The sequence below is a fragment of the Ascaphus truei genome, assembly GCF_040206685.1.
Source record: "Ascaphus truei isolate aAscTru1 chromosome 2 unlocalized genomic scaffold, aAscTru1.hap1 SUPER_2_unloc_4, whole genome shotgun sequence".
In the NCBI taxonomy this organism is placed as follows: domain Eukaryota; kingdom Metazoa; phylum Chordata; class Amphibia; order Anura; family Ascaphidae; genus Ascaphus; species Ascaphus truei.
In genome coordinates this window covers 390345-462433 of record NW_027453818.1, presented here as the reverse complement: position 1 = coordinate 462433, position 72089 = coordinate 390345, and the positions used below count along the sequence as shown (strand labels likewise).

The following is a 72089-nucleotide window of genomic DNA, read 5'->3' as shown; positions in this document are numbered from 1 at the left end:
CTCAACCCCACACAATCTGTCCACACCCTTTGAGGGAGAAAACATATATGACTGTGCAGTCACTAGTCCCGTAACAGTAAGAAGCAATAAAGTTGGTGCACTTGCTGAACGGAGTTACCTGCCGAGCACTCCAGTGCTCGGGCCTGCAACAAAACTTCACAAAGGATCGGCGGATGGAAGAACACCGACAATACCATTCGGGGCGATCCCACCCGAAAGGCCTCTGCAACGGCGGCAACGGTATAGGCCCAAACCTCTGGCGGTACGCGCAGCGTCGACTGGGTCTATTCTGAACTTTCTGTATAGTACGGGCAACGTCCCTGACTGGGGCCGTCCCTACAATACACAGCTGTAGTGACTTAGGGCTATCTGGGGCCTAAGGGGTTGCTATTCTAGGGCAGAGAGTCACTGACTCCTGCACACTACCTCCTTTCCTTAGCTGCTCCCGACACCAACTGAACTGCATACTACAATCCCACGCATATATCTATTTCCCTTGCAGGGAGAACCTCCAGCCCTATTGGCTCCCTGGTGTCACGTGGGGCGATCCTGAGACTCATGGGAGATGTAGTCCCTTAGCGTGAGCCCTGCTCCGCGCTCGCGTGTCCTGCGCATGCGCAACTCTGCTGAGCAAGCAATAACACCAGTGGCCTGCGCTGCGAGCCGCTGGGACCTTGACAACGCGACTGCGGCCTTAGCAACGGCCCGCCCGCGTTCCCGGCAACGGCTGTAAGTGCAAGGGGGAACCTGGCTACATTATCCCCCTGGCGAAAATCCCAACGACCTCGCTTGGGACACAACTCCATATAACCATGTACAAAAGTTATATAATGAAAATAGCACAACGTTGTTATATAATGAAAAACTTCAACAACCAATGGCGATATTACTTATCCTCTTAGATCAAATTGCTCAACTCAGTGAACATATTTATGACGGAAGTTAACTTGGCTTCAGCTTGCTGCTGAGATTCATAGTGAGGTGCCCCTAATGAATCATACGCCACTCTATTGGGAGGACGTCTCGTTCGCTGACTTTTGCGAGTTTCGATCTCAATGTCTTCATCTTGAGAGATATTATCGGAGGCTTGAGGCCTCGACTCTCTAGCAGCAGGTGGATCAGTTTGAGAACAGTCTCTCTGTACTTGAACATTTGTCTCTTTGTATTTGAGCATTGTCTTTTGTGGCACAAAACGGGGTGTTAGGATCTAATGATTGATTACGTGATGCCTTCTTGGCAGATGGTGTTTGAACCGCAGGCCCATTACCCATGGTTCCCTCAGGAGGTGTCCACCAATCTTGGTTGGAGGTCCCCTCCAAAGGGTCTTGAATTAGTTCTTCTGTGGTCTCTGAATTCCCATTAGACTCTTCCTTCTCATTATCAGCTACTACGGTTTCTGGTTCAACTTCTTCTAGTTGCGGGATGGGCAACAGATGATTTTGATGCCAGACCTTGATTCTGCCATTCGCGTCACGTATGCGATAGACAGGGAGACCCGGCATCTGGGATTCTACAATGAAGGGTCCCTCTCTCCAGCGATCGGCTAATTTGTGCTGGCCAGGGATCCCTAAATTGCGCAGCAGAACAGCATCTCCCGGTTGAAGTTCTCGGTACCGCACTTTGTGATCATACCTCCTTTTGTTACTGGCGTTCAATCTGGCGGTAGCTCTTTCTGCTAACTGATAAGCCTGGTGTAGATTGTCCTGAAGTCTTTGTACATACTTATAATGAGCCACATTTGGTACCCCATCGGTAGATACTCGTAGGCAAATATCAATGGGCAATCTGGCTTCTCGTCCAAACATCATAAAGTATGGTGTATAACCGGTGGATTCGTGTCGAGTGCAATTGTAGGCATGGGCCAAAGCCTCCAAATGCTTGCTCCACTCCCCCTTTTGGGAATCCTTCAGTGTGCTCAGCATGTCTAGCAATGTCCGATTAAATCTTTCCGGGAGTGCATCTCCCTCAGGATGATACGGAGTAGTCCTTAATTTCTGAGTATTCAACAGAGCCAATAACTCTTTGATCAACTTGCTCTCAAAGTCTTGTCCCTGATCCGAATGCATCCTGTTGGGCAGGTCATAATGCACGAAATATTTCTCCCACAGCACTTTAGCCACCGTGGTAGCTTTCTGATCTTTGGTGGGAAAAGCTTGAGCGTATCGCGTGTAATGATCGGTCACTACTAGTACATTCGCTATACCTTTCGAATCAGGCTCGATACATAGAAAATCCATGCAGACCACATCCATAGAACCAGAGCTTTTGAGATGGCCCATTGGGGCAGCACGCGTGGGTAGAGTCTTTCTGTGAATGCATCGCAAACAATTTCGGCAATATTGTTCAATGGACTCCCTCATTTTGGGCCAGAAGAACCTGTCTCGTACTAACCCCAGATTTTTATCCACCCCCAAATGTCCATGATCGTCATGTAGAGATCGTAAAACTAGGCCTTCCAATCGGCGGGGTAGGAAGAGTTGTCGACGATCTGGATGATTGTGAAATTGAACAACCCGATAAAGGAGCCTGTTATCAATCTCAAATGTGTCCCATTCTCGCATAAGAAGGCCTACCTCAGTGGAAGGAGCTCGTTTCACTAAGGAGGGATCATTGTACCGTAAGGCTTCTCGAACAGCTGCAGCCGTCAGATCACATGTCTGTGCTTTCACCAATTCGTGCCAAGTGAGGATAACATTTTGAGTTATGCCCATACCATCAGGGTGACAGTAAGCCTTTGGGAGGCCTTGGGGTTGACACCCTAAAGAATCCACGACCCTTAGCTCGGAGAATGCCACTCTATTATTTACGATAGCTGCCATGGAACACATGGCTCGCATTCTTGGCCCCGGTATTTCTTCCCAAGGCCCATCCTCTGAAATCTTGTCTAACCCCGGTCTTCTAGAGAGTGCATCGGCCCCTATATTGAGGGGTCCTGGTTTATATCGTAGAGAGAACTGGTACGTGGCTAAGGTGGCCAGCCATCTATGACCGGTCGCATCTAATTTAGCGGTTGTCTGTACGTAGGTCATGGGGTTGTTATCCGTTCTGACCTCGAAGGTAACTCCGTAGAGATAGTCATGTAACTTTTCAGATATAGCCCATTTGAGAGCAAGAAACTCCAACTTATGAACAGGATAATTCTTTTCACTGGGGGTCAAACTTCTACTGGCATAGGCCACCAGTCGCAGTCCAGTTGGATATTTCTGATGTAATACGGCTCACAGTCCATTAAAGCTGGCATCTACGTGCAAGATGTAAGGTTTCTCAGGGTCAGCATAAGCCAGAACAGGAGCTTCCGTTAAACTCCTTTTAAGCCCAGTAAACGCTTCTTCACAGGCTAGTGTCCACCGGTCCCCGAAGGGTGTTCTCGGAGTATTCTTCTTCTGGCTGGATTTTTCTGGATATACTTTCAGCAAGTCGTTTAGCACGGCCGCTTGCTTTGAATATCCCTCTACAAACCGCCGGTAGTACCCACAAAACCAGAGAAAGGACCTTAGTTCCATTACATTCACGGGTCTCGGCCAATTCACCACCGCTTCTACTTTGGCTGGGTTAGTGGCCACTCCGTCTGCCGATACGATATGACCCACATAAGTGACCGAAGTCCGACAGAACCAACACTTGTTTAGAGAGAGTTTCAATCCCTCTTGACCCAATCGATCCAATAACTTCATCAGCCGTGTTTCGTGTTCTTCAAGGGTGGCCCCGAACACAATTATGTAGTCTAAGTATACCAGACATTCACGAGGACACATATCGCCAATCGTCTTCTCCATAAGCCGTTGAAAAGTAGCGGGGGCGCCACAGATACCTTGGGGCATCCGGGTGAATTGATAGAAGCCCAACGGACACACAAACGCTGTCTTTTCCTGACCAGCTGGGCTCATGGGTACTTGGTAATAGCCCGACCGAAGGTCCAACACGCTAAACCATTGGCTTCCCGACAAGGCACTGAGGACCTCTTCTATGCGTGCTAATGTGTATTGGTCTGGCACCGTACGTTTATTCAAAGTTCTATAGTCCACGCACAAGCGTACGGACCAATTCTTCTTCCGGACCACCACAATCGGCGAGGCATAAGGGCTTCGAGAGTCGATCACTATGCCGGAGGCTGCCATTTCGTGCAGCACAGCTCGCACACCGTCTACATCGCGAGGTGCTATACGTCGAGACCTTTCTCGGAACGGAGTCTCATCATTCAGGCGGATGGTGTGCTGAGCGCTTTTACTGCATCCCACATCCATCTCACTCGTAGAAAACACTCCTCGTCTTTCTCTCAACTGCTCACATAGCCTCTCTTTCCATCCCTCTTCCAGGGGAGAATCCCCAAAATCAAATTGTAGGTCCTCAGTCTCCTTCCTCACACAGTTGGCATGGACCGTGGCGGTAGCGGTTACAGGATCCACTGGGTACACTCTACCCAACCGGTGCCCTCGTTCTATTGACACCGTATGGTACGACATGTTCTGTATGGTCACCGTAATTTTCCAAGGAATTCTAGATGTCCACTCTCATACTTCAGGTATCATACGATATCCCCAATGGAGTTCAACTTCGGGGAGGGTCTCTAGCGAAAAATATCGATCCTGTTTATACCGTTGAGGGTACGCGATCAGGGCCGTCACACATTGTACTCCCCCTGGCGGAATCTTCAGTAATCCTGGCTCTAGATTAGAGATATCGCCATATTCTTCTTCATATGCCACCCGATAACATTCTTCCCGCAGACCAGGGGCTATGTCCAAGGAGTCCAACGGTAGTTCCCCGGCTTCTTTCAGGAAGGAGCGAATCACTGACCTTACTATGTCTGCATTGGTACCCAGTATGATGGGGGCTCTTGGGTGTTCTCAAGCCTCTGGGCAGACCAGAGCTTCCACCAACATGGGATGCAACTTGTTAGTGTTCAGCTGTAGAATGGCTAGCTTTACCGCCACTAGAGCGGGGTGTGCGCACGCGCCGATGCCAGAGCAGAGGTCTGCGCAGAGACAGGTGGGGTGGGAACACATCCTTTGCGGCGTGTTCCCTCCTTACCTGCTGCTGCCGCCGTGGCCAGTATTCCTGCCCATGTGCGCTCTCCTTACAGAGCGTGCGCACCCGCAGCTCTTCTAGCTGCCGTACGGAACCTGGTCCTCCCGCACGGAACGCACACGTGATGACGTGCGATGATCCCCAATTGCGTGGTAAGTCTCTCCTCCCTGCCTTGTTGCCTGCAGCCTATCGCAGCTCCGCTGGAGTCGCGCCTCCGCTCCGCCCGCTGTTCCCATTGGTCTGCCGTGTCTGTAAATACTTCCTGCTTCCTCCCATGCTTTGCTCAGCATAATCCTATGTAGCTTTGTGAAGCTCACTTCTGTTGTGCAGTGCTCTCTGCAGTTAACCTCTTGTGTACCTACTCGGCTTGTTTGTGGAACCTTCTGGATTTTGGACTTTGGCATACCGTCGACTGCGGCGATCTCTCCTACCCTTGAACACGGCATACGGACTCGGGCCACGCTGCTCTCTACAATCCCAGACCACGGCTTAAAGACCCCTACTATCCTGCCTTCTCCTATCCAAGAACTCGGCAAGTATACCACATCTCCTACACTCTCCAACCCAGACACGGCAACGCTAAACTAACTACCTTCCAGGCACGCCTCCGCTGCTGCTGGTGCGTGGTGTTATACTGTCCCACCTCAGTGCCGGGGTCTTTTCTTGTTTGTGGGCAGTGCGAGCGTTTCAGTGTGCTGCGCCCAACAAACAGACCCCCCTGAGGTGGGCCCAGCCCTGTCCTCCATCTTCGTGCATTTCCAGTATTTGGATAACCAAGTTACCTCCTTGGCCCAAAAAGTCGCCACCATTTCGCTCCACCAGTCTCAGTCTCGCATTCTCAGGCCTTCGACCTTGTCCCCTTCTAGTACAGAGCCCAATGTACCTCTGGAACCACGTCTCCCAACTCCCAATCGCTATGCTGGTGGCCCACATTGGTGTCGAGGATTCTTAAACTAATGTGATATTCAATTTGAATTAACCCCTTCTCGCTTCTTTTCCGACAGTGCTAAAGTGGCTAATATTATTGCACTCCAGACTGGCGATGCATTGACCTGGGCATCTCCCATGGTGGGAGCAGAGACCCGAACTTACCCAAAATGTTGCTAATTTCAAGAAAGAATTTAAACAGGGGTTTGATACCCCTGGTCGTAAATTTACTGCTGCATCTTCTTTGTTTCATAGATCTGTTGCTAAGTATGCTCTGGAGTTCCGGACCATTGCTGCGGAGACGGGCTGGAACGATGAGGCTTTACCCGCAGCCTTCTGGCAAGGACTTTCGGAGACTCTGAAGAATGAGTTAGCTGCTCAGGAAAGACCTCCCGCCTTAGAGGACCTGATAGCCGTATGTATTAGGGTGGGTCAACGCCTGCAGGAAAGGCGGCTTGAACACCATCATGCTCGCTCTCTCACTCCTTTGCCTCCTATCCGCAATCCTACTCCTATCACTCTCCCAGCTCTTGAGGCCCCAGAACCCATGCAGTTAGAAAGTCATTTATTCTCCTGTTCCGAAAAACAATGCCGGAAGAATGAGGGCTTGTGTTTCTACTGCTGTCTACCTGGACATCTGGTGCACCGTTGCCCTACGGAGCCTGGAAACGCCAACACACAATAAAGTATGGGGGAATCTCATTGGGTACAATTTCTTCTTCTCCCCCTACAAAGGGAAGACTACCGAAAAGGATTATGCTTCCAATCTTCCTCGAGGATCCTGGTTTCAGAGTATCCGCGTCTGCTTTTGTCGACTCTGGGTCTGGGGGAAATTTTGTGGACCAGGATTTCACCAACAAGCACAACATCCCTATGACTCAGAAGTCCGTGCCCGTCGGTCTCGAGGCCATTGATGGAAGACCTCTCCAGCCAGCCTTCATTTCTTTTGAGACAGTTCTTCTTTCCCTCTCCACGAAGGATGGTCATAAAGAGAAGATCTCCTTGGACGTAATTCACTCCCATGGAGTGCAGGTAATCCTGGGTCTACCTTGGCTCCAACGCCACAATCCTCAGATTGATTGGACTGATAATAAACCTATACAGTGGGGTCCAATCGCTAAGAGCCCTTTTACGCCCCCGTGCAAGTCGTTGCCGGCCTAGAGACCTCCAAACCTGCCAAACCTTCTCTTCCTGCTATATATTTATAGTTTCTTAACGTATTCGATAAGGTTCGTTCTGAGGTTCTGCCCCCTCACCGTCCCTTTGACTGCCCTATTGATCTTTTGCCTGGTGCCATCCTTCCCAAAGCTAGGTCTTATCAATTATCTCTTCCGGAGACTAAGGCCATGTCCGAATATATTCAAGAGAATTTAAAGAAGGGCTTTATAAGAAATTCTACTTCCCCTGCCGGAGCAGGTTTCTTTTTCGTTAAGAAGAAGGATGGTTCACTTCACCCGTGTATAGATTACAGAGGGTTGAACAAGATTACTCTGAAGAATCGCTACCCCTTGCCCCATATTTTCGAACGTTTCGACCGCCTGCAAGGTGCTACCATTTTCTCCAAGCTTGACCTCCGTGGGGCTTATAAATCTTATACGTATATGACAAGGAGACGAATGGAAGACGGCCTTTAATAGACGCGACGGCTATTACGAGTATTTAGTTATGCCCTTTGGACTTTGTAATGCACGTGCGGTTTTCCAGGAGTTCGTGAATTAAGTTTTTCGTTATGTCCTTAACATTTTCGTCATTGTGTACCTTGATGAGATTCTCATCTACTCTAAGTCCCTTTCGGAACATATTCAGCACACTAAGTTAGTCCTTTCTCGCCTGCGCGAGAACCATCAAAATGGAAAAATGTATGTTCCACCAGACCTCAACATCTTTCTTAGGGTACATTATTTCTGATACAGGGTTCGCTATGGATCCTGATAAACTTAAAGTCGTTCTAGATTGGCCCTAACCCCCTTCACTCAAGGTAATTCAGGCTTCCTTGGTTTCGCCAATTATTATCGTAAATATATCCATAATTTATCTGCCATTGTGGCTCCCATTACTGCCCTGACTAAGAAAGGAGCGGACCCGTCTTCTTTGCCCCCTAAGCATGCCTAGCCCCAATCCACTTCTCTCAAGGTGATTCAGGCTTCCTTGGTTTCGCCAATTATTATCGTAAATGTAACCGTAATTTCTCTCCCATTACTGCCCTCGTTAAGAAAGGAGCGGACCCGTCTTCTTGGCCCCCCGAAGCATGCCTAGCCTTCGACTCTCTAAAAAGGGCTTTTGTTTCCACTCCAATCTTACGTCATCCTGACCCTACTCTCCCTTTCACTTTGGAGGTAGATGCCTCAGATATTGGAGCAGGAGCCATACTCTCTCAAAGTTGATCCCCTCAGCATAAGTTGCACCCCTGTGGGTTCTTCTCTAAGAAATTCTCTTCCGCAGAACAAAATTATGATGTTGGGAATAGAGAACTTTTGGCCATTAAACTTGCCCTACAAGAATGGAGACACCTCCTGGAAGGTACCAAAAACCCTATCTCAATCCTTACAGATCATAAAAACGTATTGTACATTGAAAGTGCTCGCCGTCTTGGTTCTCGTCAAGCCCGTTGGACCCTCTTCTTCTCAAGGTTCAATTACTTCATCTCATACATTCCTGGTACCAAGAATCTGAAGGTCGATGCTTTGTTTTGTCAATTCGTCAGTGAAGAGAAATCTGAAGATATTCCTGAGAGTATTCTTCCCTCTAAGTATCCTTTCGGCTAATTCCTTTGACATACTGGATCTGATATTGGAGTCTCAGACACTCATTTTTGACACGCATCGGAGGGGTGCTTGTATGCCGCTCCAATATTCCACCAAAAAATCCTCGAGTGGGGCCACTCTAAATCTGCCGGTCACCAAGGTACCAAGAGAACCACGAATCTAAACAGACGCACGTTTTGGTGTCCAAACATGCTGAAGGACATTAAAGAATTTGTCAGTTCCTGTTCTGCCAGTACTCGCAACAAGCCATTTGGTCTGCTCCGCCCTTTGCCTATTCTGGATCGTCTGTGGACACACCTTTCTATGGACTTCATTGTCGAACTTCCACTCTCTAACGGTATGACTACCATCCTCGTCATTGTAGATAGATTTTCTAAGCAAGCTCATTTTATACCACTTAAAGGTCTCCCTAATTCTGCTACCCTAGCAGACATCTATGTGAAAGAAATCTTTCATATCAACAGAGTCCCAGTCTCTATAGTTTCTGATCGCGGATCACAGTTCATTTTCGATGTTCTGGCGTGCTTTTGCCCAAAGACTAGATATTTCGCTGCTATTTTCCTCTGGTTTCTAGATTCAGCGCCAAGTTGCGCACTTGTTGCTTAGACGGGGAGAACATGCTGGTGAATGCAACAGCTAAATTTTGACTTGAATAGAGCACCCCAGGTCTGATATCTCAGCAGCGCCTCCAAATATAACACACCTTCTCCCCCCCAATCGCAGATAGGGACCATGTGTGGGAATACACCTGTGTTACCATGTGTGGTGCGTTACCTGATAGGCTCACAGAATGCCTGAACATCTCCCGCTGGGAGCCTGGGGTATACCTGATTCTTCGGATACAGCGCCTCCACCTGTAAGGGATCCCAACTGACTGGGATGGTCCTCTTACAGGAACAATAATAATAGTAACACACACACAATATAAGCTAGCAACCTTTACTATAAGTGATAACCTTGGTACTCTGTACCACACAGTAATATACATATAACCATACATATAGCAGTTCACCCGCCGCATACCAACATAGGTGTCCCCAAAGTACCTTGGGTTATGGGCACCAATTCCCTGATGTCCCTTTCCCTTTATGTCCGGGCCCTCCCAAAGTGTTGGAGATAACGCTATCCCTGTAATGTTAGTGCACTGTATTTGGTACCTGCCCGGGTCTCGCAGAATAACATAAAGGGATCTGTCTGATTAAACGTGTCATTTGCCTACACGTGGGGTGAATTCCGGCGTGGATAATATCACCGTACCGTCTATAACGTAGGGCTGGTCCGTCCCCAGTCCACAGTTACGGCGTGGCGTGATCCTTTACGAAGATAGTCTCTACACAGAGGTGGTGTGATCCCAGACCCAATGATCAGGGCTGCGCAGCAGATGAGCTGTTCCCTGATCTCATCAAATAGCTGAAGGGGAAGATTCCTTACTTTGGGCCTGTCCCTGAAGCAACGACAAACTGGGGGTAATGATCTGGGGCCTATGTGTGGGTAACTAGCCTAGTTCAGGGGCTACTGCTCCCTGCACCTACCACCTCCCTTACCCAGCTCCCAGCTCCAACTGCCTGTTTCTCCAGCGCGCAAAAAGTATCAATATCAGAGAGCAGAGATCTCTAGCAACCTCAATGGCTGCTGAGACCACCTGATATACCAACTCCCTGAGGCTCATGGGACTTGTAGTCCCACACAGAGCCTTCCCTGGTAATAACCGCTGCTAGGGATGCTCCTGCGTTAATGGCTGCCTCTGCCTTTATGCACTGCACATAGGCAACTCTACGCAAGATGGCGGCGCCCTGCTACAGGCACCGCCGGCGACAAGATTGCCCACTGGCTGCATCTCCTCCTCCCGCAGCTGTCCCGTACACACCACCACCCACCGGAGTCGTAAGGGGGGGTCCCCGACCGCCGTGGAGGAAACCGTCGATAAGGGAAAGGTTTATAAAGCCCAGAGGGAGACAGGTGCTACATGTGTTTTGTGTGTGTTGTGTGTATTTCGCACAACCCGGTGGGGGGGTACGGGACAGGGACAGCACGGAGAGCGAGCAGCAGAGGGCATGTGTGGGGGCTCGCTGCTCACCTTCCAGCATACAGCTGGCAGCAGCAGCCTCCTGCAGCCCGGGAGCCCTCCGCTTAAACCCCCCCCCCCCCCGCAGATAGTGGTCAAGTGCCTCTCCACAGCACACACTACACACCACACACCACACACGGGCTCACACAGCACACACGGGCTCACACAGCACACACGGGCTCACACAGCACACACCACACATGGCTCACACCACACATGGGCTCACACAGCACACAGTCATATGTAGAAGCACATGCACACCGCTGGTAGGTGCTGGAGGGGGGTACTTATCTGCCGGTGCGCTGTATCCAGGGAGGTCCAGACATCCCAGAGGTACTTGAGCAAAGGAATGGAAGCAGGCACACAGGCTTTCTAAAGGTGCAGTTTATTGTGCCACCAAAGGTCCAATGTTTCGGCAAATAGATTGCCTTTATCAAGGAGAGGGCTACAGAACATGCTAATATATATATATTGTGGTATGTTTAGCATGTTCTGTAGCCCTCTCCTTGATAAAGGCAATCTATTTGCCGAAACGTTGGACCTTTGGTGGCACAATAAACTGCACCTTTAGAAAGACCGTGTGCCTGCTTCCATTCCTTTGCTCACACAGCACACACCACACATCTGCTCACACAGCACACACCACACACGGGCTCACACAGCACACACAGCACACGGGCTCACACTGCACACACCACACACGGGTTCACACAGCACAAACTACACACGGGCTCACAATTATTTGTTGACTTCATTTGTGTTCTGGAGTTGACATACACCCCCATTCTTTGTGGTCTATGTATACGGATGTAAGGGCTTTATGACCCACGAACTGTATATGAACCGCCTCTTCAGATCTAGTATCAGCATACTTTTTTATAGGTGTGCTGGTTTTTCATAATAGAATTCCTGCCAACAGGACAGGTTTTCAAGTCTGAAGTTACTTTGTGGCGAGATTTTGCAGTTTTCTGTAGCCCACACCTAGGTGGTGTATTGTCTCCAATTATCTTCCATACACCTATTTGGGAAGATCTTTTCTTGGTTTGTTTTAAGGGACTGGCCGTGGACTACTTCTACCATTTCCCTCTATACAATATGTTCTTACTATTTGGTGATTAAAAGGTTTATAATGTTATCAACCATATCACTCTGACTTACCTTTCTGAGTGCATTCAAGGAGGAACTTGTCTGTCTGTTTATGTTGTTATTATAGTATTTATCCTCTATTGCACCAGTTTGTGTGTTATTTGATTTCATATACTATCCTTATTTTGCTGACGCGGGAGCTTCCCCTTCCCCTGTCCCCTTCCCTTCCCCCACCCCCAGATTAGCCCCATAATTAAATCAGGGGAGACGACCAGTCTACCAAATGAAGTATCTTGCAGGAGCTTCATTGTTTGTAGGTGTAGACATAACACTTACAAACCACTCCAGTTTGATGATTCTCCGCCCTCAGGTAACAATTAGCGTGCTTATGCTCAATCAGCCGGCTGCCCTTCATGACCTATTGGCATAGCAGATGGCGTCTGCATTTTCAGATCAGATCCAAAATACCATACATATACTCTTTAATATCTACACATATTAATAAGTTCTATTCTGGTGGGCTCAGTGGGTCTAAATTTGCCAGTTTTTAATGCCTACAGTGACTCCACATATTGGCCAAATATCAACTCTCTGTGACCTCCAGAACTGGAGATACAGAAATGCACTTTAAAACATTAAAATACAGGATTATAATGAAACATGGGAACAGGGGAACATACAGTTTCCTGACATGACAAGGTGTAAGCCACATTCCTGGACCAGTTAACCCCTTGCCTCCCTGGTGAGGTCAGGGGTTGGCCATATGGGGTGCAACCCCTTTAATACCGGGCCAACCCCTCTCGCCCTCTACACTCACACAGCACACACAGTACACACCACACACCACACACGGGCTCACTGAAACCACAACAGCCCTCCAGGTTTTCTTACAAAAGCAACCCCCCCCCCCCACCCAACCCTTTGGCCACATCCCCCTGCGCCAAAAACCGGCTCCCTAAAGACCGCAGATAGCGGTGAAGTGCTGTACACGCGCCGCCTGGACGTAGTGCGGGTGCGCCGGCGCGTGCAGCGGGGCCTCTGCCTAATTTGCTTAATACCCAGCATCAGGTGTGTGTCATCGGGGGCCGATCATGTTATCATTGTCAGGATTGGTTGCCTGCACTCCTCCAGCTCTGACACCGCTGCGATTACCATATTGTGATGTCACACAGGGGCGTGTTCTTAGGAGCCGAAGTTCTCCTTGAACTCCTCCAGCAGTAAACAATGTGAAGGCCGCCGCACGTGTGTAGATAGGCGAGTGTCACCACTTGCAAGTTACCAATCCGCTCACTCGAACACCATACCCCTGCTGACAGCTACTTTGTGTGTGTTCATAATCACAGCAGTAGAACAGGTCTTCACAGCTAGCAGGGGCATAGAGTATATCACCAGACCTCACTACACACACGGGCACAGAGTATATCACCAAACCTCACTACACACACGGGCACAGAGTATATCACCAGACGTCACTCCACACACAGCACAGAGTATATCACCAGATCTCACTACACATACGGGCACAGAGTATATCACCAGACGTCACTACACACACACGGCACAGAGTATATCACCAGACCTGACTACACACACGAGCTCAGAGTATATCACCAGATCTCACTACACATACGGGCACAGAGTATATCACCAGACGTCACTACACACACACGGCACAGAGTATATCACAAGACCTCACTACACACACGGGCACAGAGTATATCACCAGACTGCACTACACACACAGCACAGAGTATATCACCATACGGCACTATATACGGTGGGAGATTGTCACTATGTTTCTCACCAGCCCACAGTACTATTATAAAGTGAAAAATAGGCACAAAAAACTTAGTATGTGACCCTTACTTAATAGTAGAGTCAAAATAAGTGTATGTCACAGATATACATACATATAAGTGAATAAGTGATAATAAAACAGTGGAATACAAATAATACATTTGAACCCCCTGTTCAAAACCCTCTGGTGGAATTCGTCCTCACTTGTCCCAAAGGTGTAGAATTTGGTTCTAGAATCCAGGAGGAGCATGAAGGGGAAACAAAAACACAAAGATAATCTAAGTTTAGAGGTTCTTTAAAAAAACTTAGTGAATGTTGGGCGAAATCTTGGCTCTTAAATATATTAAATGAAGCCCCGGTCCCTTAGTCTCCCAATACCCCTCCCCCTCCTTGCCTTCGTTGCGGTCGCGGGTGCCGCTGTAGACGACGGACCTGTCAGCTGGCCGGAAAGGTGGGGGCCAGAGCAGGGAGCACTCGGGAAGCTCCGCGGCGAACCCGGGTAGCGGGGGCCGCTATCTTTAAGTGCGCACGCATGCGCAGCAAGCAGGCAGGCCAGTCAGGGCTTTGCGCATGCGCAAACGGCAAAGAGAGCGGCGGCCATGACACATATGTCACCTTATCCACTCCAGCCAATGGGTGTGTGAGGATTCCCTGCAATAGGGATAGATATTTTTCGCGTGCTGAGGCCACTTTAGATGAAGCTGGGAGCTGGGTAAGTGAGGGTGCAGGGGAGCCGTAGCCCCTTGCACTAGGCTAGTCACCCCCATAGGCCCCAGATAACTATTATCATTGCCCCAGCTTGTGGTTACTTCAGGGACAGGCCTTAAGTAAGGAATCTGCTCCTTTAGCTGTTTGATTAGACCAAGGAACCACTCATCGGTGCGTAGCCGGATCACTGGGTCTGGGCCCAGACTCCCTCTAGATAGAGACTATCTGCACGGAGGATTACGCCACGCAGTGACTGCGGCCTGCGGACTGGAGACGGACCAGCCCCAAGGTATAGGCGGTACTGTGATATTATCCACGCCGGAATTCACCCCACACGTAGGCGGACGGCACGTCGGATCAGGCGGATCCCTTTATGTTATCCTGCTTTACCCGGGTGCCGGAGCCCCGGGCAGGTACCTATAGTAGTGCACTAACACTCCACGGGATAGCGCTATTTCCAACACTTTGGGTCGGCCTGGACATAAGGGACATCAGGGAAATTGGTGCCCAGAACCCAGGTACTTTGGGGATACCTATGTTGATATGTGCGGTGGTGAACTTCTATACGTACAGTTATATGCATATTACTGTTTGGTACAGAGTACCAAGGTTATTAGTTATAGTAAAACGGTTGCTAGCTTATATTATGTGCGTGCATTACTATTATTATTGACTGGGCCCCCGTCATCCGTGTACCCTTCCATTGAACGACAGACACTTACAAGACTCCAAGCCAGTATACAATCCCGGGCCACTCCACTCTTGCCCCAGGTGGACCCAGCGCAGGAAGAATTCTACCTCAGCTAGTAGAAGCCCTGAGCCAGGCCTCCCATTCCCATCAACACCGTAAACTCAAGATATTCTCAGGGACTAGACCCACGCCGGCGGGTGAGGCTGAATTTGAAGAGTGGAAAGACCACACGGAACATGTGCTCCCGGAGTGGACTTGCTCTGACGCAGTAAAATGGCAACGAATTATTGAGTGCTTACGACCAACTGCTACGCATATGGTGCAGTTTTACGACAATAAACACCCTAACGCCGATGCGACAACTCTGATCCAGGCCCTAACCCGGACAAACGGTGTTCCTAAGGACGCCGTGTCATTACTGGCCAAATTCTACTCTCTCACGCAAGTCGAAGGAGAAGAAGTGTCAGAGTTTCTTCGTCGGATCCAGTTGGCTCTATGGCCTCTGGTAAAGAAGGAGGTTATTCCTGCGGCCCAAGCTAATGGCGTGCGAGTCCAGCAACTTCTGCAGAGCACTTTGCCTATGCACCCGGTGGTGATACGAGTCAGTTGTACTCTCTCTCCAGACCAGCCTCTAGATTTCAAAGATTTAAGGATAAAGTACTAGCTCAACAGAGAAATCTACGGTTGCACCGGTCCAAACCCCAGAGTGACTCTACGAAACGAGAGAAGACTGCTACATCTGCCAAGGGATATTATCAAGATGGTCAGCGCAAACCTCATGGACCTCATGATATTGATGGAACCGGATGAAAATAAAAGAGGAATAAAAGAGGAATAGAAACACAATATTAGTGCATCATATCCACATGTGTGGGGGATGGGGGGGGGGAGGGGGAGGAGGGGGGGATGGGTGTGGAAGGAGGATACGCTGAAAGGGTTGATGGTGATTTTCCACTATCTAATCAAAGAATACATAAATATATGGATTCAATGACTCACACGGCCTTGTGTGGTGTCTCTCCCTCAACGCAGACTGTAGTGGGTTAATGCAGACTCATATACTGGAGTCTCAATACACATAAAACTCACACGGCCTAATGTGAGTTCTTGCCCTCAGAGGGTGGTGTCCTGTATGGATGGTGGCTGGTCGTCTCAGCAAAATATCCCCCAATAGGTGTGGTGTGTGAGTGTCTCCTCTCCCCGTTTCCCAGAAGACCAAAAAGAATGTGTGCAAACCAGGGTTAACAATTTAACAGGTCTTTATTTGGTAAACAGTGAAGACATGAGCATGGAACATGCATACATGTTGTGAAACATAAAAGATATAAAACAACGTGAGGAACCTGACGAAGCTTATTGCGAATCGCGTTGTTCCCTGCCGGAGCTCATTGAGAGAGGGACCCAGCACACCGCAGGACATCCGGTGCAGATCCCCTCTTCTGGTTCCACTGCCGGACGCGCCAGTGAGAGCAATAACGGAGGAGGAGATCGTATAGGAGTGTACCAGGCGGCTGATGCTGGGCAACAGAAGTTGCTATTAAGTGTGAGTGTGCTTTTTGTTTTATTTCTATCTATTGCATTTTGTTTAGTTCATTGTGTCATAGATTGTTTTATATCTTTTATGTTTCACAACATGTATGCATGTTCCATGCTCATGTCTTCACTGTTTACCAAATAAAGACCTGTTAAATTTTTAACCCTGGTTTGCACACATTCTTTTTGGTCTTCTGGGAAACGGGGAGAGGAGACACTCACACACCACACCTATTGGGGGATATTTTGCTGAGACGACCAGCCACCATCCATACAGGACACCACCCTCTGAGGGCAAGAACTCACATTAGGCCGTGTGAGTTTTATGTGTATTGAGACTCCAGTATATGAGTCTGCATTAACCCACTACAGTCTGCGTTGAGGGAGAGACACCACACAAGGCCGTGTGAGTCATTGAATCCATATATTTATGTATTCTTTGATTAGATAGTGGAAAATCACCATCAACCCTTTCAGCGTATCCTCCTTCCACACCCATCCCCCCCTCCTCCCCATCCCCCACACATGTGGATATGATGCACTAATATTGTGTTTCTATTCCTCTTTTATTCCTCTTTTATTCCTCTTTTATTTTCATCCGGTTCCATCAATATCGTGAGGTCCATGAGGTTTGCGCTGACCATCTTTACACTACCACTGCCACGCTAAGAAGGACACGGGGTTCCCTTCTACAAGGTCAAGCGGCAACCACAAAATCATCAAAAGGGCCAGTATATATTTCTATATACTCTTTTACACCACGAACACAACCTCACATTCATATTTTTATTATTCTTAATAGAGTTAAGGCGTTGTAGCATTTTTTAGCCACACAATCTAGGGAACGCCCCAGTTCAAACATCCTCTAAGGGATATTATCAAGATGAACTAAAAAGAGCAGCGATCGCAAAAGCCAAAGAAATCGAAGGCGAGGAGGATTCCACTGCTCACAAAAATCCTACTGCTACACCCCACTCCCCCAAGAGGGAGTCGGCGGCCTCCAGGGCTGAGACCCCTCAGAGTTGTCCAGTCTGCTTCAGGTGCAGCCAAAAAGGGCACTTCGCTAATGCTTTCACGGGAACAAGAAAGGTCTGATCCGACCCCCCCCCAAAGCCATGACCTGCACGGCGCAGACTGAAGAAATCCCCTCTAATTCTTCCGAGGGCTCAACTCCGCCAAGCATTGGAGAAGCCGTAACAACGGACGCCTACATTCTTGTGGGGCCAGCTGCCATCATACGCATCCTCGTAGAAGGCATTTACGCAACCGCGTTATTGGACACTTGGTCTCAGGTGACCATTGTGTATCGCTCGTTCTATGATCAACATCTGAGTCATCTGCCATTGCAAACTGCGGACACCATGAGACTTTGGGGACTCAGTCATGAGGACTACGGAATCGACGGCGTGGTGAAACTTCGGCTGGCTATACTACAATTGAATACTGGCAAGTCCCATCCAATGGACGTGGAGGTGTTGATATGCCCCGAACCGCAAAAGCATTCCAGCGCTCCGATCATCTTGGGAACAAATATCGACGTGGTACGTGCAGTATTCCGTGCATACCTGAAAGACGCCTGTGAACTACCCCTATTGGCTCTAAACATCCAACCCAGTATGATGGAAGACTGTCTGAACCTGGATGAAGTAGAATATGGGGACTTATTCAATACTCATGAAGGAGTGACCATGATTCCCCCAGGGGGAGTAGAAGTTATGTGCGCGGAATGCTGTTATCCAGAGCGAGACGAGGCCGATCAGCTCTTCTCCTTTGAGAGTGCACCCGAAGAAGATGCCTATCGCGGCTACCGACTTGTGTCTGAAATCCGAGAGTGGAAGGGTGGAATGCCTATGAATGTCAAGGTATATGTTCACAACATCTCTCCCTATCCCATGCCCATAGACCAGTGACAACGATTGGATCGGATATACCCTGTTACCTCTGTCGATATGATGTCCGCCCAAGTAGATGATGCAGCACCGCCGGAGCAGGCCACGGAGATGGCCTTTGACTTCAGGGAATCCGCCTTGTCCGCTGCATGGAGGGCTCATTTGACTGCCAAGGCGGAAGAACGAAAGGACATATTTTCCATGCGTGAAATGGATGTGGGCTTTAGCCGAAATGCCCAACACACTATCCGGCTAAGTGACACCACCCCGTTTCAGGAACGATCCCGTCATATCGCCCCTCGAGATGTGGAGGATGTGAGAGACGTGTTACAAGAGATGGAAGCGGCGGGCATTGTGACCGAATCCCGTAGCCCCTACGCATCGCCGATTTTGGTGGTGCGGAAGAAGAATGGGTTGGTGCGATTGTGTGTTGATTACCGGACCCTGAACAACCGTACCATACCTGATCAGTATACCCTTCCATTAATTTAAGAAATTCTCAATGCGCTGTCGGGAAGTCAGTGGTTCAGTGTATTGGACTTGAGATCTGGGTACTACCAGGTGCCTATGAGTGCAGAAACCAGGAGAAGACGGCTTTCGTATGCCGCCTTGACTTCTACCAATTCCCTCGCATGCCCCAAGGCATTTGTGGAGCTCCAGCAACGTTCCAGCGGTTGATGGAAAAGACAATCTGAGACATGAACTCCTGGGAATGTCTAGTTTATCTGGACGATATAATTGTCTTTGGTAAAACTTTGGAAGAACGTGAGGCACGGCTAATGAAGGTGGTGGATCGACTGGGGCAAGAAGGTCTGAAGTTATCCTTGGATAAATGTCGATTCTGCCGTACCTCGGTGACCTACGTGGGACATAAGGTATCCGCCGAAGGGATAGCCACGGATCCCGCCAAAATTGAATCAGTGATGGAATGGCCAAGACCCGGAAATATTATGGAGCTACACTCATTCCTAGGATTCTGCGGATACTACCGCCGTTTTGTAGAAGGGTATTCCAGCAGAACCAAAGCTCTTAACAATATTGTAGGGAATAAAGTGGCCTTCTCTGAATTACGTGTCGTGGATTCATTGTGATGTCAATCCAAGGCTCTACCCGCTGCCTACTGTGACCCCGATGGGATGAACGTCACCCCTGATAAAATTATCTCGTGGAAATATATGTTACAATATCAAGTAAGGGACCCTGTACCGGGCCTTATACGCCAGGCGGTGCAGAAAAACAAACTTGACATGCTGAAGCATGCTCCCAGCGACCTTGTGGCGATACTCATGCGAGAAGCTGACAAATTCCAGCTAGACAACAGTCTACTGGGTGGTACCATCCAGAGAGGAAACAATTGGTACTACCCCGAAACTTACAATATCTGGTCCTGAAAGCCTTACACAATGAACATGGCCATCTGGGCGTAGACAAGACTTTTGGGTTGGTGCGAGATCGGTTCTTCTGGCCCCGGATGCCTGAATCAGGGGAGCGACACTGTCGTCGGTACTCCCGATACATCCAACGTAAGACCCTCCCTACCAGAGCCGCCGCCATGGCTCATCTGAAAATCTCGGGTCCCATGGACTTGGTGTGTATGGACTTTCTGTGTATTGAACCGGATGCCAGAGGCATCGGTAACATGTTGGTCTTCACGGATCATTATACTCGCTACGATCAGGCCTTCCCCACCAAGGACCAGAAAGCCATCCCAGGGACTAGAAAGCCATCACCAAGCCACTAGGGACTAGAAAGCCATCACCAAGGACCAGAAAGCCATCACATTACTATGTGTACACAGTACTAAAGCTAAAGTACTATGGGAGCGATACTTTATCCATTAGGGACTGCCAAACCGTCTGCATTCGACCAAGGTCGGGACTTCGAAAGTAATCTCATTAAGGAGCTGCTCAAACTACTAAATATTACTAAGTCTCAACCCACCCCATACCACCCATAGGTTGAGAGGCCTTACTGGAGAGATTAAACAGGACTCTCCTGGACATGCGTGGCACGTCAAAAGGATCTCAGAAGAGCGAATGGAGTAAGCATGTAGAATCTTCGGTGCATACCTACAATTGCACCCGCCATGAGTCCAAAGGGTTCACTCCTTATTTCTTGATGTTCGGGCGAGAAGCGAGACTTCCGGTGGATATACGTCTGAGTGTATCTACCGATGGGATACACAACATGATGCACTTCAGATACGTCCAACGGCTACAAGACAGTCTGCAAAACGCTTACCAGTTAGCCGAGAAAGCTTCTGCTCGTTTGAACGCTGATAATAAAAAATGATATGATCATAAGGTCCGTCATCGGGAGATTCGTCCTGGTGATGCCATTCTATTCTGCAATCTAGGAGTCTTCGGCAAATACAAACTGGCTGACCGCTGGCGTGACGGAGTCTATGAAGTCGAATCACAGATGCCAGGTCTCCCAGTATATTGTGAAAAATCCTCCCGAGGGGGGTGAAAGCGCCGCGCAGCCGCAATAAGTCGATGAAGGCTGATAAGTGACTGAAAGAAGCTTTATTCACACAATGTGCAAGCGGATCCTCTGACGCGTTTCAGCCTGTCAGGCCTTTGTCAAAGAGTGATCCGCTTGCATAAAAAACATCTAGTTATAGGGTGTTTTAATTGCTACACCTGTTCGTATTTCCCAATACATTCGTGCACCAGGTGTCAATCATCACGCCCCCCACAACATTGACGTCACATAAAACACAGTATAGAAAGAAAGACAAAATGACCAAAACACCATTGCTTACAACATAAATCATAGCGTTGTATCCAGATATGTAAAGCAATGTATTAATGATTAGGTCATATTAAAAACATATGTATGCACACTTCATGTCTTAATTAAGCAATAAGTTGATAAACATAATGCAGTAATATTGCAGTAATATACCCATGGGTTTGGATTCAATTCTTGTTCAAAAGACAATGGAATATATATATATATTGTTATATTGTATATTGTATATATATATATTATTGTACTCCAAATTATCAATTGCTATATCTTTCTGATGACATTGTTGCTCTTTATATACATATATATATATATATATATATATATATATATATATATATATATATGTATATAAAGAGCAACAATGTCATCAGAAAGATATAGCAATTGATAATTTGGAGTACAATAAAGTACGGAATTATGATCAGCATTGATATGTCAAGACAATTAAATAAAGCATAGAAACAATTGATTGGAAGATCTAAATGAATGGAGGAGGGAAGGGGGAAAAACAGTGGAGAAGGGTAAAAACAAAAAAATGGGAGGGGAAAGGAAGAAAGATAGGAAGGGAGGGAGGGGGGAGGGAAGGGGTGTGTGGGATAAGCGGGGAAGGGAAAGGGGGGAGGGAGGGGATGGAAGGGGGGGTTCCAGGGGAAAAGGAAGGAAGAAAGAAGAAAAAGAAAGTAGGAGGGGACCAAGAAGAAGAAAAGAGTGTATATATGATAAGCAAATTTGAACCCACATAATCACTCAGGATTGTGAGATTGAAAAGATAATAACAGTAACAAAATCTAAGGCTAAACAATGAAAGACATAAATAAATCAATCATGGAGGAAATGTTTCAATTCCCATTCAACATTTAGACCAAAAGGTTGCAAAGTGTTCAATGAGAAAATCCATGACATTTCTTTTTTGTTAAGGCGATTAAGCCTGTCACCTCCTCTTGCATGAACAGAGACATGTTCTGCACCAAAAAATGTAAAATTCTTTAACCCACCGAGCGGACATTGTACGAGATTCTTAGCTACTGGGTGGAAAAGGTCATGTTTATTTATTAGTCTAATGTGTTCGGAGATTCTAACATATAATGATCTGACAGTTCTATCTACATATCTGTATTTACACCCACATGTAATCACATAAACAACATGAGTAGTTTGGCAGTTGATAAAAGTATTGATCCTATGTCTACTGCTGGGTAATAGTGTACGTATTCTTTTAGTGGGAGATGCATATTTACAGTACTTGCAGAAACCGCATGGAAAAAAAACCTTTAGGTATATTTCTTAAACTTGATTTTTTGGATTGAAACATACTTCTGGATATGGACGTGGCTAATGTGTTGGCCTTTCTGAATGCGAACTTTGGACCCGATCTGGTATATGATTCCAGATCTAGGTCCAGTTTGAGTATGTTCCAGTGTTTAGAGACTATTTGTCTAATCTGTGACGCCTGTTTACTGTATTTTGAAATAAACAATGGACTATCAGTAAACTTAGCTTTTTTGAGTTTGTCCCTTTCTTTATTGTGTGTCAACAGCTCTTCTCGATCCATCGAGTCAGCATTCAGAAATGCCATATCAATATTTTCTTGAGTATATCCTCTAGATAAAAACTTAGAACTCAATATTTTAGAGTGTTCCAAAAATGTTTCTTGGTTGGTACAAAGGAGTTTGTATCGCATAAATTGTCCTTTCAGACATGAAGTGTGCATACATATGTTTTTAATATGACCTAATCATTAATACATTGCTTTACATATCTGGATACAACGCTATGATTTATGTTGTAAGCAATGGTGTTTTGGTCATTTTGTCTTTCTTTCTATACTGTGTTTTATGTGACATCAATGTTGTGGGGGGCATGATGATTGACACCTGGTGCACGAATGTATTGGGAAATACGAACAGGTGTAGCAATTAAAACACCCTATAACTAGATGTTTTTTATGCAAGCGGATCACTCTTTGACAAAGGCCTGACAGGCTGAAACGCGTCAGAGGATCCGCTTGCACTTTGTGTGAATAAAGCTTCTTTCAGTCACTTATCAGCCTTCATCGACTTATTGCGGCTGTGCGGCGCTTTCACCCCCCTCGGGAGGATTTTTCACAGTGCCTCTTATCATCGCCTCCACGCCGAGCTGCGACGAGTATCCCTTCCTCCTGTGACCAGACCCGGAAGTCTTGCTGTTGCCGCCGGTCAGGTGACCACCCACCACGATGGAGCGGGTGCAGGATTGGCGGTGAAGAGGCTATCGGTCGCTTGTGAAGCTGGGGGGCTACTCCTTACCCCATATCCATACAGCTCCAGGGAGAAGTCTGCAGGCAGGAGAAGTTACATCGCTGGAGGACGTTTCAGGCATGGAATGAGTTACCCCTGAGTCAGCTACGTGAGTCTTTTTATCTCAACTATATGGTGCTCCTAGGGAGCCTGTTGCTGGAAAAAAATATCACACATTTATTTTATATTATTCTTATTTCTGGGGTCTACCATAGCCTAAGTCCCAACATACTAACATACTACTGAGCAGCATTGTGCTACTTCTGAGCGCCTGGTGGGTCAGTCGCCAGATTTACCTGTTCATACACTCCCAGTATATTGTATAAGAGACAGTGAGGGCCGAGAAAAAAGCTGGCACCGCAATTACCTCATCCCTATTCCACAACTGGAGGAAGGAGATCCAGGGATACCGAGTACATCATTAGATGGAGAGTCAGAACCAGTGGAAGCTAATGTATGTATGTATGTATGCATGTCTTTATTTGTATAGCGCCATAAATGTATATAGCGCTTCACAGTAGTAATACATGTCATATAAATAACAAATATAAATAACAGATCATGGGAATAAGTGCTTCAGACATACTGTAAAAGTAACATTGAGGAAGGAGTCCCTGCTCCGAGGAGCTTACAATCTAATTGGTAGGTAGGGAGAATGTACAGAGACAGTAGGAGGGAATACTAGTAAGTGCGTCTGCAGGGGGCCAAGCTTTGTGTCATGTGTCCATGCTTATCCAAAGCTAATGAGGGAACAAGTCTGTCCAGAATGGAGTGTCCCTCTCAAAGGGGACCCCAACACTCTGTGGCACCTCCCAGGGCCTTAACAAACAACTTCTAATAGGGGCACTCCAATGAGTACTCCCCTGGACCCTAGAAGCCCATGCTTCCTGCCCCAAAGAGACTTTTCAGAGACATTTATACCCTCAATGGGAGAGGCTGACACTCAAGACTATGCACATTACTCTCCAGAAGAAGTAGAGACATAGCTTCGCAGAAGCCAAAGAATGAGGTACTCTCCCAATCGGGTAGCGTACGATTCATTTGGGGCACCCCACTATGAGGCTCAGCAGTCGTCTCAGGCCAAGATACATTCTGTTATTGTGTTGTTCACTCAATTGTATAATCTCATGTAGAGCATTGCAAGGTGTTAAGTTATATACTTGTACCGTATTTTCATTATATAACTCTTGTGTATATGGTTATGTTTGATATCCAAGCGAGTTCGTTAGGATTTTACCAGGGGGAGTGTGTAGCCCAGGTCCCTTGGTCTCCCAGTACCACCCTCCTTGCCTTCGTTGCGGTCGCGGGCGCCACTGTAGACAACGGACCTGCCAGCTGGCCAGAAAGGTGGGGGCCAGAGCAGGGAGTGCTTGGGAAGCTCCGCAGCGCACCCGGGTAACGTGGGCTGCCATCTTTAAGTGCGCACGCATGCGCAGCAAGGAGGCAGGCCAGTCGAGGCTTTGCGCATGCGCAATAGGGCAGAGTGAGCGGCGGCCATGACACATAGGTTCCGCAATGGGGAACTACATTTCCCAGCAGCCATGGGGGTGGAGTCACCTGATCCACGCCAGCCAATGGGGGTGTGAGGATTCCCTGCAATAGGAAAAGATATTTTTCGCGTGCTGAGGCCACGTTAGATGAAGCTGGGAGCTGGGTGAGGGTGCAGGGAAGCAGTAGCCCCTTGCACTAGGCTAGTCACCCCCATAGGCCCCAGATAACTATTATCATTGCCTCAGCTTGTGGTTTCTTCATGGACAGGCCTTAAGTAAGGAATCTGCCCCTTTAGCTGTTTGATTAGACCAAGGAACACTCATCGGTGCGCAGCCTGATCACTGGGTCTGGGCTCAGACCCCCTCTAGATAGAGACTATCTGCATGGAGGATCACGCCACACAGTGACTGCGGCCTGTGGACTGGAGACAGACCAGCCCCAAGGTATAGACGGTACGGTGATATTATCCACGCCGGAATTCACCCCACGAGTAGGTGGACGGCACGTCGGATCAGGCAGATCCCATTCTGTTATACTGCGGTACCCGGGTGCCGGAGCCCTGGGCAGGTACCTATAGTAGTGCACTAACACTCCACGGGATAACGCTATTTCCAACACTTTGGGTGGGCTTGGACATAAGGGACATCAGGGAAATTGGTGCCCAGAACCCAGGTACTTTGGGGACACCAATGTTGATATGTGCGGTGGTGAACTTCTATACGTACAGTTATATGCATATTACTGTGTGGTACAGAGTACCAAGGTTATTAGTTATAGTAAAACGGTTGCTAGCATATATATTGTGTGCGCGCATTATTATTATTATTGTTCCTGTAAGAGGACCATCCCACCCTGTTGGGATCCCTTACAGGTGGAGGCGCTGTATCCGAAGAATCAGGTAACCCCAGGCTCCCAGCGGCGGAGGTTCAGGCCTTCTGTGATCAGGTAACGCACCACACACGGTAACACAGGTGTCTTTCCACACATGGTCCCTATCTGCCGGGTGGGGGGCAAACTGTGTTACATACATAATGGCCAGACTTCGCCCAACATTTACTAAGTTTTTTAAAGAACCTCTACACTTAGATTATCTTTGTGTCTTTGTTTCCCCTTCATGCTCCTCCTGGATTCTGAGAATCTCACCAGCACCAGGTGCAGCTCCCACCAGGGGGCGCTCACCGCACCTTGCTTGGGAGCCCACCAGGGGTCACTGTGGCATATGAGCTCAGGAGGAGCTGGATAGAGGCGCTCTGGCCCCCCTCTTCCCTCTCTATGGTCCCTCTGCTGCAGCCGGATATGCTGGTGTGTGAAGTTTGATTCCGGCAGGAAACACTGATCCTGAGCACAGACTGTCCCACATCCTGAGGGGGGAATCCAGGTCACTCCCACAGGGAAGGACTGAGAGATCACAGGGGCTCCCCCCACCCTCCATAGGAAGTACACACACAGTGAGGGGGGGGATAAAGTGCACATCTCAGGCACTGAGGGGGGGACACACTGAGGAATAGGCTCTGCAGCCTCTAAGTCCCTTTTCCTGTGTCCCCCTCACATTGCCCACCCCCTGCTGCACAGAGATCTTCAGCCTGTGTTATTGGGTAAGTGCTTTCCTCCTCCTCCCTTCCCCTCCCTTGTGTGACCTGTGCACATTATCCCAGTGCTGCTCTGAGCTTCCTTACACACAGGAGCCTGAGAGGCTGAGCCTCTGATAGTGAGGGGGAGCCTCTGGCACTGGGGGGGTTACTCCTCCTGTATCACAGGGACTGGGAGATAATGGGGGTTATTTTACATTGGGAATTAACATTACGAATCAGTGAGGATAAGATTGGGAAAGTTATTACATAGAGTTAGAAAGTAATTAGATTGAGGGAGTATTGGTTGGAGTTTAACTCCTTCATTACCACAGGGGCAGCATCCTGTGTGTGTTATGGGCTATAGCTTCTCCGTGTGAGGTTGACACGTTTGCCCGGGGACAGTCCTGGTCTGACAGTATGTCCCAAATATCTGCTGCATTCCCAAATATCTGATGTCCCAAATATCTGCTGCATTCTCTCATGTCCTAGTTTTAAAGAATGTCTGGGACAGGGGGGGAGGAGGTCTGCAGAGGAGGGGGGGGGGGGAGGTCTGTGCAGAGGAGAGAGGGGGTATGTGCAGAGCTGGAGATGTAGAAGTGAGGCACAGAGCCCTCTTCCCTCCCCCAATCTGTAGTGCAGAACTACAGCTGAGAGAGAGATGGGTGACCCCCAGGCATAGAGGTGGGTGCTGTGTCTGGGTCTCTGTATGCGCCGCCATATATGTAACCCTCTTACCCCCACCCTAAGTGCGATTGAGGTGGGTAGGTGTATCTGACTACTTATCAGTGTGGTGCTGTACCTGTTTGGCAACCAGGAGAGCTGAGCTTCCGCCACGGGGAAACTGGGGAGAATTACTCTTACTACTAATATATGGTGCAGTGCGTCCATCTGCGATGGCTCCCTGCAGAGTGGGAGTTGTTCCTCGCAGGACACATACAAATGAACACATACACTGGATGTGAAATAGCAACGGCCTTTACTATATGCAGAATGTAACTTAACACATACATCAGCAATACACAACAAGATATACAGGTAAACCCCGTTATAGCGCGGTCCTCGGGGTCCACCCCGATACCACCGCGTTAGTAACGGGGTCGCTCTAATTTTTTTCAAAAATGGCCGCCGCGCGCCTGATTGGGAGGGAGGGAGTGAGGAGGGAAGGTGTACGCCAGGATTGGGTCCTCGATGGCCCGCGGCATCTGCTGTATGTCCCATATCAGGGCCTGGTGATCGTCAGCTGCGGTACAGATGTGGCGTGGAGTGCGCGCGCGCTCTCTGCGCAGCCCGGAGTGCGCGCGCGCTCTCTGCGCAGCCCGGAGTGCGCGCGCGCTCTCTGCGCAGCCCGGAGTGCGCGCGCGCTCTCTGCGCAGCCCGGAGTGCGCGCGCGCTCTCTGCGCAGCCCGGAGTGCGCGCGCGCTCTCTGCGCAGCCCGGAGTGCGCGCGCGCTCTCTGCGCAGCCCGGAGTGCGCGCGCGCTCTCTGCGCAGCCCGGAGTGCGCGCGCGCTCTCTGCGCAGCCCGGAGTGCGCGCGCGCGCTCTCTGCGCAGCCTGGAGTGCGCGCGCGCGCTCTCTGCGCAGCCCGGAGTGCGCGCGCGCGCTCTCTGCGCAGCCCGGAGTGCGCGCGCGCGCTCTCTGCGCAGCCCGGAGTGCGCGCGCGCGCTCTCTGCGCAGCCCGGAGTGCGCGCGCGCTCTCTGCGCAGCCCGGAGTGCGCGCGTAGTGTGGGCAGCGCGAGTGTAGTGTGGGCAGCGCGAGTGTAGTGTGGGCAGCGCGAGTGTAGTGTGGGCAGCGCGAGTGTAGTGTGGGCAGCGCGAGTGTAGTGTGGGCAGCGCGAGTACAGTGTGGGCAGCGCGAGTACAGTGTGGGCAGCGCGAGTACAGTGCGTGAAGTGAGAGTGTAGTGTGTGCATTGTGTGCAATGAGTAGTGTGTGCAGTGAGTGTAGCGTGTGCAGTGAGAGTGTAGTGTGTGCAGTGAGAGTGTAGTGTGTGCAGTGAGTGTAGCGTGTGCAGTGAGAGTGTAGCGTGTGCAGTGAGAGTGTAGCGTGTGCAGTGAGAGTGTAGCGTGTGCAGTGAGAGTGTAGTGTGTGCAGTGAGAGTGTAGTGTGTGCAGTGAGAGTGTAGTGTGTGTAGTGTGTGCAGTGAGAGTGTAGTGTGTGCGTAGTGTGTGTAGTGAGTGCAGTTTGCAGTGTGTGCAGTTTGCACGTGCAGTTTGCAGTGTGTGCAGTGAGAGTGTGTGCAGTGAGAGTGTGTGCAGTGAGAGTGTGTGCAGTGAGCACTGTGTGCAGTGTTATGCCGAGAGTGGAGATAGGTCGTAGTCCAAGCCGTATTCAAGGGGTTACCAGAGTGAGCGTTGTCCAAGGAGTGCCGAGATCGAGAGCCAGAGGGGGTAGTCGTACAAGCTGCGTCAGAACCTGTGAAACCACTGAGAGAATCCAGAAGTACTTCCATACAGAGACTATGTCGAGCAAAGACTGAGAGCAGAGAGGAGCTAGATAAAGCAGGAAGGTCCAATTAGGAACGGAGGCGGGACAGGAAGAGCTACAGGGAGACACTGCAGATTGGTGCAGGCATAACAAGCCAGGTGAGTCTTGTTAGTAACCTGAGTATGCCCGTGCAGTGTGCGGGGGCGGAGCCTGAGGTGCAGGGGACGGGAATAAGAGTGTGCAGACTGAGAGCGTGCTCCGTAACTCGTGTACGCGTGTGAACCGAGCCAGTGGATGGTGCAGGTGTGCGTGCAGGAGGGCGCGCCCGGCGCTGAGCAGAGGAATAGCCGAGGGGAGTGATCCCGCGGCAGGGGTGAGGAGCCGTGAAGGCCGGTAAGGCAGGATTGTTTTGTGTGTCCAGGGGCTCCCTGCGGGGAGGGAATGCTCTGTGTGGGGAGCGAGGAGAACGCCGATTCCTGACATGCAGTGAGAGTGTGTGCAGTGTGCAGTGTGCAGTGTGCAGTGAGAGTGTGTGCAGTGAGAGTGTCTGCACTGTGTGCAGTGTGCAGTGAGAGTGTGTGCAGTGAGAGTGTGTGCAGTGTGCAGTGAGTGTGTGCAGTGAGAGTGTGTGCGGTGTGCAAAATAAAACGGGAGCCACGTGAAAACCGCGTTATAACCGATTCGCGTTATAACGGGGTTTACCTGTATGTACCACTAGCTGGCAGCTATAACCTTGCCCCTAACTGGGCTATAACCTCCGTACCCCCTAACTGGGCTATACCTTTAAACCCCCTTCCCAACCCTGTGTCCAAAGAGTCCAAGCCCACCCAAGTGTGTGAACAGGCCTGTCACATGTGAGGAGCAAGGTAAAGTTGGTGCACGTGTGGAAGGTTGTAAATACCTGCCCAGGTGTCTCTACACCTGGGTGTCTTCGCAAAGGATCTACCGGCGCCGCTTGGTCCAGCGCTGATCTGTATCTCCGCGTGGGATGGGGTCCCACTGGATGTCCCACCGTAAGGACAGTCTCTGGATCAGCAACACAGCTTTCAGGAACATGCAGCAAACCCTTTCACTGGGTCCCTGCACTAAAGAACTGCAGCAGGGCCTCTCTCTCTCCCTGCACTAAGTAACTGCACAGGTACTGTCACTAGGTCCCTGCCTAGCACACAGCTGAAGGGGCACAGGGTCCTTACCTAAGGGCCTGTCCCTATGAACACCCTGTCACGGTAGCTTGTGACAAGTTGTAATTTACACCAAAACTATATATAAATATATATATACCTGGGTTTGAACTGGGACGAGACTTAAGATATAATAAAGTGATTTTATTCCTTGATAAAGGTGAACACACAATAATGTACAAATAACAGGGAAAATATAGACACTTACTTAAAGATTATGGCAAGAAAGCCATCAGGATCACAGACTGGCCACTTCTCCCATATTTCAGTTGACATCACAGCAAAACAGGCAGGATACATGCATGCATGAAGATCATTTGCATGAAGAACAATGAAGAACTTTGCATGAACAACATTTGCATGAAGAACATGAACAACATGAACAACTTGGGTAAAGGGTGGCTTTGACTTATATACTATGTCAAACTCATCTCTTTAACCCTAGGTGCCGCAACGGCTAGCAAAAAGTCTTTGAAGCTCTTTTGGCTTCCATTGAAGTGTGAATTACCACATTTACAAAAACATCCACTTCCCTTGGTCCCTAGGCCAAGCATAACAATTAGCAATTTGGTCTTTGATGACCAGGCTTGTAAATTCTCCTTTCCTGCTCATCACAACAGGGGTTCCTCAGAACTCAACCAAAGTTTCATATTTACTGCAAATCATTGCATAACTTCCGTTCCGTAATACACACAGTCAGGTGAGATATATTAATACAATCTGTGACACCTGACGTTCGCAGAGAGACCCTACAGTACAGTGTAATATGAAAATTAATAGAGATATTAATATCTGGCATTTAGCAGCCGTTACATATACAGTGTTTAGACTCCAAAAGATGGGCTACATCCAACGGATACACATATGTAATTCTTATCATGTTCAGCCAAGGACATCTCATAATATTCTTATATTTAATAAGGTCACCCATTCAGATATCTTATTTGGGGTAGCTCCACCCTGGCCCCATCAATAAAACCTTTTGAAGTAGGCTTGTAGCTCCTCGCATAAACAATTAGGTAATTACCTGTTGATCACTAGGTGATATGCAAGCTTCCTCACGGGAAGTGTATATCAAACGTGAATAGACTCATATGAGGCACCATTTGGTTCCTCATGCATTACAAAGGTAGGCAGAGGTTATTAGCATTTGGGATGCGCATTGTAAAATTGCCCCAGTGAGGCACAAATATCAAAAATATATGTCCCCCATCTGCATCTATCATGTGGGGTTCTAAAACCTTCTCTTCTCTAAGACACCAGCTAAGAATACCTTGCTGGCAGGCAAGACAGGTTAAAATATCCCCCCCCTTTCCCCTCATGCTCCAGACATCCCTGCCCAGCAGCTATTTCTCATAAGAGGCCACCCATACAAGGCAATCCACTTACACGCTGACACAGGCAGTTGCAGGCCCATGAGGCAAAGGGAATACACAGATAACGCATTAATTAGCCCACTGGGCTTACACAGTTAACCCCTTAAGTCCCAGTGTGTGTGTTATGCAGACACTGATTAACCAGACATTACAATGGAACAGGGGAACAGGGGAAAATACATTTTCATGTTATAACAAGGGTTAAATCACATTTCTGGGCCTCAGCCCAGTTAACCCCTTGTCTCCCTGGTGAGGTTGGAGGGGGGCCCTTGGGGGGTAACCCCGTTAGTCCCGGGCCAAACCCTCACTACCGTCACACACCCACCCTCTCTAGTGGGGGTCAGGGCCTCAACTCTAGCCTGGGGATTTCTGGCCTAGGGCATAAGCTCGCAGCTCTCTGCCCCCCTTCTTTCCCTCTCTGTTTCCTCAGCCTCACTGTCCCTGCACACAACATTGTATCTTCTTTGCAGCATGAGAATCTGTCAGCCTTAGTGGCTGTCTGACTGCATGTGATAGAGGTGAAAGGGCAGTCCCCAGATGCTGCTGGGAATCGTAGTCCACTCAGGACCTCTTTCCTATGGGAACCGCGTGCGCAATCTCTCCTGCACCTGTGCGAAGCTGTAATGGCCGCCGCTACGCTTAACTGCGCCTGCGCAACCTCCCAGAGCTCCTGCACACTTGTAATGGCCACCGCTACCCTTGCCAACCTCTGCGCATTGTGCGAACCTCCATCCACAACCAAGATGGCGGCGCCCACCGGGAGAAGTCGCCGTCCCCTTCCCCCACTGCCACAGGGGTAAGGCAGGGGGCAAAGGAAGATCAGGGGAACCGGGGGTGACCCCCTTACATATAGAAATCCAAGCATGTGGTAGCCTTGCGTCTGTAGCATACAAGGGGTTAACCCCTCATTTTCTAAATGTTGCAAATGTACAAAGATCACAGAAAGCAGTGTACACACCTGCATTTATTAATACACACACACAACAAGCAGTGTACATACACAGCTATAAACCGTACATGCATGTAAACTGGCCCATGTACGTACATACATAAACAAACATCTATAAATAGGCAAACATACACCCACTAATATGTACAGTACATGTGATTTGCTATAAAGGTGTGCACATAAATGAAAGTGTGTATATGTATGTGACAGTGAAGGGATTACCCAAGCTTATAATAAAGGTCAAGCCCAATTGGATAACCCTGATCCGTGTGTTAGGGTCTTAGAGTGTCAGCTCTGGGACCCAGATGTAGAGAATGTATTACTGCAACTGTATACTAATTTACGACATTAAAGAATTATGTGACTTTTGCCTTTCCTGGGATGCTGGGATCGGGAGATTTCTAGGCTGTAAGTTTCAGGGTGGGTTTGACAGAGAAAGTCTTTGCAGAATGTGTCTATGTAGCGGGGTTCCGGGTTATGGGATACCCCAAGAGTTGTATCCAGACATTGAGTGATATCCTCGGATACAGCTAAGCGCATTACTCCGCCAACCTCGTACCCTGAAAACGCTCTTACGACACCGCCAGAGTTCCTGCTGCAGCATCTTCCAGACAAGGTGAAGGGGTTAAAATATATCTGCAGGTATACACAGAGTCCTTAGTATAGCAAGGGGCTCCCCGGTATAGCAGAGGAACTCACATCCATGCCCAGGTATCCTGAGCCTAGAGTAGGGGTTCAGGAAGGTGCTCACGCTAAGGTTATGAAGCTGAGCAGATTTGCAGTGTGTTTTTTTTTATTTCACACTTTTTTTTTAATTGGAAATATATAATCAAGGATACAGAGTTGTCATGAGCACATGACTGAAAAGGGTACATGGAAATGTCCAATAAATATTTTAACATACTGATGCAGTTACCAGTATTAGAACACTTACCTGAGAAATTCCTGGGAGATTCTGGGGCAGTCTCACAGTAAATGCCTCAACATTTCTGTAAAATTCTTAATGGCCCATCGGATTAACACAGCAGCTGGTCCCTGCAGTCCCATTCAGTTTGCAGGGACTCCCTGCTGTGTTAATCCTATGGGCCATTAAGAATCTCACAGAAATGTTGCAGCAAGGTTGAGGCATTTACTATGTGACTGCCCCAGAAAATACCCAGGCAGAGTTCTAATACTCGTTGCTGCATCTGTATAGGATAAAAGGGGGGACGGGCAGACAGGAGGGGGAGTTGGATGGGGGAGAAGGGGGGAGGGAGAGGGAGGCCCTTACGACTTGGACCTAGGTCAGCCCTGGGTGTCGGGACTCCAGCCACGGGTCAATGTTCCAAATTGACAAAAGGGGTTCAATTGATAAGTAGTTTATTTCAATACATAGTATAGTATGATCATACTCATTCAAAAGTCTACAAGACTCTCTCGGACAGGGAGTGTCCAGGCAGCAACCTTTATACACTTTTTTGGTTCCTTTGTCTAAAACTGTTACTAGGCAGATTACACTAACCACTCCTTAATTCTTAAACCAATCATCTTACAGCTCATTAAAACTGGCCTCAAACAGCTATGAATAGGTTCTAGGTACCAACTCTCACTAGCAATGTGGGCGTTACTTTAAGCACAGTCGTAAATCAACTTAGAAGCGAAATCTCTCATTTACACCAGACACATTCTTACTCACAAAATGGAAACTGAACATCACTTTCAATCCTTCTACAGAGACCCCCCTCCCCCCAGTCCATTTCAGAAATCTATCAACAGTATCTTCAAATACTGATAGCCGTGTTGGCTCAGGATCCTGAAATATTAGTGCGTAAATAGAAGATACTAATACCACACTAGATAACAGTACTTGTAAAGGATCTGTAAGGGAGTGAACACGTACAGGAAATTCTCATACACAAGATAACATAGGCTGTAAATCACTGGGACAAGTACCCTAATAAACCAAAGTATAGAAAAATAGGATGGTTGGATTTACAGTAGCCGGTGTGTAATTGTGGTGTCACATATGTAATATATTTGATATACCACAATTCAGCCAGCAAATGTCAAAAAGGATCAGAGCTCAACTGAGTCCTCTCTGTGTAACTGTAGGCAATGGTGAATCTACACCATTACTATGGCTGGCTTGACCTCCGGTTACCTATAGGGGATCTGCAGCAGTGATCGAGGTAGGTGTATATATCTATCACATATCATCAAATCCGGTACACTTAAATGGGACTGCTAAGGTGAGTACTTAGGGTCAATGGTAAGCGTATCGGTTTTGATCGCTGCTGCAGATCCCCTATAGGGATTTATTTGGAGAGGTGGCATAGAATGCATGGGGGAATATACTTTTAAACGTGCTTGGTGGATTGGGGGAATCAAAGTGCGTTTCTTGTTAAAAAAAAAATATCACCTTTTGATTTTTTAAATTCTTGTAATGCAAGTTTTCTTCTTTTTTTTTTTTTGCCGAATTTAGGCCTTTTACGTTAAGGGAGATAAGCTTTATAGAAGACATTTTGTGGGGTGTTTGTTTGTGAAGCTAAAGGCCTCACAGCCCCTTGGTTTCCCATGAAAGGGGACTAGAACTGGATTGTGTAGGAGCCGCAGCGGGATTTCGGGGCCCACGGCTAGCCTTTGTAAGGTTGGGGCCCTCCGATGGGAAGGAGGGGGAAGGGAGGGAGAAACAGTAGGAGGAGGAGGGAGTTGTGGGCCTAACAGTGCCCTGAGAGAGGATCCTTAATCACCAAGGTGAAGAAGGAAAGGGGGCTGGAAACCCCTGGAGAGCTTCCTGAGCCGTAGAGCATGGCTGGAAGCCGGTGACGAGGACCGAGTGACCTCCGAAAATTCAACTGAGAATCATTAGGAGAGTATTTACAGGTGGGGTAGGGGTACAAATATATAGATAACAGAGATTATAAGTTTTTAGTGGTGAGTGCAGTTACCTTTAACCTGGTAGGGGGGGGGAAGGAGGGGGGTACATAGTGTGAAGCATATGGAGCATTTGCAGTAGAGGCCTCAGCCTTTTGCTTCTGTAAAAATCAGTTAATAAAACAGCATTTGCAACGTATAACAATCCTCTGTACATCAGCTATTAGGGAAGGTGCTCATAAATAGTGTGTAAATTAGATACCGGGAGGGGGGTTTCAGAACCCGCTGCTTAGTCTTGATGTAGGGGGGGGAGGGAGAACATGAGATGAGATGAGAACACGATGAGAACATCATATAACCTGCATTTGGGAGCAATTCAAATGCATATTGGCACGGTGGTATGGGGTCTTTTCATTACATCTGGGTGCACAAAGAGATGCCCAGGTTTCTGGGTCCAAAGAGGGAGTGAAGGAGAGGGGGGGGGGGAGGGTTACAAGATAAATACATCAAACAACATACAAATAAGAGCAATGTAAATTCACATTGTGAGGAGTTCTTTTCCTTACACCCTGTGGAGGGGTGTCATTGGGGGTACAGCTGTCGGGGGGGGGGGGTGGAGGGAGGGGCTTCTGCTTAGGGAGAGTATATACGACCTTCACCAAACGAAGTTCACACTCTGTGTCCAGGGTGCCAAGGCCAGTGTCCTGGGAAGGGTCCAGCAGCAAGGGGGCCTCATTCCTTCAACAGATAGAGACATAGTCGTACAAATCCTCTCCTGACGGGCTTTTGGGTACGGAGGTTCCAACACTGTGGAGGTATGGGCAGAGAAGGAGGTTGGGTATTCTCTGGGTTCTAGTGGGGGTTCTGCGTCGGGCTGTCGGACTCTTCATTTGTGCCCCAGCCATCGAAGACCTGGTCTTAGCTGACATCTGTATGCGGAGAGGGGGAGACTTGTGACCAGGGGTGTCTGGGATCCCGGAAAGAGACATCTTGTTGGTAAGTTCTGGTGTAGAGCAGCTGGAGATGATGGGAGGGAAGAGGGGGTCCTTGGGGGAGGTGGAAGGGGGGGGAGACGGGAAAAAGGAAGGGGGAGGGCCCAGGTATGGGGATCTGTGCTTCAGGACTTGCTCGTCCGGCGGATTGGAGGCTTTGTAGCCTGCCAAGAGGGAAGGCCGTTTTCTTTTCCCTCAGACACCCTCATTGGATCGGAGATTAGATGGGGAGGTTATGGCCTCCTCTGATTTGCTAGGTATTGGGATGCTCGTAGGATCTCTTTGGCTTCAGGTCTTTCTGGGTCTCTGGAGGGCATCTCTCGGTCCTGCGGAGGAGTGGTTAATCCCTGCGACTTCAAGAACTCTGGCCTAGAAATGGAGTGGTATCGGCCATCTTTAAGGATAACAAGCTTAAAGCGGAAACCCCATCTGTACTTGATGTCTCTTTCCCTAAGGATCGCCGTGAGGGGCCCCATCTCCCTACATCTGTCGATGGTGACTTTGGAGAGGTCGTCAAAGATTTGGATTGGGTTATCCATCTGGAGGTCATTTAACCCTCTACTGGCAGACATAATTCTTTCTTTGGCATAGTAGGTGTGCAGTTTAACTATTACGTCTCTGCGGCGATTTGGGTCTGCCGACCTGGGGGCCAGTGCGCGGTGTGCCCTGTCCATCTGAAGGTCATGGTCTGACAGCTCAGGTACCAGTGTCAGGAAGGTTCTGCGGAGGTAATCCTGGAGGGCGTCAGGAGAAACAGACTCAGGAATATTTCTTATGCGCAGGTTCTGTAACAAGTTTCTGTAGAGGTTATGTATCTGTGTCTTTGGACAAAGCATTAGTAAATCACTACATCTTGCTTATGTTTGGCCAGCAGTTTCTACTTCTACATTACAAAGAGAAATACAGGGAATGTTTCTCAAGAGCTTGCAGCTGTATTGTTTGGGACATTTTACTGCTCTTGTGCTATTGTATAAAAGACAAACTGAGAACAACAGAAGTAAATAAAGATTACAATTAGCATAGTGAGTTAATTCTCTCAGTACTGCAACAGCCCCTATAAGAAAGATAAAGCTAGCAGATTATATTCACCCTTTCAATCCCTGAGACTTGTAGAGCTGACATATAATTTTAACCCCTTCAATACCCTCCTTTTGTTCTAAAAGAACAACCATTTTGGCCAAACCATTCATATACAGAAGAATGGTATGAACATGTATGAGTTATATTATTCCTGGTTACATATTGATTACAAAAATCAGTACAATCGTCTAGTTTAATTTCTACGGAGTCCCGGAGTATGTATATTTCACCTCTTTTCTGAACTGGTTGATTGTACCTTAACATAACAGGTGAGTGTTGACGTACTTGGTGTAACACCTTCCCTTAGAAATTATGATAACATATAGCTCCTTCCTGTACTTTATGACTAAGGTGTAACTTGGCTGGCTCTTTCTTATCTGGAGTAGAATGCTTTGCTTTAAAATTCCATGACAGTTTATCAGAAGTGAGCATCCTAAGCTCTTGATAACTAATTGGGATGGGCACATAAGGGTAACCAAAATTTAGACTTTGGGGCCCGTGTCCACAAATCCAACATGACTCATTTGGTCTAACCTCTTTATGCACTGCCATTGCTGTTTTGATATATATTATCTTGTTCCCATGAGGTTGCATGTAACTCCCTTTTTGTGTCGCTCAGAATATTCTGTACAATTGAACATACAACTGGTGGGTGTAACATTTATATATGTGTATGTCTCCGTGTGTTGCATATAACAGGCAGTTAGTCCCGCAATTAGTCCCCAGATTATAGCTATTATAATAACCACATGGTAAATATTAGGAGCTTGCTGACGGGTCCAGGATGGGTGGACCACGGGAACCAATTGGTGCGGTCTTCACACGGCTTGCGTGTATCCATGTTGGGCTGTCTTCTGTCAAGATTGCAGTATGGGTGACGGCGATGACGGTGGTTGGTTTGCCGAAGGGAGGATCCAGTGTCTTGTTTTTGAACAGTTGCTTGACCAGGACCGTGTCACCTGGTTTGAAAGGGTGTGTTGGCGTACCTGTGGGACAAGGAAGAGACATAGATACATCACCATAGATGCCATTCAACTTGTCAACAAGGTGTATTACATATTCCTGTATTATACAATTCAGGTCGCCCTTTGTTTTTGTTACCCCATGAGTCTTTGTCCATGGGGTAGGGAATGGCTTACCCATTAGTATTTAAAATGGGGAGAGCCCAGTTGTCTTATTAGGGGTCATCCGTATTTCCGCTAGTACAGCGGGCAGGTGATCTGGCCAATTATGGAAAGTCCCTCCGGTACCTTTCCTAATCTTATATTTTATTGTGCGGTTAGTCCTTTCCACTTGGCCTGAGGATTGAGGATGATATGGGATTTGGAATTTCCAATCAATGCAGAGCATGTTACAGATATGCTGGGTAAGTTTTGCCGTAAAAGGGGTTCCCTGATCGCTATTGACAGTTAAAGGGCATCCAAAACGAGGAATAATTTCTTTGCACAAAATCTTGTCTACCGTCTTGGCATCTTCCTTAGATGTAGGAAATGCCTCTACCCATTTAGAAAATTGATCTACAATAACCAGTAAGTACTGCAAACTTCCCTTAGCCTTGGGCATGTGTGTAAAATCTATCTGTAACTGTTGCATAGGGCCCTCAGGGGGTGGCAAATGTTCATGTATTCCGTGAATGGTGCCTGTGGGGTTGTTCCATGCACATGTGAGACATCGCGATAATTGTGTTTCCACCAATACAGGTAAATTGTTATAGCAAAACGAGATTGAATATTTTTACATGTCTGCTTTTTACCAATATGACCAAAACCGTGAAAATGGCTGATGAAAATGGGGGCCGCCATGCGCGGTATCCCCACGTTACCCTCCTTGTCTGACCATAGAGAATGTTTATCGATGGTCAGACCCTCCTTTTTCCAGAAAGTGACATCATCCTCAGAGGCCAAAGCCTGTAAGGAGGAGATATCGGACTCAGGAATCGGGGCGGTCATAGCCAGCGAGACCTGCAAAAAGTGAGACGTGTCATACTGGGGGTGAAAATGATCTAACAATGCGGCCTTCTTAGCAACTGTGTCAGCCAAATCATTGCCTCTGGCCACATTGGTATCTTCAATGCTATGCCCCTTACACTTGACAATCGCCAGTGTGGTAGGGAGTAACATGGCGTCCAGAAGGTCAGAGACCAACTGGGCGTGTGAGATACCTTTACCATCGGCAGTGGTGAAGCCCGGTTTTTCCATATGACACCGAAATCATGGGTCACATGAAACGCATACCGAGAGTCTGTGTATATGGTAACATCTCTACCCTTAAAAAGTTTACACGCCTGTGTAAGGGCTACCAATTCAGCAGCCCGTGCAGAGACAAAAGGGAGAGCATTAGCCATCAGTACAGCATCTGGTAACTGAACAATTGAGAATCCTGTATACACCATCCATGGGTTTGGAACACGACCCATCGACAAAAACAACTTCACCATACTCTAGGGGAACAGAGAATAAATCTGCCCTAGGGGAGGTCTCTATGCTAATAGTCGTCAAACAATCATGAGTCCGTCCATCTATAGTCAGATCAGCAGGGTCAGTCTGTGACAAAAGTTTGTGCAGAAGGACGACGGGACCTGAGTGAGAAGCATAATACTTGACAGACAGGAGGTAGTAGTTAAAATGGTTTCATAACCAGATCTGCGCTGTGCAGTCATGTGTTGTGTAGTGAGGTTGTTGAGGACTTGTATGACCTGATGTGATGTGTGTGGGATAACACAATAGATTGTGCAGCTTCGACCATCATGGCACATGCAGCTACTGTTCTTAAACATGCCGGCATTCCCGGGACCACTAGGGGTAAAACTTTTGAATAAAATACCACCGGTCTATAACCGCAGCCGTGTTCCTGAGCAAGGACACCCGCCACTGTCGAACCACCTTCAGTACAATAAAGGTGGAACGGTTGCTGGTAGTTGGGCAATCCCAGTGCAGGAGCAGAGTAAAGAGCAGTCTTGAGCATAGAATGCACCATGCATAGCTGATGTCCAGAGAATGATATCTGGAGAGTCTTTGAGCGTAGCTTGTCTCAGAATGTGGTCAAAATATGAGCAATCGGGTATCCACTGTCGGCAATATGTAACAACTCCTAGAAAAGACATTAGAGCAGTCTTTGTCTTTGGCTTGGGCAGAGCCACAATAGTCTGAATGCGGTCAGAAGCTAGAGTTCTTTGTCCATGGGAGAGGCTGAATCCCAGGTACCGCACTTCTGGGAGGCAGAACTGGAGTTTCTTGAGGGACACCTTATGGCCTGTTGCATACAACCGGTAGAACAAGCTCAGTGAGTCCTGAAGACATGAATCTTTGTCTTTGCTGCATAGCAGAAGGTCATCTGCATACTGCAATAGCACAGAGTTACAGGGCGGTGACCAGTGCTCTAGGGTTTTACGGACAACAGTTGAATAGGCCGTGGGGGAGTCAATAAAACCTTGTGGTAGGCGGTTCCACGTATACTGAAACCCTTTATACGTGAAAGCAAAAAGTGGTCGTGTTTCAGGGCTAACCGGCACAGAAAAGAAGGCAGAACAAAGGTCTGTCACTGTGAAATATGTGGCATCTGAAGGTATGCCAGTGAGGATCGAATTCACATCTGGTACTATGGGGCAATAGGTTGTACCAATGTGTTAACTGCACAGAGGTCTTGTGTGAAACACCATTGTTGACCTCCTGGTTTGGGGACAGGATTGACAGGAGTGTTGTATGGAGAAATGGTGGGGGAGATAATGCCTTTGGTTAGCAACTCGTGCATTATGGGGGCAATATCTTTTTCCTTCTCAGCCGAGAGGGGATATTATTTGATATACACTGGGGAGGCACCAGGCTTTAGGGTAACCTCATACGGGGTACAATCGATGAAGCCAGGATCTGTGGATGAAGTGGACCACAAATCAGGGGGGATCTGATCTAGGGCTGGGTGGGGAAAAGAAAAGTCATGTGTCGGGTCAGAGTCAGCAATCACTTGCACATAGCAGTGAGACAGTAAGTCGTCCAAAGGGATAAACTGCTGTTCCACAACAAGATCATGGCCTTTAAACCAAACATAAGACCTGTCATTGGCAGCTATGTATGCACATGTGGGGGTCAGATACAGACCTGTAATGTACACTTCTTCTGTATGAGATGCAACTGAATGGTCAAGGAAATCGTCAAAATGGTCATATGCTAGAAAGGGTTTCTGAAATGCAATCCGTATATACGCATGTTCAAATCGGGCAAACTCATATGCCTTGTACAAAGTGTCCCTGACATTCTCATCAAACCTAAGGGACCGGACGCGTTCAGAATCTGAATAGGAAGATAACGGGAGAGGATCGAGAGAAAGAGGGAGTAGCTAAACAATAAGGAGACTCACAAATGATTCCACCCTGCAAGTCCACAAAGAATGACATATGTAACCTACCCATCAGATCTCTTCCTAGCAAATTAACCGGACAATTAGGGATTATCAAAAAGGCATGAGATAATATCAGGGGAGTATTATCCTCAGTCGTGGCAGAGATGGTAAGAGGGGGTGTTACTTTGCATTACATTGGAACCCCGCCTACACCAGTAGAGGACTCAATTGTGTTTGACACTAGCCCGTTGTACTCTCTCTGAGAAATGGAAGACTTAGTTTCTCCTCTGTCTACTAAAAAATCATACATCTTGCCATCTACAGCAAGAGTAGTCGGAGGCAACGTTTCCCAGCGAGAGTACAATTGGGTAAGGTAACAAGCAAGGGGTTCCATCCTCCGGCACCCCTATTGTGGGTTGTTGGGTTTCCACTGCACCCGGAGATGATGACCTGCCGGAGGACCCCGATTATCGGGACGTGCCCGCATAGGTTGATTAGGGTTATTGTGAATGTCAGTGTTTTCCCTAAGGTGTGGTGTATCTTGGGAACCACCCTGGTTTTGAGGGGGTTGGGGACACTCTCGGTGCCAATGGCCAAAATTACCACAATTAAAACAAGCCCCATTATTTTGGGCTCTACCTCCAGACTGGTTACGTGGTCCGGCAAAAAACCTTCTACCCTGATTTCTACCTCGTCCTCTTCCTCTACACCTGCCATCGTCAAAATACATACTTGCATTTTCTTTTTTATTTACTTTAAGAGGGGAAAAAACACCTGCTGCATCTTTTTTTTTTTTTTTTAAACATTGTTTTTATTAGTTTTTTGTGCATACACGTCAAGGAATGCAGGATGTTGTCAATTGTATCAGGTATACACCTAACTTACAGGGAAACTTTACAAGTAACGGACGAACATTGGGGGGACCACAGGACAAGACGCAGACAGACTGACAACATCTAAGGACAAGGAAAAAGAGGGGGGAGGGGGGGGTAGGGGTGGGGGGGGGAGCGGCCTGGTAGTAGCGCTGATTCCACGTTTCGCCGGGGTCTTTCACCAATGCTGCCTTTGTTCTGCTCCAGTTCGCCTCTCAGAGGAGCTCAGATCCGGAACACATCAGGATTTCATGAGTCGGAGAATCTCTTCACCACTGTACCTCGAAGGGAGCCCTACTGTCCGATCGTCCCGTCCGACTCCCAACCCAACATCCAAGGAGAACCCATCTATCTCTATCAGAGCCATATTGTGGCCTCATTCATCCCCTGAATATCAGTCTGGGCAAGCCATAATGACCATACTTTCTCAAATTTATCGGCTGAGTCGTTAACTAAACTCGTTAACTTCTCCATTCTACAAATGAACCAAATTCTGTTTCTAATTTTATCAATAGACGGAATTGCGTTCTGATTCCACAGTGCTGCGGTCTCGCACCTCATAGCGGTAGCAAAATGTGCTATCAGCTTGTTACCCGATCTAGATACCTCGTTTGTAGGTTTACCTAATAAAAATAGCCACGGGTCCAGCTGTATTGTGAGCCCTAAAAAGATCCTCTGCAGCCAATCGCGGATCTGGGTCCAGACCGGCACTAATCTTGGGCAAGACCACAGCATGTGCACCAGATCCCCCTGTTCCCCGCACTGCCTGGGGCAGAGCGGGGAAGCCCCCCGGACAAATTTAGCTAATCTGATTGGGGTGAGATACCACCTTAATAATACCTTATATGAGTTCTCCTTCAATGTCGTGCATATGGAGCTCGAGGCCGCAGCTTTGAACACCGCAGCCCAGTCCTCGTCCTCTAATTGTGTCTGGAGATCCTCTTCCCATTGTGTCATAAAACTGGGTTTGACTGTCCTGTCTGAGTCAGTATTCACCACCTCTCTGTACAACGCAGAGATTAGTCCCCGCGTGTCGGCTCCGCGCACGCAGAGCTGTTCGAATTTGGTCAGCGGTGGTCTCACCGGGTGTGCGTTATAAAATGCCCGGACCTGGAGGTACCTCATAAAATCAGTGTTAGGTACGCCCGTTTCTGACTGTAATAGTTCAAAAGATTTGATCTTGCTTTTATCCTCCAGGTCCTTCAACCGACTAATCCCTAATTGCCGCCAGCGCGGGAAGCATTTTTCCGTCAGCCCAGGAGCAAAGTCCGGATTGCCAAATAAAGGAGCCATCAGTGTGTGTTTGGAGGTCAGAGAGCAGCTAGTTTTAGAAGCCTCCCAGACCGAGAGTGAGTTGAGCACAGAGGATAGTGGGATGAGCTTATCCTTCACCCGTGTCCTCGGGTACCAGATTAGGTCCCTGAGCTCAAGCGGGGCGCACACCTCCTTCTCAAGTGCCACCCACCTCCTGAGCCCCGGGTCCCCATGCCACTGCGTGATTTGACACAATTGTGCCGCTTTATAGTAGGACAAGACGCTCGGGACTGCCAGGCCACCAGCTTCCTTGGATTTTTGCATAATTTTCCCTTTAATTCGTGGTTTTTTATCTTTCCAAATAAATTGGGAAATAGCCTTTTGGAGCCCTGCGATGTCTGCTCTAACCACGGCAACCGGGAGAGTTTGGAACAGGTATAGAATTCGGGGAAGGATGTTCATCTTGACACTATAGATCCTCCCCAACCAAGAAATACCATATGCCTTCCATTCCTGCAGCTCTTTTTTGAGAGTCCTCAGCAGTCTGGGATAGTTCGCCGAATATAAGGAGCTCGCCTTTTTTGTGATCTGCACTCCTAGGTATTTCATGGCGGATGGACGCCATCTGAACTCAAAGTTGAGTTCTATCAACTTCTCCATTTCTTTTGGCAGGTGTAGGCTTAAGGCCTCTGATTTAGTTTGATTTATTTTGAAGCCAGAGATCTGGGCAAAACGCTCTAGAAGCTCGAACAGATTAGGCAGCGAGATAAGCGGCTTGGCAAGGGTTAGAATGATATCATCCGCGTACAGAGCCACTTTGTGCTCCTGCGAATGGATCTGTACCCCAGCGATATCAGCGTTACTCCGAATTTGTGCTGCGAGTGGTTCGATGCATAAGGCGAATAGCAGGGGCGAAAGCGGACATCCCTGCCTCGTCCCACTTTTAATTGGGAATAGTTCCGAGGGGAATCCCTGGTGAACTACTCTGGCTGACGGTGCCGTATATAGTGCTTTGACAGCCTGTTGGAATTTGCCTCCAAACCCAAATGCGCCAAGCGTGGACTCCAGGTATGGCCAATCAATCCTGTCAAAGGCCTTTTCCGCGTCTAAGCTTAGGGCCACACCCCGAATCTCGTTGGCTCCCATGAAATCTATTATATCAACAATTCTTCTAGTGTTGTCGGCCGCTTGTCTACCTCTAATGAAGCCAACTTGATCCGGGTGGATGAGCCCCGGCAGGATTACATTTAATCTATTGGCCAGCAATTTAGCGTAGATTTTTACATCTGTGTTAATTAATGATATTGGCCGGTAACTTTGGCAGCTAGTGGGATCCTTGTCCTCTTTATGAATTACCGAGATTGACGCCTGGAGCATCTGTCCCGGAAAGGGCTCTCCTGCTAATACTCCATTAAACAGCTGGAGCATGTGTGGAGCTAAGACTCCGATAAATTTTTTGTAATACAGATTGGAGAACCCATCCGGGCCTGGGGCTTTTGATGCTTTTAAGTTTTTTACAACCGCCTCTAGTTCTTCCCTTGTGAAGTCTCGTTGCAGAGCCTCTCGCTCCTTTCTGTTTACTTGTGGCAAGGCTGCGTCTGCTAGGAATTTCTGTAGATTACTACTTGTCCTAGCATTGTGAACTACCTTCTCTCCATTGTACAGCTGTTCGTAGAATTTCGCAAACTCCCCTACTATGACTTTAGGGTTTGAGGAACTCTGGCCTCCTGCGGTCGTAATAGAATGAATGTTAAAATTTGGTTTCCTATTACGGAGTCTGGTGGCTAGCATAGTGTCCGGTTTGTTAGCTTTCTCATAGAACTTCCTCTGTGTCCAACTCATGTCTTTCTCCGCACGGGAAGTAAGGAGGAGGTTTAGCTGAATTCTAACATCCTTCAACTCCCTCAGATCAACATCTCTACCTGTCTGGTTATGTAGAGTAGAGAGCTCATGTAACCTGTGATACAGCTGGGCTAATTTGGCTTCCTTTTTCTTTTTCCTATTTGCCGCTATACCGATTAAAACCCCCCTAATCGTGGCCTTATGAGCCTCCCATAGCAGTGATTGGGATTCTACACTGCCACTATTTATCCGGAAATACTCTGATATTTCAGATTTCACTTTGTTTTGGGTCTCCGGTATTTTGATTATTGATTCATTTAGCTTCCAGTTTGCTCCCGGGCTGGCATTACTCAATTGGGTGCATCTTAGCTCTACCGATGCATGGTCCGACCAAGTAATATCATGTATGTTTGTGTCGGAAATTTGTGGGACCATTCTGCCCGATACAAAGAAGTGGTCAATCCTACTGTAGCTGTCATGTGGGTGGGAGTAGAATGAATAACTGCGGTCTCCCTGGTGCTGCTCTCTCCATATGTCCACCAGGCTAGTCTGTTTAAGGCCTTTCAGTAATGAGCTATTCCCTTCTTTCTTATTATTTTTTTGGGACGTAGATCTGTCTACCTTTGCATTCATGACTGTGTTAAAGTCGCCCCCTAGAATTATTTGTCCCTCAGCCCATACCTGCAGCTTCTGGAAGAATGTGTTGTAGAAGTCTAGCTGACCCTCGTTTGGAGCGTATATACACGCTAATGTCATTCTGACCTGTTTAAGGAGCCCGACCAGCACCAGATACCTTCCCTTTGGGTCCCTTTTAATCTTTTCAACCTGGAAGGGGGTGTGATTTTGGAATAGAATAGCTACACCTTTCTTTTTCTCTGCCCCTGATGCTAAAAAGAACTTACGAAAGCTAGAGTCAAGAAATTTTGGATTATTACGCGAGCTGAAGTGAGTCTCCTGTAGGAAGACCACGTCAGCCCCTCTCCTCTTGAATTCAGTGAAAGCGACTCTCCGCTTACGTGGACTGTTGAGCCCTTTGGCGTTTTGCGAGATGAAAATTACCTCCATTTTATGTAGTAGTGTCTGTGTGGACCTAGAATGTAAGCCGGTCTGATCTTACCCCTGACCCTGGACATGTTCTGTTCATGGACTCTGTGGTGTAGACTCCGGAAGCGCCTATTCAACCCACCGCCTGTTGGGACTGGAGAAGGAAAGGGAAAAAACATGAGGGAAGAGTACACACATAAAACACCTAAATACATCATGAGAACCGTATTGGTCTTAGAAGACCTCGGGTTCAATGCCCGGAGGAGAGATTTTCTCCCTGGACCCTCCTCCCCCTTGGTCCCTCTCTGTGGCTTCCAGAACTCGCCACAGATCTCCGGGTCAGAACCAGGTAGGTGGGATATGACCCCCCTCCTGGCGAAGACGCACATGCCTGCAGGCAGAGTGGTGGCTGCCCCCCCTCCCCGCCGGCCGCTCTGTGCGTTACAAAACCTAACAACTAACTTCTCTTCTATCTATTTTATTAACTCTTATTAATCCAAACTTAAGCGTTTAACTACCTTGAGCTCGAATCATGAACTCTTCCTTTTATCTAAAACTGTAACTACAACTTTTCACCCTGTTCTCTGCCTGCCCTTTTAACCGCTGACCGTTTCTACCTCCCCTCATGCATTCTTCCCTGCTTCCGGGCTCGGGTGCTCTCCCTCTCTCCCCCTCCCTCTAGGATCCTGCCGGGTCCCTCGTTGCCGCATTTCTGTTATCTCTCCTGGGAGACCTCCGCTTGCGCCGCTCCAGTACCCCTTTGTTCTCACTCATGTTCTTTTGTCCGCTATCTACTCTATGCTATTCTTGCTCAGAACATGGTACTTTGCCCCTGTACTCTGCTTTGTTTATGGCTATTAGGCTTGTCTATGCTGTCTTCCCCCCTTTGTCTCCTGTCCCTGATGGGGGCCTGTGCTACCTCTTCCCCCCCCCTCCCCCCCCTCCCCCCTCCCGCCCGTGCATGTCCCCTCCTCGAGCGGCCAGGCAACCCCCTTCTGCACCGCTGAGTCTTTTCTGCGGGACTCCGCCTGTCCTGTGATCGCCTCCCCGGCGGAGGAGCTCGCGTGCCCCCGCCAGAGGAGATCGCTGTACTCCTAGCCGGTCGCCTCGTATCTGACGTCATCCTGGCGTCCGCCCGGGCTCTTCACCGCGCCTCTCCTCCAACTCTCGTGATAGCGGGATCCATGACGTCACCGGTGTGGGCGTGTTGATCTCATTCCGCGGTGGACTGCCGAGACGAGAGGGCTGGATCGGGGGAGGCTCCCTGGGCGGGTCCATCCGGCAGAGCAGATCTTCCCGCCGAAACCCCCGCCGCCATTGGAAATCTCGCGCCCTTCCGTCCTTCTTCCTCACCATTAGGTGCATAACCGCCATTTTGGGGACCCATGCGCTGCGGCCATCTGCTGAATGCCGTCATCTTTGGACTCGGGACAACTCCGGAACCTCGGCAATCTCACGGTAGGGGGATGTCTGGTGTAGCCTGTGTGGCAGGGTGTGTTTAAACTGCGCAACGGGCGCAACTGCAGCTCCTGAACTTTATAGAGTCTCTCCTTTACGGGCTTTTCCCTCTGCCCCCCTCCTTGCTGATTCTCCTCTCCGGCGTGGGAGAGGTGCCCTGCTTTCCTGTCGGGGAGTCCGTCCTCTTCCCCTGCTGGGCTCCCTCCGCTCCATTGTCCTGTGATCCCCGCACACCCAGTTTTTTAAGGAAGGCTGCCCCTTCTGAGGGGTGCTTGAGCACCTGCGGTCTGCCGTTTTTGATGGCTACTAGGGCGAATGGGAATGCCCAACGGTAGCGCACCTCATTGTCCCTTAGGGCCTTAGTTATGTGCCCCACAGCTCTCCGTCTGGCCAGTGTCAGCGGGGACAGATCCTGGAAGATCAACAGGGTAATCCCCTCGAAGGTAATGTGTGGGGTGGCACGGGCTATTCTGCTCACCTCTTCTTTGACAGAGAAGTAGTGGAGCCGGAGGATCACATCCCTAGGGGGGTTGGAGGGCACGGGTCTGGATCGTAAGGCCCTATGGCATCTGTCCATCCTAAAGTCTGAGGCCGGGCTGCCTGGTAATATTGAGGCCATCCAGCGGGAGAGTAAAGCTTCTGGATCCAGAATTTCTTCTGGGATCCCCCTCACTCTGAGGTTATTTCTTCGATCTCTATTCTCCCCGTCCTCTTGTCTGGCTTCCAACTCTGCCACTCTCTGTTCCAGCGCTTGTACCCGGGAGTTTGTCTCCTTGTGGGCAGTTGAGCTAACGTCCATACGCTCCTCCAGGTCGTTGGTCCTCGTCCCTATCTGTACCAGATCATGTCTGAGCCCCTCCACCTCTCCTCTGAAGAAAGATTTGAGATCAATTAATAGTCTTGATATTTCTTTTTTGATGACTTTTGTTTGTTCTGCTGCCGCTCCGGAGCCCTCTGCATCCTGGGCTGAGTCTGAGTCAGATACTGCTGACATCTCTGCAGTCCCTGCCTTGCTTTGGCCGGTGAAGTAGGCCCTGACATCTGACTTTCGGCGAGTCTTTTGTCTTGTAGCTGCCATCCTTTTTTGGGGTGGATTATCTTAACTGGGAAGGGTTTAGGCAGCCGTCGCTATGTTTTTTTTCTCAAAAATGCTGGTTTTGCTATTGTTTAATTGCTTTATTGTGCCGGCGGTTGGAGGAGCTGTGTGTCTATGCAGCCATCCTCAACCAGCCGCGCATGCGCATCCACCTGCTGCATCTTTAATTCTGCACGCTTACTCCCAATCAGATATTTTCAATTTATGCCAGTTGTCAACACACATCCGAATAGTTTGTGCATTGGTAGGTAGCATATTATTCATTGCATGTTGAATATACAATGGACCAATAGCGTCCTCTAGTGACAGACCAAAATCATTCTTCCAACACTCTTTAAATCTCCTTAAAAACTCTGTGACTGACTCATGTGATTTCTGGACACAGGCTATAGCCTCTGAGATATCTTGGCTAGACCCATGTTCGGCAATCAGAACCTTTAAAACCTGTTTCCACAACTCGCCGATCCAATCTGCCTGTGCCCACACATTACCCTTTACATCAGTGGGTCTATCATAGTCACTCTTTAGATTGTCACAACGCGCGGACCATTTAATTCCTGTATGTTTAGTGACTGTGTCTAACAGAAAAATAAAATCAGCCCCAAGCAAATTCATCCCCTTTGCACACCTTTTAAGATACCTTACTGCTGCTTCAGGGTGTTTAGTGGTATCAGGACAGTCTTTTGCCCATGCATTAAGAGTCATAATATCAGGGGGTTTAGTAATCAACTGGTCGCCCACAGTCATAAATGGCATTGTAACAACAGTGTCAACCTGGGCTGAAGGTGCCACATAATTGGCTATGGTTTGTAAGAGACCTCTAGGACTACTCATGGTCCATCACTGCTCTTTTGAGGGCTGACTAACTCAGTGAGACCAGTAGTTGTTTTGATAGAGCAATTTGTAGTTTTTAGAGATGTTAACCCCTAGATATTTAATATGAGTTGGTCGCCATTTAAACTTGAATTTGTTTTTTTTTTTCAACTTAAATTTTTATTTTGTTCAATTGACATGTACATACAGTGAATATGATAACAGCATAATACGAGATCGACCTGCTTCATATGCTACTCCCGTATGTGTAAGGGTTGACATTTACAGACATACCGGGTAGACGAACAGACGAACAGGAAAGTCCCGGGACAGGGGGGGAAAGAAAAATAGAGGGGGGGGGATGGGGGTGGGGTGTGGGTTTCTCCTCATGTGGTTCCGCCTCTGTCGCACCCTCGCCGATTCTCTGCGTCTGGGGAATCATTGCGTACCCTGTAGCTCGGTCGTGTATCAACCTCTGAGCCCTGTCTGCCATACTTTAGGTCCTCCCTGGGGGTCTATAGGGCGCTGGCAATTTATGTCCTGGGTATCGCTCTTAGGCGCTCACTCATGGGAGAACGCATTTTCCCCTATCAAAGCCAGATTGTGGCCCTTTCCACTCCCGGGATGTCTGTTTGGGCTAGCCATGGTAGCCAGACTTTTAAAAAATTTGCACCAGTGTCGTTGACCAAACTTGTCAACTTCTCCATCTGGCAAACTGACCAAATTCGGTTCCGAATTTTCATAATTAATGGGATTTGATTCTGTTTCCAGCGTGCTGCGATCTCCCCTCTAACCGCCATAGCAAAGTGAGCTATTAGTTTGTTTTCTCCTTTGGTGAACCCGTCAGCTGGTCTGTTCAGGAGGAACAGCCATGGGTCTAATGGAACGGGTTTACCTGTAATCTTATTCAAACAGTCCTTAATTGAATCCCAAACTGGGACGATTTTGGGGCATGACCACAGCATGTGTAACAGATCTGCCTGCTGTCCACATTGTCTCGGGCACAATGGGGAGTAACTGGGCAGGAATTTAGCTAGTTTTGTGGGAGTGTGGTACCAGCGCATCATAACCTTATATGCGTTCTCCCTTTAGTTTGTGCACATGGAACTTTTGGAAGTTGCCGTCACTATTTTTGCCCATTCCTCTACCTCTAGCTCCTCTCCTAGGTCTGTCTCCCAGCTAGTCATGTATCTTGTCTTGTCCGTCACAGTCGTGCTAGAACCGGTCACCTCTTTGTACATCCGCGATGTGAGTCCCGCCGTGGATGTCCCTGATCGACAGAGCTTTTCGAAATTTGTCATGGGGTCTGTGGCTGAACCTTTTGGTAGAACGCCCTGATCTGGAGGTATCAAAAGAGCTCAGGATTAGGGATATTGTGGTCAGATTTAAGTATTTCGAATATTTGTATACCTTGTCTCCCCTCCAGATCTACCAATCTCTTAATGTTTTTTTGTTTCCAGATAGTGAATTCTGTGCTGGACTGGCCCGGAGCAAAGAGTGGGTTGTTGCATAGTAGCGTCATACCCGACGCCCTACTGGTCAGTGTACATTTGAGCCTAGTGCCCTCCCATATCGAGAGCGAGTTGGTCATTGAGGATAGCGGCAGTTTGGTGCCTCTTCGCACCTTTTTGGGGTACCAAATCAGATGCTCCAATTCTAATGGGGAGCATGCCTCTCGTTCTAACGCGACCCATCTTTTGGAGTCTGGGTTAGAGTGCCACTGCACAATTTGACATAATTGAGCTGCCTTATAGTAGGACAATAAACAAGGTACCGCGAGCCCACCTGCTCCTGTTTGTTTGCGCATGATTTGTTTGCCCACCCTCGCCTTCTTTCCTCCCCAGATAAATCTATCTATCTCGGATTGGAGTGAGAGAGTGTCCTTCAAGCCTATAGGCACCGGGAGGGTTTGGTAGAGATACAGAAGGCGAGGTAGCAAGTTCATTTTAACGCAGTGGATTTTACCAATCCATGAGATTTTGTATTTGGCCTACCTCTTAATGTCCTCTCTCAGAGTCCGCATCAGTCTTGGGTAATTTGCCTGATAGATTGTGCTATATGTCGTGGTGACGTTAATCCCTAGGTATTTAATTTGGTGTTGTTGCCAGTGGAAGTTGAAGTTTATGGCAATTAATTTTTCCATGTGTCTGGGGAGATTTATGTTTATGGCATCGGATTTGCTCTGGTTTATTTTGAACCCGGAGACCCTATTAAATCGACCAAGCAGATCGAACAGGTTTGGTAGAGAGGTAAAGGGCTTAGATATTGTCAGGAATACATCATCCGCATATAGTGCCACCTTATGCGTCTGGTTTCCAATGTCAATACCCGTGATGTCTTTGCTATCTCGTATCTGGGCCGCTAAGGGGTCTGAAGCGAATCCCTGGTGGGTAACCCTAGCCGACGGGGCTGAGTAGAGAGCGAATATAGCTTTTATCAAATTGTCTCCCATGCCAAAAGCTCCAAGCGTGGCCTCCAGATATGGCCAGTCTATCCTATCGAACGCTTTTTCCGCATCCAGACTGAGCGCCATAATTGGTATAGATTTGGAATTGGCTATTTCTATCAGATCAATGATTCGTCGGGTATTATCTAGGTAGTTAAGGGAATTAACCCCTAAGGTGGTGCTTCAAATTGGTGTTGGTTTGAGGACTGTTGTGATCCTCAGTGTAACAGTGGTAGGGCAGATTAGCCAGATTGAAAGTTATAAATGGGAGCGGTGGAATAGGTACCCCTATATGGAGAATGGTAGCATAATAGCATAATACTTCATTCAGGCACAGTAAGGCACAATTCGGATAGCCATTTGATAGGGAAAGTGATCTCTAACCTGACCGGAGTGCTTCTCCCATCCGGCGGTTACTTCTGTGGCGGGTCACGTGTTCCCGGCGGGTCCTCGAGCAGGGAGTGCAGAGACTCGTGTAGCTGGCTCGTTGGTGCCTGCTGGCTATCCGTTCCAGAGAAGGGGACCTCACCGCTGCTCTCCTTGAGGCGTGCATCCGTCCCAGAACAGGTAAGTAAGAAGGAGGGGAGGGACAAGGACTTGGAGCACAGCAAAAAATAGCAGGCTGGCGGCAGTGGCAACGTGCAAAAACTTTATTACGGCAACATTGCCATCATAAAAAAAGGACAGGTTCTCTGACGCGTTTCGTCTAAGAGACTTTTTCAAAGAGTGCTATACTGCAGCCAGGGATGTTCCATAAGTACCCTCAAACACCCACGTGATCAATTAGAAATCCCCGCCCCTGGCCAATAGAATACAGGCCACTAGATAATTATGTAAATTTGGAGGGAGTTGCCCATAAAATCTAATGGAGGGGAATTTTAACCATATAATTCCTGGATATATAATAGGAAACTAATACTGCATGGGTAGCAGGTCTATCCTCTGGCTGCCAAAGCAAACTGATATGTGGAGAACATAACAAGACAGAACATTTAATCTTATATAAAATATACATATTAATATACATTAATAGGTGATGCATCATCTGATAACATTATGCTTATTAGAATGACCATTTAGATTGCAAAAGATTATCCCAGAGAGCTAGATGTACTTAATTCACCTATTGTGCATATAGTTAAAAACATGTTTAAGACATGTAACAAATCTAAACGTCTAATAAAATAAAATAAGAGCAGCCACACAGAGAGAATATAGAATATCACATAATTCTAGGTGAAAATTCAGGCAGCAGACACTGGATAAGAAAAACATAAGAGACTAACCCTATTGCATTCTATTTTGTATAAGAGCAGCAGACCACCCAATAATTTTGGGCATAACCTCATAATGGTATGTTTTAAAATTGTATTAATGCATCCAAAGTTACAGCAATAATTTTGAAGCCTCTAAGTACAATAAAGGCAAGAAAGCAGAAGAGTAGCAGAACAGCAGCAAATAAACAGCATAAGTAACGATTTTATCTTTTATATTATTGTAGACCCTAAGTATATCAAACATGGAATAAGCAGTTCACCAATATTGGCATGACAGGAGAAATGAATAATACCTATATATATCTATTCAGCAGACAGTTAACTGTAATACACTGGGCTAGCAGTCTACAAAAAATGGGACAGCTCCCAATCCACATTGAGACCTTGTGGATGGAGACTACGTGCAGAAGATCCATGACATCTCTTTTTGGTTCAATATCTTAATTCTGTTACCACCCCTTATCAGACTAGGGACATGTTCAAGTCCCAAAAAGGAAAAGCCTTGTAGGCCACCTTGGCGACAGGAGGAGAAATGCCGAGAGACCGGATGCAACAAGTCCTTTTTCTTAATTAGCCGTACATGTTCCTGTATTCTAGTTTTTAACGCTCTAATTGTACGGCCAATATAGGTCTTGTTGCATCCGCATCTAATCATGTAGACTACATGACTGCTATTGCAGTTGATAAATGTATGTATAGGTTTTTTAACCTTTGGTTTAAGACAATCAATTACCTTTGTTGGTCTGGCATACTGGCACACATTACACCGTCCACATAGGAAGAACCCTTTAGGTATATTCCTAATTTTATCCACACTTTGGGATGAAAAGAGACTGGGTGACAAATAAGATGATAAAGGTTTTGCTCTACGAAAGACCAATTTAGGCCTTTCCTTTGTAATGTTTTCTAGGTCACAGTCTAGTTTAAGTGTTTCCCAGTGTTTGGCTATAATGGACCTGATGTCATTTGATTGACGGCTCTGTTTAGTGATGAACAGGGGTGCATTTTGGGTGCGATCTCCCTTTTTCCCTTTTGTTTTTGACAGAAGTTCTTCCCTTGACATTGCTCTAACCATAGTTAAGGTTTCCACTAGATCCCTTTCAGGATACCCTCTGTCCTTAAATCTATTAATCATCAGATTTGCCTGATTGCCGAAATTTTCATCGGTTGAACACAACCTTCTGAGGCGCATGAGTTGCCCCTTTGGTATACCTTTCTTAAGTGGCAATGGGTGGTTGCTATTCGCCATAAGGTAAGTGTTCCTAGAGTTTGGCTTCCTGTACACATCGGTCTGAATCTCTCCCCTTAAATCAACATAAATAAGAATATCCAAAAAGTGTATTTGATTACTACTGTGCTAATGTGTGAATTGCAGATTATAATTGTTAGAATTTAAAGACTGGATAAAAAGCTCCAGAGTGTGAATGTCACCCTCCCAAATAAAAAACAGATCGTCGATATAGCGGCGATAAAACAGAATGTGTTTCCTAAATAAATTTAAATCACTATAAATAAAAAGTGATTCCCAAAACCCCATGAAAACATTCGCGTAAGAGGGTGCAAAAGACGTACCCATTGCAGTGCCAGTGAGTTGCAAATAAAATTGTGAATCATAGCTAAAGTAGTTGTGCGTGAGCAGAACTGTGATAGATTCGATCAAAAAAATACAAAGTGCAGGGGAGAGATCGGATTTGTTAAGAAAGTGCTGTACAGCCTCTATGCCCTGCCTGTGGTCTATGATGGAGTACAACGACTTCACATCCATAGTCACCCAGACACAGTTGGTGGTCCAATTTATTGTTTTTAAGTCTTCAATTAGATGTCTGGAATCTTTGGTGTAAGAGGGCAGGCTGAGCACCAGAGGCTGTAGAAAAAAATCAACATAACGTGATAAAGCATCTCCCAAAGATCCAATTCCCGACACAATTGGCCTACCTGGAGGTTGCGTCAGGGTTTTATGGATCTTTGGGAGATGATAAAAAATAGGTATAATTGGGTCTGGTGTGTACAGGAAGCCCAACTCTTTAGGATCCAAGATATAAAGGACTTCACCCAGTTCTAGGTGTGACCTAAGCTGGACGAGGTATCTTTGAGTAGGATCTGAGGTAAGTTTTTTATATGTAGCAACGTCTCCTAGCTGTCTGAGAGCTTCCTTGTTATAATCTTCCGAGGACTGAACAACAATTGCTCCTCCCTTGTCTGCTTTTTTAATGACAAGGGATTTGTCTTGTTGTAAATTTATTAGCTCTTGTCGCTCAGTCCTCAAGAGATTATCCCCTTTGGGGTGACCAATCATGATCCCCTCTGCCAGTACCCTAAGGTCCCTCTCAACAAGTTTCTCAAATGTAGAGATGAAGGGACCCTTAGAGTTATTGGCGCAGAAGATTGACTTTCTTTTAAAATTTGTATGTTCATGTTGGAAGAAATCCATAGAAAGGTCATATGGGGATAAATTACCAGTTTGGTCACCAAGGAGACCCTCCAGATCTGCAACTGCACAGTGCTCCCTGTAAGAAAGAGTTTCTCTGTTAGTGTCACATACATTCAAATCAACATCTACAGTAGAGCCCAAATCTCTCCTGGTTCATTTGGTGAACTCTTGTGTGCTGAAAAGAATTTGGTTAATGCCAGCTTACGAGTGAAACACTGCAAGTCTATGATGGTATTGAAGAGATCAAAGTTACTTAGCGGAGCAAAATTAAGCCCCTTATTCAGGAGCCCAAGTTGGTCAGTGGTCAATGACGTGTTCGAAATATTAATAACATTGTCCACCGCTAGTGGTACTTTTTTCTCTTCGTGGCCCCTCTTTGGACTTCCCCTCTTCCTTTTGGACCTCCGCGTCCTAAAAAAGCGGGTACAAAGGAGGAGGTGGATGGTCTTGCATCATTCTCACTGGTATATGAGGTGTGGCTCAATCTATCCGAGGTAGTGGACTCGCGAAATACCCCACCTGGGTTTTTCTTCTTCCAGGGATCATCATATTTCTCTTTTTCAAATGTGATTGAGGTAGATCTATTTTCCCCTTCTGAAAGATCTGAGTCTGCACTAGACGCTTCAGCATATTTATTTTTGAGTATTGATTTTTTAGGGGTTGGTTGATTAGCACCCTTGTTCTGATTAGATCTATGTTGGGGTGATTTTGATCTACCTCTAAATCTATTTATGTTGGGTTTCGGGGGTAGTTCCCAAAAATATACTTGATGTTTAAGATAATCTTGCTTGTCCCTTTCGAACTTGGATTGTTTCTTTTCCAAGATCGTATTCTCTACCTCGTCTATATTCTGGGACAGGATGAGGTCATTATTAGAAAAATGTTCCATTTTGTTAAATGATTTTAATTTTGTTTTCAAATCCAAAATTTCTTTTTCTAAAGCAGATCTCTCTTCCTTTTTGTGAGTAATAATTAGTCCCATGAGCTTGCAGGAACACTCATCTAAGGCCATCCTCCATTTATTTTCAAATTCTTTGCTAATAAATCCGAAGGTGGGAGATTTTTTGATACGTAACCCCCATGGAATTCTGTTGACTCTCACATAGTTATCCAAGGAGGTTATGTCCCACCATAACCGAATATTAAGTGATAATAATTGTTGTAACTTTTGAAAATAAGTCACCAGGTCGGATGATTCCTCGCAAAACACTTTACCGGTTTCATCAAAAACATGTTCAGCTTTTCTGCTTCTTTTTGTGTGGTTACTGCATCTAAATACAAATGTATCTGCGACATCCTCTTGGACACAATCCTCAAATGTGTCATCCATAATGAAAGCGTAAAGTACACAAGTCTCTGTGTGACAGTCTTAAAAAAGGAACTCCAAATACTCAGCAACTGTATAAATTTAGTTCATAGAAAAAATAAATTTTAATTATTATGCACAAAAAAGCCACAAGCCAGCCTGTAAGGGGTTAAAATATCATTGTCATAAACCACTGGATGCAAAAAATGAATCCTTACCAAACACAGCAATGAGCTACCACAATGCCAGAGACATAGGTAGTTAAGGGAATTAACCCCTAAGGTGGTGCTTCAAATTGGTGTTGGTTTGAGGACTGTTGTGATCCTCAGTGTAACAGTGGTAGGGCAGATTTGCCAGATTAGAAGTTATAAATGGGAGCGGTGGAATAGGTACCCCTATATGGAGAATGGTAGCATAATAGCATAATACTTCATTCAGGCACAATAAGGCACAATTCGGATAGCCATTTGATAGGGAAAGTGATCTCTAACCTGACCGGAGTGCTTCTCCAATCCGGCGGTTCCTTCTGTGGCGGGTCACGTGTTCCCGGCGGGTCCTCGAGCAGGGAGTGCAGAGACTCGTGTAGCTGGCTCGTTGGTGCCTGCTGGCTATCCGTTCCAGAGAAGGGGACCTCACCGCTGCTCTCCTTGAGGCGTGCATCCGTCCCAGAACAGGTAAGTAAGAAGGAGGGGAGGGACAAGGACTTGGAGCACAGCAAAAAACAGCAGGCTGGCGGCAGTGGCAACGTGCAAAAACTTTATTACGGCAACATTGCCATCATAAAAAAAGGACAGGTTCTCAGTTTGCTTTGGCAGCCAGAGGATAGACCTGCTACCCATGCAGTATTAGTTTCCTATTATATATCCAGGAATTATATGGTTAAAATTCCCCTCCATTAGATTTTATGGGCAACTCCCTCCAAATTTACATAATTATCTAGTGGCCTGTATTCTATTGGCCAGGGGCGGGGATTTCTAATTGATCACGTGGGTGTTTGAGGGTACTTATGGAACATCCCTGGCTGCAGTATAGCACTCTTTGAAAAAGTCTCTTAGACGAAACGCGTCAGAGAACCTGTCCTTTTTTTATGATGGCAATGTTGCCGTAATAAAGTTTTTGCACGTTGCCACTGCCGCCAGCCTGCTATTTTTTGCTGTGCTCCAAGTCCTTGTCCCTCCCCTCCTTCTTACTTACCTGTTCTGGGACGGATGCACGCCTCAAGGAGAGCAGCGGTGAGGTCCCCTTCTCTGGAACGGATAGCCAGCAGGCACCAACGATTATTGGGTGGTCTGCTGCTCTTATACAAAATAGAATGCAATAGGGTTAGTCTCTTATGTTTTTCTTATCCAGTGTCTGCTGCCTGAATTTTCACCTAGAATTATGTGATATTCTATATTCTCTCTGTGTGGCTGCTCTTATTTTATTTTATTAGACGTTTAGATTTGTTACATGTCTTAAACATGTTTTTAACTATATGCACAATAGGTGAATTAAGTACATCTAGCTCTCTGGGATAATCTTTTGCAATCTAAATGGTCATTCTAATAAGCATAATGTTATCAGATGATGCATCACCTATTAATGTATATTAATATGTATATTTTATATAAGATTAAATGTTCTGTCTTGTTATGTTCTCCACATATCAGTTTGCTTTGGCAGCCAGAGGATAGACCTGCTACCCATGCAGTATTAGTTTCCTATTATATATCCAGGAATTATATGGTTAAAATTCCCCTCCATTAGATTTTATGGGCAACTCCCTCCAAATTTACATAATTATCTAGTGGCCTGTATTCTATTGGCCAGGGGCGGGGATTTCTAATTGATCACGTGGGTGTTTGAGGGTACTTATGGAACATCCCTGGCTGCAGTATAGCACTCTTTGAAAAAGTCTCTTAGACGAAACGCGTCAGAGAACCTGTCCTTTTTTTATGATGGCAATGTTGCCGTAATAAAGTTTTTGCACGTTGCCACTGCCGCCAGCCTGCTGTTTTTTGCTGTGCTCCAAGTCCTTGTCCTTCCCCTCCGTCGGGTATTATCTGATGCTTGTCGACCCTGGATAAACCCGACTTGATCTGGGTGCACCAGTCTGGGTAGGATAAGACTTAGGGCCTCATGCAGTAAGCGTTGATAAGGGAAATATGGCCATTTTATAGCCAAAATTGGGTTTGAGATTCAGTAAGCGCCGATAAGTGCTTGATTTCGCCAGGTTTCGGAGCCGATAATTTTGTTATGGCCAGTCGCCTGCCGATAAGCCTGTTTTCGACACTGATCGCCACTTTTTTTAAATCGGCTGGATTCAACAAAAAAAACCAGCTTATCGGGGCTGATCGGCACTACGAAATTGAGATGTTATGGCCAATTTCTCCCGCCAACTAAAGTTGGCAGTTTGGACGGGAGAACGATCGCTAAGGCTGCCGGAACGGCACTTAGAAAAAAAAAATCTTCTGTACATCAATGGAAGTCAATGGAGCGGGGACGTATAACAGTATAGTACTGTTTACGTTTCATTGCTCACAATACAAGGGGGATTTGCATTACAGTGTGGGGGGCATTTCCTGCATTGTGTCACAGCTGACGTGTCTTATTTGCATAACATTCTACTTTTACATGTTTTCAGCATTTGCGGGTCACATTACTCATCATGTGATGATGTGGCAAGGGAAAATACTATACTCAACTCTTAAAGGAGAACCTCACATCATATCACACATTTTACTGAACTCAGCGACAATTATTTACATGATGTCACACATGTCACACATGTCACACATACACCGTATATTCATGTTCCTTTACATTACACAATGCTTGTAATGTGTCACGCATCTTTAAACCTTCATGTACATCTAAATTCTCATGTTTACATCTAGGTTTGGGTCCTCCCTATTTTCATGACGTCACTTATTGGACGCTCAATCACATTGCATGTTTACACTGTAACCGTAGCATTACAAGCACTTCAACCTAACTTATACACACATGTACAGTAATTCATCATTGGGACACCTTGTAAACTCATTCTATAGCAACTATCCTCCTTACAGAAATGCATGCATATGCACACGACTATTCATTGTTGGCAACATGTGACAATAACATGGCTAATTACACATGTTACACAAAACTTTTCCCACGTCAATCTCAGCCTTTTTGTCTCATTACATGACTGACTCTTGCGTTCACAAGTTTTACATGCATTGCACATTACACTATTTATTTGCAAGCAATGTTTGTACAAAGCTTCACGTCACATCATTGGCAAATATCATCATTCCCTGCAGAATACACACAACAAATACTTATAACAACAACTACACACAGCTTGCCACAGAAGTACTTTATTATGTTAATGTAACACCTTGCATTTTACTATGTCACCTGACATCATCACATACCTATTTAAAGGACGCACATTACCTGCTCATTCACAGCTACTCATTTCAAAATGTTGCGAATGTTTAGGAGACGCAGGAACATTCTTTTCTATGACATGCTTGCTGATCAAGAGAATGATATAGGGCAAGGTAGGGACACACCGAGGGACAGTGACAGGGACAGTCACGCGGATACGACAGGGACAGGGAGAGGGACAGGCCGAGGGACAGGTAGAGGGACAGGAGATCAGAGGAGAAGACAGAGGAGACAAGTTGTGCCTCGTCCGCGTCTGTACAGGGAGAGAACCCTGTTAGATGGGATGAGTGAGGAGGAGATTGTAAGTCGCTATCGTTTGAGTTCAGCAGCAATCTTATCTCTTTATGAGGAGATAAGGGGAGATTTAGATTTTTTCACAGCTAGAGGTCGTGCAGTCCCTGGGCTTGTTAAAATGCTGTGCTCATTACATTATCTTGCTTCCGCGTCATACCAGACAACTGTGGGCATAGTGGGCGGGGTCTCGCAATCTACATTCTCGCGGGCCTTTACCCAGTTTCTCTATGCACTCAATAGACGCGCTAGGAATTATATTCATTTTCCTACAGAGGCGACAGAGTGGCTGGAAGTCAGGACTGGCTTTTATAATATAGCAGGGATACCATGTGTGCTGGGTGCAATCGATTGCACACATGTTGCTTTGATTGCACCTAGTCAGAGTGAGCATGTGTACCGCAATCGTAAGCACTACCATTCACTCAATGTACAGGTGGTATGTGATGCGACCATGAGGATAATGCATGTGGTACCCAAATTCCCTGGTTCCAGTCACGATTCCTCTATCCTGAGGAGCTCTTCAGTCTTCCATGCGTTCGAAGAGGGACATTTTGAACATGGTTGGCTGCTGGGTGAGTACACATTTACATGTTCTAACACAAAACACATTTTTATTTAGGAATGTTGGCATTGTACAATTTGATCACTAATGTCAGCTTATGTGTGCTCCATTCATTATAGGTGACTCAGGATACGGAATTAGGCCGTGGCTCTTGACTCCGGTGCTAAACCCTCAAACTGAAGCAGAGGAGAGGTACAATGCAGCCCATATATCTACAAGATCTGTTATAGAGAGGACATTTGGCCTACTCAAGACCAGGTTTAGGTGTCTGGACAGAACTGGTGGGGCTCTTCTATACAAGCCTCAAAAAGTGTCTGATATTATCCTTGCCTGTTGCATTTTGCACAATGTTGCACTCAGGCACAATGTACAGTCAGACCTAGCTGAGGCTTTGGTAGACGAGCATCCCACCCATGTAGCTGCTGAAAATGAACAAACAGCCAGTGGTGGCCAGACACGCCAGAATCTCATCAATTCATTTTTTTCTTGTAAGTAAAAACTGATATGTTCCTAGTACTACTTTTATAGTTTAATTATGTTATATTAACAAGAATGTTTCTTTATATAACCTTCTGTTAGGACACAGATGAATATGGGTTGCACACCTTTCTTTTCTCTGCTGTGTGCACAAAGGGATGTGGCACCGGTATGTTATTGTTGCACAGGTTATATAATCCCTCTTCAATTGTAAATTAGTTGTGTGTATGTGAATACAACTGGGGTAACAAAGCACTAATATTTTAGCATTGTGTTGTTCCTTATGCAAACACAATACCCATAGTATGCCCATACTCACTCATTCTTCTAGTATGCTTACATACAATGTTATTGGTGCAGTGTAACATGTACATCCATATGATGTGTACACCAGGCTGCTTAACATGTTGAATGTCATTAAATATACATGGTGTTGCACATTTAACACCAAATACACACTTTGCTGTGTTGCTTACGGTACTGAAGATGGCATGTCAATGTTTGCAATTTACATATTGTTCCATTGCATTATAGGTATATCTCCAGTATGACTGATCATGGTATGTATATTTGCTGACATCTCTCATAAGATGTGCCTACCTCAATCTTCCTATAATTATTTGAAGTAAAAACACAACATATTGGTTTAAAGACAAATGTCATATACATGTACTTTCTGTATCATGTATATGCATTTAGCTACTCTTCAGGTTTCATGTGCATTGTATTACAAAATGATTACTCACATTTCATCACATTTTATTTATGTTTCCTTATAATTTCCATTAATGTAATATAGAGGTGTTTGGAGAAAAGGGGATAACTGTACTTATTTGTTTACTTACGGGAGCACATTTATCACTAGCATAGACACACTTTTTAAGACAACTGTTTGTGTCTCTATCAATTGGTGTAGGATCCATGTATAACACCGACAAATGATAGCAGCTTTATTATGGTAGCTTATATGCTCATATTGACTATACTATTTATTTTTAGAACGTTTCATAAACACAGTAAACTATAGTTAGTTAGGTTAATGAAATATACACAGAAACGTACTTCATTACATGATGTTGATGTAATATTCAGAACATCATGCATTGTAGGGGACCACAACATCTGGCCAATAACATTATTTGCTACAGTCCCAAACCATTTTATCAACATACCCATGTAACAAGAGATTTTGAACAAGAAATGCCTAGTTGGTTGTAAGTGTCCTTTACATTGGGAGAAGGAGTGGCTCAGTGAGTAAAGACACACACTGGCACTGAGAGTTTGAAGCAGGGGAGTCTGGTTCAATTCCCGGTGTCGGCTCCTTGTGACCTTGGCCAAGTCACTTTATCTCCCTGTGCCTCAGGCGGCAAAAAATAAATTGTAAGTTCCACGGGCCAGGGACCTCAGCCTGAAAAATGTGTCTGTAAAGCGCTGCGTACAACTAGCAGCGCTATACATGAACATGCTCATATTATTATTATTATTATTGTTACATAGTTTCGACAGACATACGTTCCATTACACAATAGAATACACAAATGTGTTAGCAGAGTGGGAATGGTTGTTATATATAAGACACACCATGCCATAAAATGCTAGTAGTAATTAAAGAACACTCCATAAAAATGCATGAGGCACTCTTTTGCAAAATCATTATGTTAATTAAGTGCTTATGCAATATAGGCATAAGGGTATCTCATTTTTAATTGTTTGTTAATAAGCGCTGCAAGTAATATAAAATTAGTTCCATATGTAGTATAGTAGTCGGTGGCTCCTTCTCACAATCATCTCATATAAAGGTAGACTCTTCTGAAATCATACATTCATCCGATTGTATCTTCCCCGACATCTCTGAAATACAGCAAACACATGAAGGTCAAAGATGGCACCTTACTATATATGTATCCGTGACAACGCGTTACGCAGCTCTATATGATTGTGTAGATACACACGTCAGTCACTTATATGTTAGAAGTAAAAGTGTACATCAGTATGTAATGTTTCTTTAAATTTGTAGCAGGCATAACTATGTATATGAAGTGAACGTTGCCTGTATAGTGAAAGATGTGCGCGCACATCTTAGTGTGCGCACGCACTTCACGCTTGGCTCCACTAACTGTTAGCGCATGCACAAAACAAAGCGTACGTTGTGCGTTCAATACATGTTGAAAATACCAGTAAACATAACATCTTTATTTCAAATACAATGAAGACGAAACTACATTCGTTCTAAACGAGTACATCTGTATTCTTTTTAAACAGACGTGTTTGAACAGAAAGCACGGCCGATAACACAATGCGCAAATGCAATACGTGTGACGTCATGTTAAGCCAGCGTGAAACGCACGCGAACACTCCTCCCACTCAATTAACATTCAGCTAACACCCAGTTGACGCCTACAAACACTGAGCCGCACGTATGACACACTGCAGTTACCGTTACTATAACAAAACATGACAGCCAATAGGCTTTGAGGCGCGCACGTCGCTTGGGGGCGGGACTTACATCCGTAATCCTTTTTAAGGACGCCTTGGCCCATGACAAGGGTCCCACGTCATACGTGGTGGACCCGGTTTTAAATGTTGTAGATGTTGCATGATAACAAAACAGGTATGTGTTAGAGTTATGGTAAAATGTTGCTAATATGTTTAAAGGGATAGCAAAGTACGTATATTTATTCCGTCAGCAATGTGTACTACTCTTTCAGGTTATACTATATTGTAATCGGAAACAATTTGTTTGTGATCGCTACATGTTATGCAGTCTGCAATGTTACGCTGTATCCACGCATTGAAAGTGAAAATGGTGGTTAAAAAAAAAAAAACTTTTAAACGCACAGTCAACGCATAACTGTTGTTATATTTACCATTCTTCTAGAATTAACTATTCGCCTGGCTGCAACTGGTCGCTCCAGAAATGCAAGGCATTTTCATCCACGCTTGACCCACCCGCTGAATCCAGTATGACACACATCTCCTCCATGAAGCGATCATAGGAATCGGCACAGCTTTCTTCAAACAATTGGTCGGGAGGTAGGTTCATTTCTTCGGGTTCCCATTCCAATGCATTTTCAGCTGAAAGGCTTGGTACATAATCATAGTACTTTTGATGTTGTACAATGTGGGTTTCAGGAATGGAGGGTGCAGATATTGCAGCAGGTATCGATTCAGACGGAACAGTAGTAGCGGATCCATTGCTATTGGCATTAGGAATAAATATGCCTTTCACCACTATATAAGTGCCCTCTTTGAGGCTAAATTGTTTTTCCTGGGCAATCTTCCAGAAACCATAGTTGTGTTCTAGCTTATCCTGCACACGTTCAAAAAAATCATTAGTTGATAAAGTGAATCTTATTGATGAATTAAAATTGCGCGCATGCCTACGGTCTTGGTAATAAGGATATTTTGCACGAATCAAATCATAGATTTGGGCTGTGCTGGCTTTCTGTCCGGGACTGTGCAAAATAGCTTGTGACACCATGAATTTATACCCTAACTGGGGATTCATATTGTTAACGAATTCATCAGCCATGTCAGAGTAGCACAGAAGCTGTGTGCAGGTCTGTGTTCTTTGCTCATCAAAATGAATCTGCTCAATGGCTAACAAATTCCTGTGTTTCCTTGTCAAGGTCAACAAAACTAACTACTTTGACTCCTTATTTCAAACGCCAATTGGATCTGTATTTGTAATTGGTTTAACAGTTGTGGTTAGTGATATGCGACTGTGGGAGAAACATGTATCCTTTTTTTATCTCCTTACTGAAAACATTCCTACACTTTCAAATCATTAACATTGTTTTTTCTTGAAAACTAACAAAGAGCACTGTGTGAAAATAGTGCTTAGCCAGCCATATCAGTAAATACACACACCTGCAAAAAGAAATGTTTTTTTCCCGCATACATTTCTGTGTGTATTTGAAAGTCTGGTTAACTCCCTGTCTGCATGAGTTTAAATACGTGTGTATCTCTATATATATAAATATATCTCTCTCATAAATATATATATATATATAAAGTGTATATTGTACTATATGTATATTGTGTGTGTGTGTGTGTTTTTGTGTGTATGTGTGTATATATATATAAATATATATATATATATATATATTATATATTTTTTTTTTTCATATTGCAGGAGTACACACAACATTGATGGCAGTAAGTAGGCCTTGTATGAAACCTATTTAAATGGTGATAAACATGAGTGAATTAAGTAATAAACATTTGTTTAAGCACAATACTGTTAGAGTCTCACACTTAGTATATTTCTCAAACATTAGGCCTGTATTATTAAAATTGTGTGTTTTCACAAGGAAGCATGAAGTGTATTAGTTTTTAAAATACATCTATACCAGTTTAGATATTACTATATATATATACACACACACACACACACACACACACACACACACACACACACACACACACACACACACACACACACACACACACACACACACACACACACACACACACACACACACACACACACACACACACACACACACACACACACACACACACACACTGTGTGTGTGTGTGTGTGTGTGTGTGTGTGTGTGTATATATATATTATTATACATTCTGAGATGTTATTGAAACAAGAACACACAAATGATTAAAGGAAAAAATTACAATGCCCAAGCAAGGCAAAGGTAAGTAATAATTTACACATAATCCTGCTGTACACGTACAAGAAAGATGTTTGCAGTTACTTAGGTGTTTTTATAATTGCATGTGAATAATATGCACATGCAATTATTACATCAATTAACACACCCAAATGCAATGTTTTGCTGCAAAGTCAATGGCAGCTTCTCTAAACTTTGCAACTGGTTCCAGGTGGACCATTACTGAACAGACGATTAATACATCAATATTTATAACACTATTCATTAATTATGAGTGTTAACATTTCCAAAACTTCACGTGTACAAGAACATAGTTGAAAGTTTGGAAACAACACAGTCTTCAGCATACATACAATATTAATTAGATAATGTGAAGTCAACAAAACAAGGCCAAAGACATATTTAGTGAATTATAACATTTATTTTTTTTGTTCCTTTTGAGAGCGAGTAACAGGCCTGCTTGTTGTCTCTTGCATTTTTTTTTTTCGTTTGCCACCAACTTTAGCCACAACAGAGCCACTTTGAGTGGCCTCTGGCACTTCACGGGCAGGGCTTGTGGCCAGTGACTCACCTACAGGGCTTTTGGGCAGTGACTGTTCACCGACAGGGCTTGTGGGCAGTGACTCACCTACAGGGCTTTTGGGCAGTGACTCACCGACAGGGCTTGTGGGCAGTGACTCACCTACAGGGCTTTTGGGCAGTAACTGTTCACCGACAGGGCTTGTGGGCAGTGACTCACCTACAGGGCTTTTGGGCAGTGACTGTTCACCGACAGGGCTTGTGGGCAGTGACTCACCTACAGGGCTTTTGGGCAGTGACTGTTCACCGACAGGGCTTGTGGGCAGTGACACATGTGAGCAAGTTGGTACACCGTGCACAACACATGGTTGGTCCGTTTCATCTTTCCTGGTCAGTACTAACTGCTTGTGCTGTTTTGTTTTTGTGGCCTCCTTTGTAGGTGTCAGCTGCTGATTTTGTACAGATGGCAGCGGTAGGATGTCGTCAGGAACCTGCACACCAATGTGTGCTACTTGACCGGTAACATTCGGACCTGGTGACTGAAGATCAGATGAATGTGGTGAAAACTCACCAGCATGTAATGATCCAGCCTGTGAGGTGTTGAATTGGGGTACATTAGTCATTCTCAAGTAATTAGCTTGGGTTTGCTGAACAACTAATGCTTCGAATGAGGTGTTGATTTTTTGCAACTGTTTAGGCACTTCAATGAAGACTCTGTGGAGATGTGCCAATTGTGATACTGTTTCTTCCTGCAGTCCAATCATCCTTTCCAGCACTGTCATCATGTCAGAATGGCGACGATTTTCTGCGTCCACAATTTTTCCCTCTGAAGCTACAATTGCATCGTATGTGGAAGTTGATGGACGATTTGGCGGTAAAACAGTTTCTATTGGCACCTCTTCATGGTCACTTGATTGTATTTCAGTCTCTTCTGCGGCGTCATCCTCATCATCCTCATCATCCTCATCACCATGATGTTCTAAAAAGAAATGTACACATTATTAAATGGCATGTTAATGTATGCTGTGTTACTATGTAATTGTACTGTGTCCTAAGTAACACCTAACATGTTAGCATACGTTTTATAACCTCACATTAAAAACTACCTTGACTTACGAATAATGTTTGGACTCAGTATGAAATATGAATGAATGAAAAGTTGCTCTAAACTCAGAAGTCCTACATGATAGTTCACATCACTAACACAATACATGTTGCCTTACACTTAATTTTCACTGACACTAAGTAATCCTATTTAAAGAAGATGTGCAAAACAAATAATGAACATGACAACATAACATATAGAAGAGCACATATTATATGGCCACCAACTGATACACTCACCTTCTAGGTGTGTTGAGCTGGCTGACCCAGGTGAAGACACTTGTTCCGTCTCAGGTGACACATGTCCTCCAGGGGCAACTATATATAACAATAACATAAGTTTTACATTTACATGTGTAAATATTGAACAAACAGTTATTGTATGTTCTGTATTTATGAGTACCTAACAGCATCAGTTCCTTTACCCAAAATGTGTATGTGAAAGTGAACATAAATAGTTGTAATAACAATGTACATGCCTGTGTACTTAGAAGTTTTGAGTTCCCTAACATACAACATACTATGTTTCTGCAGTAATGCGTGAGGATAAATAGATTAAATTTGTACATAAAAATCATATGTTGTGTAGTGATATCAGTATCATAATGTACATAACTATCATGAGATGACCATTCACAATGGTTATCATGAAGGTGGTCATATTGCAAAAAGTGTTGTTTTTGGTAGAGGATATGTGTGGTACATTAATCGAAGATGTGGCACACCTGAATGTGGCTGTGACTCAACAAGACAACACATGCAGTGTGTGATAATGTGTCGTTGATAGTAGTTCAACTATAGATATGAGTGAACTAATGTGTGACGTACGCTTTGATAAGTAATGAGTTGTTGGGGCATTTAGTAGCTAAAGTTAAGCTTTCAAATGAGTGTGATTAACTTCAGTTGTGCTAGTCAGGTTGTAAGAACGGTATTCCCTTCCCCAAAAAGCCTAATCAGCCACACCTTTCAATTACTTGAAACAGGTGAAAATGGTGTGAACTAAGTTGACCCTGAAATGAGGCTGTAATTAGTGTGTGTGCTGAACCCCACCCCCTCTGTTGAAGTGTATGCTGTGATGAGATATTAATTGCAGCTGCGTTAACACAATGGTAGATGAGCTAAGTAGTCGTCTGCAGTGTTTAAGTTATGAAAACAATGACATAACATATGATACGTGTGCCTCATTATGCTGTCTGTATATGACATAAAGCAAAAATGGACCTTTTCATAACCAACTATAGATGTGTTAGTGCAAGTGATGTTTGTAGGCCGTTGCATGCAATTTATTTGATGCATGCTTAAAATAGGCAGTAATGTCATGTTTGTCGGAGTAAAATAAATAAAATACACAATAATATGATACATATTTATGTTCTGTACCTGTAGCTACTAATAATTTCTCATTAACATGTGTTACACATGTGTACTACCCTGTTGTTCCCCATCTTCGCCCACCATCAATTGCTTCCACTGTAGCTATGCATTTTGGGAATTCACATGTAAATGAGCACGCAATGGCACGTGCTATATTAGTTACTGCTTTTAGTAGGACTACTACATATATGTCTATTTTGAGATATATATATATACAGAATCAGACATATACATATATAGATGCAGGTATGCTTATATTGTGAAGACAGTATAAAAAGCAGTGTAAATATGCAAAATAACTGTAAGCAACGACACGCCTAGTACAGTAATATTTATCACCTGCTGGAAATTGTGAGGGATAAATTCCAATATCACGGTCACCAGCCAAGCCTTCCACGACGACGGTAAGTAATTTTGGCCGAAGCAGCTCCTCCAATGGAGTCAATATGAGACGTTGTGGTGTGGGCCCACCTCCAGTGCCAGTAGCATGCACGCGTTGGTCTTGTATTTTCTTTTTCAATTTGGACCTAATATCATCAAATCTTTTCCGACAATGATACTTGTCCCTGACACGATTCCCACAGGCATTGACACCAATGACTATTGTGTCCCACATTTCTTTTTTGCTTGCTGCACTTGTCCGCCCTTGAAAAACATATAAAATATATGAGGTAAATTAATAATAATATAAGCACCAGTTTCCTACACTGCTAGCTGTACCAAGAGATAGCAAACATGCTGTTTTATGTGTAATATGTGAAGCACATGAGCATTCACTACTAAACCTATACATGTAAGCAAGCTTGCATTCATATTGTATGCAGTTCTGGCAAATTGACCGCCTGTGTTTATTTGTCCTTGTAAGGCATGATAAAAAGCTGTGTTTCCACACTAATGAACATAGAAAGATATTGTGTACCCATATTTGCATATGAACAAAACTCAGATGACCTAGGATCACATGTATTTGAATAATAAATGTAAAGGTACACTTACCTACTAAATGTCCATAGATACTGTCATAGTGCTCCAGAATGCCAGTGACAAGAGCTGTATTTTCCTGGTCATTGAAGCGAGGATTACGTGGCTTCTCCACACGTTTCTTCCGAGCAGGTTTAGGGTCAGAGCTTGGCTGGTGCTGACTGGACTCTCCTTCTTCCAATGGAAGAGCCTCCAAAAGCTGGGCAGCAGCAAGCACGCCACCACCAGACACCCCATCAGCAACTGCGCCACCAGCAGCACTCCCACTCCTAGCACCAGCACTCCCACTCCTAGCACCAGCACTCACACTCAGCACCAGCACTCCCAGCACCAGCACTCCCACTCACAGCAACAGCACTCCCACTCCCAACAACAGCACTCCCACTCCCAGCAACACCACTCGCAGCACCAGCACTCCCACTCCCAGCAACAGCACTCCCACTCCCAGCAACACCACTCGGTGCACCAGCAACATCACTCCCCTGAACAGTACGTTCACTCCGACGCGTACTCGCACGAGTAGCACTCCCACTCCCACCAGCATCACTCTTCCCACGCTTTGCGGGCATACTTCCAGCACTCACAAAAAACAGACAAGAAATGTACAGGCAATCACATGAACCACTTCCACATATAAAACAAGACAAAGATGTAAACAAAACAACAAAGGACAAAGCTCTCCCAATACACAACAAGTCTCTCAGTCAATATGCAAATCTTCAATCGTCCAGCTCTGTGCGTCTCTCTCTCTCTCACTCCCAACAACACAGAGAATGATTAGCAGTACACGTTGCCTTTAAATATGGCGCGCTATCCAATACATGCTTGTTTCGCCTGATTCAGCAAGATTTGTGATTGGGCAACCTAACAGCACCCCGCCACGCACGCCGATACACCTGTGTGTGATCGGCTAATCATCGTGAGAGTGGGCGGATTTGTTTTCGGCTTGATTTTGAATGTATTTGGCACTTACTGCATACGGAGAGGAAAAATCGCCAATAACATGACTAATCGGTAAGCTTGCCGATTTCACATAATCGTCGCTTACTGCATGAGGCCCTTAATCTGTTGGCTAGTAATTTAGCGTAGATTTTTTTTTTTTTCCCAAACATTTTTAT

At 46.2% G+C, this 72089-nt stretch overlaps 1 long non-coding RNA gene across 1 annotated transcript; it reads left to right on the top strand.

Moving 5' to 3' along the window:
- Positions 1-26326: 26326 nt before the first annotated feature.
- LOC142473282 (uncharacterized) lies at positions 26327-68607 on the top strand. The gene is made up of 5 exons (XR_012790024.1): positions 26327-26608; positions 62465-62531; positions 65241-65395; positions 66498-66520; positions 67952-68607. It is a non-coding gene; the product is annotated as an uncharacterized LOC142473282 (long non-coding RNA).
- The last annotated feature ends 3482 nt before the right edge of the window (positions 68608-72089 follow it).